Genomic DNA, 72089 nt, shown 5'->3' with positions numbered 1-72089 from the left:
AGATGGCTACGTGCGGCCTTCTGCTGTGTATAGATGACTACGTGCGGCCTCCTGCTGTGTATAGCTGGCTATGTGCGGCCTCCTCCCGCTGTGTATAGATGGCTACGTGCGGCCTCCCGCTATGTATAGATGGCTACGTGTGGCCTCCTGTTGTGTACTGATGGCTACGTGCGGCCTTCTGCTGTGTATAGATGGCTACGTGCGACCTCCCACTGTGTTTAAATGGCTACGTGCGGCCTCCCACTGTGTATAGAGGGCGCCGTGCGGCTTCCCGCTGTGTATAGATGGGGCATGCAGCCTCCTGCTGTGAATAGATGGCTATGTGCGGCCTCCCGCTGTGTATAGATGGCTATGTTCGGCCTCCCGCTTTGAATAGAGGGCTACATGCGGCCCTCTGCTGTGTACAGATGGCGCCGTGTGGCCTCCCGCTGTGTATAGATGGCTACTTGTGGCCTCCAGCTGTGTATAGATGCTACTTGCGGCCTCCTGCTGTGTAAAGATTGCGCCTTTCGGCCTCCCGCTATGTATAGATGGCGCCGTTCGGCCTCCTGCTGTGTATAGATGGCGCCGTGCGGCCTCCCGCTGTGTATAGTTGGTACTTGCGGCCTCCTGCTGTGAATAGATGGCTACGTGTGGCCTCCCGCTGTGTATAGATGGGTACGTGCGGCCTCCTGCTGTGTATTGATGGCTATGTGCGGCCTAATGCTGTGTATATATGGCTACGTGTGGCCTCCTGCTTTGTACAGAAGGCTACGTGCGGCCTCCCGCTGTGTATAGATGGCTACATGCGGCCTCCCGCTGTGTATAGATGGCACCGTGCGGCCTCCCGCTGTGTATAGATGGCGCTGTGCGTCGTCTTGCTGTGTATAGATGGCGCCGTGCAGCCTCCTGCTGTGTATAGATGGCTATGTGTGGCCCCCCGCTGTGTATAAATGGCTACATGCAGCCTCCTGCTGTGAATAGATGGCTACGTGCGGCCTCCCACTGTGTATAGATGGTGCGTGCAGCCTCCTGCTGTGAATAGATGGCTATGTGGGCCTCCCACTATGTATAGATGGCTACGTGTGGCCTCCTGCTGTGTATAGATGGCTACGTGCATCCTTCTGCTGTCTATAGATGGCTACGTGCGGCCTCCCGCTGTGTATAGATGGCAGTGTGCGGCGTCCCGCTGTGTATAGATGGCAACGTGCGGCCTCCCTCTTTGTATAGATGGCTACGTGCGGCCTTCTGCTGTGTATAGATGGCTAAGTGTGGCCTTCCTCTATGTATAGATGGCAACGTGGTCCTCCCGCTGTGTATAGATGGCTACGTGCGGCCTCATGCTGTGTATAGATGGCTACGTGTGGCCTCGCGCTGTGTATAGATGGCACTGTGCGGCCTCCCGCTGTGCATAAATGGCTACGTGCGGCCTCCACTGTGTATAGATGGCACCGTGCGGCTTCACGCTGTGTATAGATGGGGCGTGCAGCCTCCTGCTGTGAATACATGCCTATGTGGGCTTCCTGCTGTGTATAGATGGGGCGTTCAGCCTCCTGCTGTGTATAGATGGCTACGTGTGGCCTCCTGCTTTGTAAAGATGGCTACGTGCGGCCTCCCGCTGTGTATAGATGGCTACGTGCGGCCTCCCGCTGTGCCTAGATGGCACCGTGCGGCCTCTCGCTGTGTATAGATTGCGATGTTCATCTTCCTGCTGTGTATAGATGGCGCCGTGCGGCATCCCGCTGTGTATAGATGGCTACGTGCTGCCCCCTGCTGTGTATAGAGGGCTACGTGCGGTCTCCTGCTGTGAATAGATGGCTACGTGTGGACTCCCACTGTGTAGAGATGGCGTCGTGCGGCCACTCGCTGTGTAAAGATGGTGCATGCAGCCTCCTGCTGTGAATAGATGGCTATGTGCGGCCTCCCACTATGTATAGATGGCTATATGCGGCATCCTTCTGTGTATAGTTGGCTGAGTGCGGCCTCCCGCTGTGCATAGATGGCATCATGCGGCCTCCCACTGTGTATAGATGGCACCGTGCGGCCTCCCACTTTGTATAGATGGCTACGAGCGGCCCCCTGCTGTGTAAAGATGGCTACGTGTGGCCTTCGTCTGTGTATAGATGGCTACGTGTGGCCTTCCGCTGCGTATAGACGGCTACGTGCGGCCTCATGCTGTGTATAGATGGCTACGTGCGTTCTCCTGCTGTGTACAGATGGCTACGTGCGGCCTCCTGCTGTGTGTAGATAGCTATGTGCGGCCTCCTGCTGTGTATAGATGGCTACGTGCTGCCTCCCGCTGTGTACAGATGGCTACGTGGGGCCTCCCGCTTTGTATAGATGGCTACGTGCGGCCCCCTGCTGTGTATACATGGCTACGTGTGGCCTTCCACTGTGTATAGATGGCTACGTGCGGCCTCCCGCTATGTATAGATGGCTACATGTGGCCTCCTGCTGTGTACAGATGGCTACGTGCGGTCTTCTGCTGTGTATAAATGGCTACGTGTGGCCTCCCACTGTGTATAGATGGCGCCGTGCGGCTTCCCGCTGTGTATAGATGGGGCGTGCAGCCTCCTGCTGTGAATAGATGGCTATGTGCGGCCTCCCGCTGTGTATAGATGGCTATGTGCGGCCTCCCGCTTTGAACAGATGGCTACGTGCGGCCCTGTGCTGTGTACAGATGGCGCTGTGTGGCCTCCCGCTGTGTATAGATGGCTACGTGTGGCCTCCTGCTGTGTATAGATGCTACTTGCGGCCTCCTGCTGTGTAAAGATTGCGTCGTTCGGCCTCCCGCTATGTATAGATGGCGCCGTTCGGCCTCCTGCTGTGTATAGATGGCTACATGCAGCCTCCTGCTGTGAATAGATGGGTACGTGCGGCCTCCTGCTGTGTATTGATGGCTATGTGCGGCCTCCCGCTGTGTATATATGGGTACGTGCGGCCTCCTGCTGTGTATTGATGGCTATGTGCGTCCTCCCGCTGTGTATATATGGCTACGTTTGGCCTCCTGCTTTGTACAGATGGCTACGTGTGGCCTCCCGCTGTGTATAGATGGCTAAATGCGGCCTCCCGCTGTGTATAGATGGCACCGTGCGGCCTCCCGCTGTGTATAGATGGCGCTGTGCGTCGTCATGCTGTGTATAGATGGCGCCGTGCGGCCACCCGCTGTGTGTAGATGGCTATGTGTGGCCCCCCGCTGTGTATAAATGGCTACATGCAGCCTCCTGCTGTGAATAGATGGCTACGTGCGGCCTCCCACTGTGTATAGATGGTGCGTGCAGCCTCCTGCTGTGAATAGATGGCTATGTGGGCCTCCCACTATGTATAAATGGCTACGTGTGGCCTCCTGCTGTGTATATATGGCTACGTGCGGCCTCCTGCTGTCTATAGATGGCTACGAGCGGCCTCCCGCTGTGTATAGATGGCAGTGTGCGGCCTCCCGCTGTGTATAGATGGCACCGTGTGGCCTCCCTCTTTGTATAGATGGCTAAGTGCGGCCCCCTGCTGTGTATAGATGGCTTAGTGTGGCCTTCCTCTGTGTATAGATGGCAACGTGGGCCTCCCGCTGTGTATAGATGGCTACGTGCGGCCTCATGCTCTGCATAGATGGCTACGTGTGGCGTAGTGCTGTGTATAGATGGCACTGTGCGGCCTCCCGCTGTGCATAAATGGCTATGTGCGGCCTCCACTGTGTATAGATGGCACCGTGCGGCTTCTCGCTGTGTATAGATGGGGCGTGTAGCCTCCTGCTGTGTATAGATGGCTACGTGTGGCCTCCTGCTTTGTAAAGATGGCTACGTGCGGCCTCCCGCTGTGTATAGATGGCTACGTGCGGCCTCCCGCTGTGTCTAGATGGCACCGTGCGGCCTCTCGCTGTGTATAGATTGCGATGTTCATCTTCCTGCTGTGTATAGATGGCGCCGTGCGGCATCCCGCTGTGTATAGATGGCTACGTGCTGCCCCCTGCTGTGTATAGAAGGCTACGTGCGGCCTCCTGCTGTGTATAGATGCTACTTGCGGCCTCCTGCTGTGTAAAGATTGCGTCGTTCGGCCTCCCGCTATGTATAGATGGCGCCGTTCGGCCTCCTGCTGTGTATAGATGGCGCCGTGCGGCCTCCCGCTGTGTATTGTTGGTACTTGCGGCCTCCTGCTGTGAATAGATGGCTACATGCGGCCTCCCGCTGTGTATAGATGGGTACGTGCGGCCTCCTGCTGTGTATTGATGGCTATGTGCGGCCTCCCGCTGTGTATATATGGCTACGTTTGGCCTCCTGCTTTGTACAGATGGCTACGTGTGGCCTCTCGCTGTGTATAGATGGCTAAATGCGGCCTCCCGCTGTGTATAGATGGCACCGTGCGGCCTCCCGCTGTGTATAGATGGCGCTGTGCGTCGTCATGCTGTGTATAGATGGCGCCGTGCGGCCACCCGCTGTGTGTAGATGGCTATGTGTGGCCCCCCGCTGTGTATAAATGGCTACATGCAGCCTCCTGCTGTGAATAGATGGCTACGTGCGGCCTCCCACTGTGTATAGATGGTGCGTGCAGCCTCCTGCTGTGAATAGATGGCTATGTGGGCCTCCCACTATGTATAAATGGCTACGTGTGGCCTCCTGCTGTGTATATATGGCTACGTGCGGCCTCCTGCTGTCTATAGATGGCTACGAGCGGCCTCCCGCTGTGTATAGATGGCAGTGTGCGGCCTCCCGCTGTGTATAGATGGCACCGTGTGGCCTCCCTCTTTGTATAGATGGCTAAGTGCGGCCCCCTGCTGTGTATAGATGGCTTAGTGTGGCCTTCCTCTGTGTATAGATGGCAACGTGGGCCTCCCGCTGTGTATAGATGGCTACGTGCAGCCTCATGCTCTGCATAGATGGCTACGTGTGGCGTAGTGCTGTGTATAGATGGCACTGTGCGGCCTCCCGCTGTGCATAAATGGCTATGTGCGGCCTCCACTGTGTATAGATGGCACCGTGCGGCTTCTCGCTGTGTATAGATGGGGCGTGTAGCCTCCTGCTGTGTATAGATGGCTACGTGTGGCCTCCTGCTTTGTAAAGATGGCTACGTGCGGCCTCCCGCTGTGTATAGATGGCTACGTGCGGCCTCCCGCTGTGTCTAGATGGCACCGTGCGGCCTCTCGCTGTGTATAGATTGCGATGTTCATCTTCCTGCTGTGTATAGATGGCGCCGTGCGGCATCCCGCTGTGTATAGATGGCTACGTGCTGCCCCCTGCTGTGTATAGAGGGCTACGTGCGGCCTCCTGTTGTGAATAGATGGCTACGTGTGGACTCCCACTGTGTAGAGATGGCGCCGTGCGGCCACTCGCTGTGTAAAGATGGTGCGTGCAGCCTCCTGCTGTGAATAGATGGCTATGTGCGGCCTCCCACTATGTATAGATGGCTATGTGCGGCCTCCTGCTGTGTATAGTTGGCTGAGTGCGGCCTCCTGCTGTGTATAGATGGCTACGTGCAGCCTCCCGCTGTGTATAGATGGCATCATGCGGCCTCCCACTGTGTATAGATGGCACCGTGCGGCCTCCCTCTTTGTATAGATGGCTACGAGCGGCCCCCTGCTGTGTATAGATGGCTACGTGTGGCCTTCCTCTGTGTATAGATGGCTACGTGCGGCCTTCCGCTGTGTATAGACGGCTACGTGCATTCTCCTGCTGTTTACAGATGGCTACGTGCGGCTTCCTGCTGTGTGTAGATGGCTACGTGCGGCCTCCTGCTGTGTATAGATGGCTACGTGAGGCCTCCCGCTGTGTACAGATGGCTACGTGGGGCCTCCCGCTTTGTATAGATGGCTACGTGCGGCCCCCTGCTGTGTATAAATGGCTACGTGTGGCCTTCCACTGTGTATAGATGGCTACGTGCGGCCTCCCGCTGTGTATAGATGGCTAAGTGCGGCCTCCCGCTTTGTATAGATGGCTACGTGTGGCCTCCTGCTGTGTATAGATGGCTACGTGCGGCCTTCTGCTGTGTATAGATGGCTACGTGCGACCTCCTGCTGTGTATAAATGGGTACGTGCGGCTTCCCGCTGTGTATAGATGGGGCGTGCAGCCTCCTGCTGTGAAAAGATGGCTATGTGCGGCCTCCCGCTGTGTATAGATGGCTATGTGCGACCTCCCGCTTTGAATAGATGGCTACGTGCGGCCCTCTGATGTGCACAGATGGTGCCGTGTGGCCTCCCGCTGTGTATAGATGGCTACGTGTGGCCTCCTGCTGTGTATAGATGCTACTTGCGGTCTCCAGCTGTGTAAAGATTGCGCCGTTCGGCCTCCCGCTATGTATAGATGGCGCCGTTCGGCCTCCTGCTGTGTATAGATGGGGCCGTGTTGCCTCCCGCTGTGTATAGTTGGTACTTGCGGCCTCCTGCTGTGAATAGATGGCTACGTGTGGCCTCCCGCTGTGTATAGATGGATACGTGTGGCCTCCTGCTGTGTACTGATGGCTATGTGTGGCCTCCCGCTGTGTATATATGGCTACGTGTGGCCTCCTGTTTTGTACAGATGGCTATGTGCGGCCTCCCGCTGTGTATAGATGGCTACATGCGGCCTCCTGCTGCGTATAGATGGCACCATGCGGCCTCCCGCTGTGTATAGATGGCGCTGTGTTTCGTCATGCTGTGTATAGATGGCGCCGTGCGGCCGCCCGCTGTGTATAGGTGGCTATGTGTGGCCCCCCGCTGTGTATCAATGGCTACATGCAGCCTCCTGCTGTGAATAGATGGTGCGTGCAGCCTCCTGCTGTGAATAGATGGCTATGTGGGCCTCCCACTATGTATACATGGCTACGTGTGGCCTCCTGCTGTGTATAGATGGCTACGTGCGCCTCCTGCTGTCTATAGATGGCTACGTGCAGCCTCCCGCTTTGTATAGATGGCAGTGTGCGGCCTCCCGCTGTGTATAGATGGCACAGTGGGCCTCCCTCTTTGTATAGATGGCTACGTGCGGCCCCCTGCTGTGTATAGATGGCTAAATGTGGCCTTCCTCTGTGTATAGATGGCATCGTGGGGCTCCCGCTGTGTATAGATGTCTACGTGCGGCCCTCTGCTGTGTACAGATGGCGCCGTGTGGCCTCCTGCTGTGTATAGATGGCTACGTGCGACCTCCCGCTGTGTATAAATGGCTACGTGCGGCCTCCCACTGTGTATAGATGGCACCGTGAGGCTTCCCGCTGTGTATAGATGGGGCATGCAGCCTCCTGCTGTGAATAGATGGCTAAGTGAGGCCTCCAGCTGTGTATAGATGGCTATGTACGGCCTCCCGCTTTGCATAGATGGCTACGTGCGGCCCTATGCTGTGTACAGATGGCACTGTGTGGCCTCCTGCTGTGTATAGATGGCTACGTGCGGCCTGTCGTTGTGTATAGATGGCTATGTGCGGCCCTCGCACTGTGTATAGATGGCTACGTGCGGCCTCCCGCTGTGTATAGATGGCTACATGCGGCCTCCCGCTGTGTATAGATGGCACCGTGCGGCCTCCCGCTGTGTATAGATGGTGCTGTGCGTCGTCATGCTGTGTATAGATGGCGCCGTTCAGCCTCCCGCTGTGTATAGATGGCGCCGTGTGGCATCCCGCTGTGTATAGATGGCTACGTGCTGCCCCCTGCTGTGTATAGAGGGCTACGTGCGGCCTCCTGTTGTGAATAGATGGCTACGTGTGGACTCCCACTGTGTAGAGATGGCGCCGTGCAGCCACTCGCTGTGTAAAGATGGTGCATGCAGCCTCCTGCTGTGAATAGATGGCTATGTGCGGCCTCCCACTATGTATAGATGGCTATGTGCGGCCTCCTGCTGTGTATAGTTGGCTGAGTGCGGCCTCCTGCTGTGTATAGATGGCTACGTGCAGCCTCCCGCTGTGTATAGATGGCATCATGCGGCCTCCCACTGTGTATAGATGGCACCGTGCGGCCTCCCTCTTTGTATAGATGGCTACGAGCGGCCCCCTGCTGTGTATAGATGGCTACGTGTGGCCTTCCTCTGTGTATAGATGGCTACGTGCGGCCTTCTGCTGTGTATAGATGGCTACGTGCGACCTCCCGCTGTGTATAAATGGGTACGTGCGGCTTCCCGCTGTGTATAGATGGGGCGTGCAGCCTCCTGCTGTGAAAAGATGGCTATGTGCGGCCTCCCGCTGTGTATAGATGGCTATGTGCGACCTCCCGCTTTGAATAGATGGCTACGTGCGGCCCTCTGATGTGCACAGATGGTGCCGTGTGGCCTCCCGCTGTGTATAGATGGCTACGTGTGGCCTCCTGCTGTGTATAGATGCTACTTGCGGCCTCCTGCTGTGTAAAGATTGCGCCGTTCGGCCTCCCGCTATGTATAGATGGCGCCGTTCGGCCTCCTGCTGTGTATAGATGGCGCCGTGTTGCCTCCCGCTGTGCATAGTTGGTACTTGCGGCCTCCTGCTGTGAATAGATGGCTACGTGTGGCCTCCCGCTGTGTATAGATGGATACGTGTGGCCTCCTGCTGTGTACTGATGGCTATGTGTGGCCTCCCGCTGTGTATATATGGCTACGTGTGGCCTCCTGTTTTGTACAGATGGCTATGTGCGGCCTCCTGCTGTGTATAGATGGCTACATGCGGCCTCCTGCTGTGTATAGATGGCACCATGCGGCCTCCCGCTGTGTATAGATGGCGCTGTGTTTCGTCATGCTGTGTATAGATGGCGCCGTGCGGCCGCCCGCTGTGTATAGGTGGCTATATGTGGCCCCCCGCTGTGTATCAATTGCTACATGCAGCCTCCTGCTGTGAATAGATGGTGCGTGCAGCCTCCTGCTGTGAATAGATGGCTATGTGGGCCTCCCACTATGTATACATGGCTACGTGTGGCCTCCTGCTGTGTATAGATGGCTACGTGCGCCTCCTGCTGTCTATAGATGGCTACGTGCAGCCTCCTGCTTTGTATAGATGGCAGTGTGCGGCCTCCCGCTGTGTATAGATGGCACCGTGGGCCTCCCTCTTTGTATAGATGGCTACGTGCGGCCCCCTGCTGTGTATAGATGGCTAAGTGTGGCCTTCCTCTGTGTATAGATGGCAACGTGGGCCTCCCGCTGTGTATAGATGGCTACGTGCGGCCCTCTGCTGTGTACAGATGGCGCTGTGTGGCCTCCTGCTGTGTATAGATGGCTACGTGCGACCTCCCGCTGTGTATAAATGGCTACGTGCGGCCTCCCACTGTGTATAGATGGCACCGTGAGGCTTCCCGCTGTGTATTGATGGGGCATGCAGCCTCCTGCTGTGAATAGATGGCTAAGTGAGGCCTCCAGCTGTGTATAGATGGCTATGTACGGCCTCCCGCTTTGCATAGATGGCTACGTGTGGCCCTATGCTGTGTACAGATGGCGCTGTGTGGCCTCCTGCTGTGTATAGATGGCTACGTGCGGCCTGTCGTTGTGTATAGATGGCTATGTGCGGCCCACGCACTGTGTATAGATGGCTACGTGCGGCCTCCCGCTGTGTATAGATGGCTACATGCGGCCTCCCGCTGTGTATAGATGGCACCGTGCGGCCTCCCGCTGTGTATAGATGGTGCTGTGCGTCGTCATGCTATGTATAGATGGCGCCGTTCAGCCTCCCGCTGTGTATAGATGGCTATGTGTGGCCCCCCGCTGTGTATAAATGGCTACATGCAGCCTCCTGCTGTGAATAGATGGCTACGTGCAGCCTCCCACTGTGTATAGATGGTGCGTGCAGCCTCCTGCTGTGAATAGATGGCTATGTGGGCCTCCCACTATGTATAGATGGCTACGTGTGGCCTCCTGCTGTGTATAGATGGCTGCGTGCGGCCTCCTGCTGTCTATAGATGGCTACGTGCGGCCTCCCGCTGTGCATAGATGGCAGTGTGCGGCCTCCCGCTGTGTATAGATGGCACCGTGTGGCCTCCCCCTTTGTATAGTTGGCTAAGTGCGGCCCCCTGCTGTGTATAGATGGCTAAGTGTGGCCTTCCTCTGTGTATAGATGGCAATGTGGGCCTCCTGCTGTGTATAGATGGCTACGTGTGGCCTCGCGCTGTGTATAGATGGCTCTGTGCCGCCTCCCGCTGTGCATAAATGGCTACGTGCGGCCTCCACTGTATATATAGCTGGCACCGTGCGGCTTCCTGCTGTGTATAGATGGGGCGTGCAGCCTCCTGCTGTGTATAGATGGCTACGTGTGGCCTCCTGCTGTGTATAGATGGCTACGTGCGGCCTCCCGCTGTGTCTAGATGGCACCGTGCGGCCTCTCGCTGCGTATAGATGGCGCTGTTCATCCTCTTGCTGTGTATAGATGGCGCCGTGCGGCATCCCGCTGTGTATAGATGGCTACGTGCTGCCCCCAGCTGTGTATAGAGGGCTACGTGCGGCCTCCTGCTGTGAATAGATGGCTACGTGTGGCCTCCCACTGTGTAGAGATGGCGCCGTTCGGCCTCCCACGGTGTATAGATGGCTATGTGTGGCCCCCCGCTGTGTATAAATGGCTACATGCAGCCTCCTGCTGTGAATATATGGCTACGTGCAGCCTCCCACTCTGTATAGATGGTGCGTGCAGCCTCCTGCTGTGAATAGATGGCTATGTGGGCCTCCCACTATGTATAGATGGCTACGTGTGGCCTCCTGCTGTGTATAGATGGCTGCGTGCGGCCTCCTGCTGTCTATAGATGGCTACGTGCGGCCTCCCGCTGTGCATAGATGGCAGTGTGCGGCCTCCCGCTGTGTATAGATGGCACCGTGCGGCCTCCCCCTTTGTATAGATGGCTAAGTGTGGCCCCCTGCTGTGTATAGATGGCTAAGTGTGGCCTTCCTCTGTGTATAATGGCAATGTGGGCCTCCTGCTGTGTATAGATGGCTACGTGTGGCCTCGCGCTGTGTATAGATGGCTCTGTGCCGCCTCCCGCTGTGCATAAATGGCTACGTGCGGCCTCCACTGTATATATAGCTGGCACCGTGCGGCTTCCTGCTGTGTATAGATGGGGCGTGCAGCCTCCTGCTGTGTATAGATGGCTACGTGTGGCCTCCTGCTGTGTATAGATGGCTACGTGCGGCCTCCCGCTGTGTCTAGATGGCACCGTGCGGCCTCTCGCTGCGTATAGATGGCGCCGTTCATCCTCCTGCTGTGTATAGATGGCGCCGTGCGGCATCCCGCTGTGTATAGATGGCTACGTGCTGCCCCCCGCTGTGTATAGAGGGCTACGTGCGGCCTCCTGCTGTGAATAGATGGCTACGTGCAGCCTCCCACTGTGTAGAGATGGCGCCGTGCGGCCACCCGCTGTGTAAAGATGGTGCGTGCAGCCTCCTGCTGTGAATAGATGGCTATGTGCGGCCTCCCACTGTGTATAGATGGCTATATGCGGCCTCCTGCTGTGTATAGTTGGCTGAGTGCGGCCTCCTGCTGTGTATAGATGGCTACGTGCAGCCTCCCGCTGTGTATAGATGGCATCATGCGGCCTCCCACTGTGTATAGATGGCACCGTGCGGCCTCCCTCTTTGTATAGATGGCTACGTGCGGCCCCCTGCTGTGTATAGATGGCTACGTGTGGCCTTCCTCTGTGTATAGATGGCTACGTGCGGCCTTCCGCTGTGTATAGACGGCTACGTGCGGCCTCATGCTGTGTATAGATGGCTACTTGTGGCCTCCCGCTGTGTATAGATGGCAACGTGCGGCCTCCCGCTGTGTATAAATGGCTACGTGCGGCCTCCCACTGTGAATAGATGGCCATGTGCAGCCTCCCGCTGTGTAGAGTTGGCTACGTGTAGCCTCCTGCTTTGAATAGATGGCTATGTGCAGCCTCCCACTGTGTATACATGGCACCGTGCGGCCTCCCGCTGTGTATAGATGGGGCGTGCAGCCTCCTGCTGTGAATAGATGGCTATATGCGGCCTTCCACTATGTATAGATGGCTACGTATGGCCTCCTGCTGTGTATAGATGGCTTCGTGCGGCCTCCTGCTGTGTATAGATGGCTACGTGCGGCCTCCCGCTGTGTATAGATGGCTACGTGCGGCATCCCGCTGTGTATAGATGGCACCGTGCGGCCTCCCTATTTGTATAGATGGCTACGTGCGGCCCCTTGCTGTGTATAGATGGCTACATGTGGCCTTCCTCTGTGTATAGATGGCTACGTGGGCCTCCCGCTGTGTATAGACGGCTACGTGCGGCCTCATGCTGTGTATAGATGGCTATGTGTGGCCTCGCGCTGTGTATACATGGCACTGTGCGGTCTCCCGCTGTGCATAAATGGCTACGTGCGGCCACCCACTGTGTATAGATGGCACCGTGCGGCTTCTCGCTGTGTATAAATGGGGCGTGCAGCCTCCTGCTGTGAATAGATGGCTATGTGCGGCTTCCCGCTGTGTATAGATGGCTACGTGTGGTCTCCCGCTGTGTATAGATGGCTACGTGTGGCCTCCTGCTTTGTACAGATGGCTACGTGCGGCCTCCCGCTGTGTGTAGATGGCTACGTGCGGCCTCCCGCTGTGCATAGATGGCACCGTGCGGCCTACCGCTGTGTACAGATGGCGCTGTTCATCCTCCTGCTCTGTATATATGGCGCTGTGTGGCCTCCCGCTGTGTATAGATGGCTACGTGCGGCCCCCCGCTATGTATAGATGGCTACGTGCGGCCTCCTGCTGTGAAAAGATGGCTGAGTGGGGTCTCCTACTGTGTATAGACGGCAGTGTGCGGCCTCCCGCTGTGTATAGATGGCTACATGCGGCCCCCTGCTGGGTATAGATGGCTATGTGTGGCATTCCTCTGTGTATAGATGGCTACGTGCGGCCTCCCGCTGTGTATAGACGGCTACTTGCGGCCTCATGCTATGTATAGATGGCTACATGTGGCCTCCCGCTGTGTATAGATGGCAACGTGCGGCCTCCCGCTGTGTATAGATGGCACCGTGCGGCATCCCTCTTTGTATAGATGGCTACATGCGGCACCCTGCTGTGTATAGATGGCTACGTGTGGCCTTCCTCTGTGTATAGATTTTTACGTGCAGCCTCCCGCTGTGTATAGACGGCTACGTGCGGCCTCATTCTGTGTATAGATGGCTACGTGTGACCTCCCGCTGTGTATAGATGGCACCGTGCGGCCTTCTGCTGCGTATAAATGGCTACGCGTGGCCTCCCACTGTGTATAGATGGCGCCATGCGGCTTCTCGCTGTGTATTGATGGGGCGTGCAGCCTCCTGCTGTGAATAGATGGCACCGTGCGGCCTCCCTCTTTGCATAGATGGCTACGTGTGGCCCCCTGCTGTGTATTGATGGCTACCTGCGGCCTCCCGCTGTGTATAGATGGCTACGTGCGCCCCCCCGCTATGTATAGATGGCTACGTGCGGCCTCCTGCTGTAAATAGATGGCTACGTGCGGCCTCCCACTGTGTATAGATGGCGCCGTGCGGCCTCCTTCCTTGTATAGATGGCTGCGTGCGGCCTCCTGCTGTGTATAGATGGCTACTTGCAGCCTCCCGCTGTGTATAGATGGCACCGTGCGGCCTCCCGCTGTGTATAGATGGCTACATGCTGCCCCCTGCTGTGTATAGATGGCTATGTGTGGCCTTCCTCTGTGTATAGATGGCTACTTGCGGCCTCCCGCTGTGTATAGACGGCTACGTGCGGCTTCATGCTGTTTACAGATAGCTACGTGTGGCCTCCCGCTGTGTATAGATGGCAGCGTGCGGCCTCCCTCTTTGTATAGATGGCTACATGCGGCCCCCTGCTGTGTATAGATGGCTACATGTGGCCTTCCTCTGTGTATAGATGGCTACGTGCGGCCTCCTGCTGTGTATAGACGGCTACGTGCGGCCTCATGCTGTGTATAGATGGCTACGTGTGGCCTCCCGCTGTGTATAGATGGCACCGTGCGGCCTCCTGCTGTGTATAAATGGCTACATGCGGCCCCCTGCTGTGTATAGATGGCTACATGTGGCCTTCCTCTGTGTATAGATGGCTACGTGTGGCCTCCCGCTGTGTATAGACGGCTACGTGCGGCCTCATGCTGTGTATAGATGGCACCGTGCGGCCTCCCGCTGTGTATAAATGGCTACATGTGGCCTCCCACTGCGTATAGATGGCGCCGTGCAGCTTCTCGCTGTGTATTGATGGGGAGTGCAGCCTCCTGCTGGGAATAGATGGCTATGTGCGGCCTCCTGCTGTGTATATATGGCTACGTGCGGCCTCATGCTGTGTATAGATGGCTACGTGTGGCCTCCCGCTGTGTATAGATGGCTATGTGCGGCCTCCCGCTGTGTATAGGTGGCAGCGTGCAGCCTCCTGCTGTGTATAGATGGCACCGTGCGGCCTCCCTCTTTGCATAGATGGCTACGTGTGGCCCCCTGCTGTGTATAGATGGCTACCTGCGGCCTCCCGCTGTGTATAGATGGCATCGTGCAGCCTCCCTCTTTGCATAGATGACTACGTGTGGCCCCCTGCTGTGTATAGATGGCAGCGTGCTGCCTCCCGCTGTGTATAGATGGCACCGTGCGGCCTCCCTCTTTGCATAGATGGCTACGTGTGGCCCCCTGCTGTATATAGATGGCTACATGTGGCCTTCCTCTGTGTATAGTTGGCTACGTTCGGCCTCCCGCTGTGTATAGATGGCTACGTTCGGCCTCATGCTATGTATAGATGGCTACGTGTGGCCTTCCTCTGTGTATAGATGGCTACGTGTGGCCTCCCGCTGTGTATAGATGGCTACTTGCGGTGTCCCGCTGTGTATAGATGGCTACGTGTGGCCTCCCGCTGTGTATAGATGGTTCGTGCAGCCTCCTGCTGTGAATAGATGGCTATGTGCAGCCTCCTGCTGTGTATAGATGGCTACTTGCGGCCTCCCGCTGTGTATAGATGGCTATGTGTGGCCTCCTGCTGTTTATAGATGGCTACGTGTGGCCTCCCGCTGTGTGTATAGATGGCATAGTGTGGCCTCCCGCTGTGTATAGATGGCACCGTGCGGCCTCCCGCTTTGTATAGATGGCTACGTGCAGCCCCCTGCTGTGTATTGATGGCTACATGCGGCCTCCCGCTGTATATAGATGGCTACATGTGGCCTTCCTCTCTGTATAGATGGCTGCGTTCGGCCTCCTGCTGTGTATAGATGGCTACGTGTGGCCTCATGCTGTGTATAGATGGCTACGTGTGGTTTCCCGCTGTGTATAAATGGCACCGTGCGGCCTCCTGCTGTGTATAAATGGCGATGTGCGGCCTCCCGCTGTGAATAGATGGCTACGTGCGGCCTTCGGCTATGTATAGATGGCCACGTGTGGCCTCCTGCTGTGTATAGATGGCTACGTGCGGCCTCCCGCTGTGTATAGATAGCTACATGCGGCCTCCCGCTGTGTATAGGTGGTGTCAGGGACGGCAACGGCAGGATCACACAGTATCCCGCCGCTGCCACCAATTTGTGAGGGATTCCACCCACACACAGTCAGGACGACACCGGGGAGATCACACAATATCTCACCGTGCCGTCACACTGTCCGTATTTCGTCCGGAGTCGCGAGCACGCGATCCAGACTACTCTCTACGTAGGTATCGGTAAGCGACCAGTGTGCGTATAGCTCAACACCCTGGGTTCCACTGCCTGGAATCCGTGTTTAACGCCCTCCGTGCGGTCACTGTCAGCTTCATGATAGCCCAATTATTAATACTCTCTGCCACCACCGGCCGAGTTTGAAATATAATACAGGCCTGGCTGGACGCCTGCGTTTTGGTAGCGCATATGGCTTCGGGGGAGGGAACGATTACAGAACAAAAGAAACAGAACTATTAAATTTTATATTTAATCCAAAAGGGAGGCAGAGTTTTGGAAAAATATATACAAGGATCTTACAAAGGGGACATTAAAATACATAGGCAGTTATACAAAATAATAAGGATTAAAGAAGAAACTTACTATACGATCGTGGAGACGATTCAATGTAGGTGGAGGAGGGGCTCCCCGGTTGGAATATGCTGTTATTGAACAGGACCCGTTGCTTATAATTCTTATTCCCCCCTGGCAATGAGTGCTCTTGTCTTCTCCATAGATTCTCTTATACCTGAGGGGAGATCTGGCCACACGCCCCTTGTGGTGACATCATGTGGGCCGGTCTCCAGCCTGTACATTTTTATTAAAAACGCTGACTTCTGCGATAACTCACCACTCGTTGATCGCAGAAGCTTGCAAACTACGCCATTTTTTCCCTTATGATTTGGTCACTACACATATGGGTCCTGTTACTGTCGGACCTATGGAACTCATAATATCTCATAATTCATATCGGAGTCATCATGTCTGCAAATTCCCCTTTGAAGCTCGGGAAGCAGCTTCAACAGTTACATGCAAATTAGTGCAAGCCTGCATTTTAATTGCCTCCTGCGTCTTTCAGGGACAAGATGCTTGCTTCTTAACGAAGTTATAACACTCATTGCCTGGCATCGTTTGCATAAACTATTTACCAGGCGTGGACTAATTGGAGCTTTTATGCTGAGCAGAAGGGGAATAAGGGAGGGGGGTGAACATCTGTGTCAGGCAGATATGGAAGAACATTTTCCTGATATTAATGCTACTGACATCTCCCCCTCTTTGAGGTGGCATAAGGGGTGATTTACAGATCGCCCCTTTAGCCCACCTCCTGACCCACCCTTCCTGCTGATCCGACAAGCCGCAGATCCACTTGCCCACCAACCTGAGGGTCCAGCTTTCCGATCACCCTGACCGGTTTGGGGTACATTTTCTCCACCCGTCTGACAGCCTATGGGTACCTTCCTCCTATACTCCTGACAGACTGGGGGACACACTTTCCTGTTACCTCGCCTGGTTATACGGCCTACCTTTTTACCTGTCATCATCTTTACCTTGAGAGCTGTGCTCTCTAGGGGGGAGCTATGACTGGCCATGTCACAGTCCGTCGTGACACTGGTCGTCGGCACGGGACCACTTTCCCTATGATCCCCCTGTTTCTCCCCATCCTTCCACATCACCTCTGGAGCTGTGCTAGTCATGGGGCAGCTACCATTGACCATGTCACCATCTGGTGTGAAACTGGTCACCTGCATGGGACGACCTGCTTCCTGGTGACTGTGCCTGCTCCCCTTGCCCCTAGCACTTATATTGGCTCGCTTTAGGGGATCCTCAGCAGCATCACCCCGCGGGGTGAGGTGGCTGAGTTCCCCTTTACCACAACACACACTTTTATTAGACATCACATTCACATTTTTGACAGTGGCATTACATGACATATCAGATCTGGGAGGGTTGTCAGGAATGTATCGGGCAACCAACCGTCCCAGATCAGTTCCCAATAGCACATTAGTGGGGAGATTCCCCGACACCCCCACTTCCCTTAACCCCCTGCCCGCACCCCAGTCCAGGAAAACTTGGGCCATCGGTATGGGACGGCGGACACCCCCAAACCCGATGACAGTCAGGGTCTTCCCAGGAATGAGTTCCTCTGGTAACACAAACTCGGGGCGAATCAAGGTGCATTCTGCGCCGGTGTCCTTAAGGCCGACAGTAACTGTGTTTCCCACGGTAACGGGTTGTAAGTTCTCCCGGGCCCGGCCAACCGCCCCACCCACAAAAAGAATGGCGGTAGTAGGCCCTGGGGCCTCAGGTGTGGGGGTTCATCTTCTGCCTCTCCGGGCAGACAAGGCTGATGTGACCCGTTTGGTCACAAGTAAAGCACTTACGGGAGTCAAATGCAGTCCAGGTTCTGGAAGAAGGGGCAGGACCCACTGAGGGCCGGCTGGCTGGAACACTGGGGGTGGTTGTTGGTTTACCCCCTTTCCAGCTGGTGGTGGCTGACTTCCGCACCTCTGGTGTGCGGTTGGCCTCATAGGTATCCGCAATCTGGGCTGCTTTGGCGGCTTCCTTCGGCTCCCGGTCAAGCACAAACTGTCTCACTTCCACTGGGCAAAGATGAAAAAACTGGTCCTTCACCATCAGATCCTTCAGGTCCTCGAAGGTGGTGACTGACAGTCCTTGGATCCACTGCTCAAAGTTGGTTGTGAGCCGGTCTACCACATCGCTGTAGGTGTCATGTGGTCCACGTTGGAGGGCTCTGAACTTTTTCCGGTAAACCTCCGGAGTCAGCTGGTACTTTTTTATCAGGGCCTGCTTGACGGCCTCAAAGTCTCCATCTTGTTCACGAGGGAGGGAAGCGAACACCTCCAAGGCTTTTCCTCGGAGCCCTGGAGTTAAGTATCTTGCCCACTGGTCCGTGGGCAGCTGATACTGCCTGCAGGCCTTTTCAAAGCTTCGCAGAAATGTGTCCAAGTCCCATCCTTTTCCATCACAGGGAAGTGCTCAGGATGGGGTTTAAAGCAGCTGGTGCTGTTGGACTCACGGGTCTGCGTCGAGGATGACTCCGTCGGGATCCGGGCTAGCTCCAGCTGGTGTTGTCGGTCAGCTTGGGCCTGGCGCTCAGCAGCCTCTCGGTCAGCTTGTCGCTCAGCTCTCTCAGCCTCTCGGTCAGCTTGGGCCTGGCGCTCCTCTCGGTCAGCTCGGGCCTGGCGCTCCTCTCGGTCAGCTTTGGCCTGTTGCTCCTCTCGGTCAGCTCGGGCCTGGCGCTCCTCTCGGTCAGCATTGGCCTGTTGCTCTGCTTGCTCCTGGAATTTCAGGATCAGCTGCAGTCGTCCGTCACGATCGTCTGCATCGAGCTGCTCCAAGGCCATCTGCAGGTGGGGGTCCACACTACCCTGGTTGCGGGTATGGCTGCCAATCAGAGGTGGGACCCCTGCAGCAGCGCCTTGGCTGGCCGCCCCATCATCAGGGCTCTGCTGTCGGACGGGCTCTGCATCACCTTGCAGCAGTTCAGCAATCATTTGGACCTTGGTTTTGCCTGTGGGGTCAATCTGCCTCAGCTCACAGAGGGCGATGATAGTGGTCTTCACCTGCTGGTGATACCAGTTCTCTCCACGTGTAGCCATTATTGCCAAATAAAAGATAGGACAGAAAAACAAGAGAAGGGAGGGGATGCAACTGCTACACGTATAGTAATGTCCCAGATAAAAAAATATTAAAACACTGAGCCTGATTTCTTAAAACTCTGCACAGAATTCTCGCAAGAACCGTACAAATTTTCAGTGACAGGAATGATTGCTCAATCCAGTGACTGATGTTCTGTAATATCCCACCGCTTGCCACCAATTGTCAGGAACGGCACCAGCAGGATCACACAGTATCCCACCGCTGCCACCAATTTGTCAGGGATTCCACCCACACACAGTCAGGACGACACCAGGGAGATCACACAATATCTCACCGTGCCGTCACGCTGTCCGTATTTCGTCCGGAGTCGCGAGCACGCGATCCAGACTACTCAATACGTAGGTATCGGTAAGCGACCAGTGAGCGTATGGCGCAACACCCTGGGTTCCACAGACTGGAATCCATGTTTAACGCCCTCCGTACGGTCACTGTCAGCTTCACGATAGCCCAATTATTAATACTCTCTGCCACCACTGGCCGAGTTTGAAATATTATACAGGCCTGGCTGGACGCCTGTGTTTTGGTAGCGTATATGGCTTCGGGGAAGGGAACGATTACAGAACAAAAGAAACAGAACTATTAAATTTTATATTTAATCCAAAAGGGAGGCAGTGTTTAGGAAAAATATATACAAGGATGTTACAAAGGGGACATTAAAATACATAGGCAGTTACACAAAATAATAAGGATTAAAGAAGAAACTTACTATACGATCGTGGAGACGATTCAATATAGGTGGAGGAGGGGCTCCCCGGTTGGAATATGCTGTTATTGAACAGGACCCGTTGCTTATAATTCTTATTCCCCCCTGGCAATGAGTGCTCTTGTCTTCTCCATAGATTCTCTTATACCTGAGGGGAGATCTGGCCACACGCACCTTGTGGTGACATCATGTGGGCCGGTCTCCAGCCTGTACATTTTTATTAAAAACGCTGACTTCTGCGATAACTCACTGCTCGTTGATCGCAGAAGCTTGCAAACTACGCCATTTTTTCCCTTATGATTTTATCTTTATTTAGATATCACACATCACATAGCTGCAGTCTGCCATTCTGGTGTTTTTGCGCAGCAGCTCCCTGATTTTGGTTACAGCCCTGGAAAACTACCTATACATTCCTGGGCAGATTTGGTCACTACACATATGGGTCCCGTTACTGTCGGACCTATGGAACTCATAATATCTCATAATTCATATCGGAGTCATCATGTCTGCAAATTCCCCTTTGAAGCTCGGGAAGCAGCTTCAACAGTTACATGCAAATTAGTGCAAGCCTGCATTTTAATTACCTCCTGCGTCTTTCAGGGACAAGATGCTTGCTTCTTAATGAAGTTGTAACACTCCTTGCCTGGCATCGTTTGCATAAACTATTTACCAGGCGTGGACTAATTGGGGCTTTTGTGCTGTGCAGAAGGGGAATAAGGGAGGGGGGTGAACATCTGTGTCAGGCAGATATGGAAGAACATTTTCCTGATATTAATGTTCCTGACAGGTGGCTACGTGCGGCCTCCTGCTGTGTATAGATGGCTATGTGCAGCCTCCCGCTGTGTATTGATGGCTACATCCGGCCTCCCGCTGTGTATAGATGGCAATGTGGTGCCCCTGCATGTCCAGTTGCCACAGAGGTACTGCATCTCATCCAGAGGTGTGGTACCCCACTCCCAGGTAAGGAGGGAGCACTACCTGGGACCCACACACTCACATCCAACACACACCACTCCTGAGGGAAGGGTGAGATTGCTCCTGAGGGACAGCACAGTCCCTGTCCCTGTCAAGAGGGTGGAACTAAGTGGAGGAGGTGGGTGGAGGAAGAATTTCAGTGGAGCACAGAGGGTAGGAGTATAAGTAGAAGGGAAACCTTCTAGAAGGGGCTCAGAGGTTCTGAAGTTCAGAGGAGAGGCAGTTGGGAGCTCAGGAGGAGGTCGGCTATGGAGAGCAGAGGAGTGGGGCCTAGTGAGAGAGGCTCAGGAGGAGGAAAGTGAGGAAAGAAGAAAGGAGCAGTGAGGAGGGCTCCAGAGAGACAGAAGGGATCCCAGGGGCACGGCGAGTGCAGAATGCCACCCGTACACCCGAATTCATGCTGACGTGGAGGGATCAGGCCGCAGTAGGGGACCGGCCCCAGCCTAGTGGAGTACTTTAGGTCTCAGCAAGCAAACCGGGGGTTGCAGTATTTCAGGTGCTGTAGCCACACTCCACAATTACATCGCCGAGAAGGTGGCCACATAGGGTCCAGGGGACTGAGAGTAAGTTGCCCGACAAAGCCCGAGGCCACTGGCTTGGGACACTGATTGTGAGGCGCAGGGCAGGAGGGCGAGAGCCAGCGCAGAGAAGACGACCTGGGAAGGTACACAAGAAGGGGGTCCTGATCAAGTGCTTTCAAAATATCTGAGAGTTGGCTGAATCACTTCCCCGGAGGACACAGGACGACGTGGGCGGTTACAAACCAGTAACTGTAACCTGGAGAACTTAGCAACTGTCAGTAAAACCTGAAGACTGCACCCCACTGTGTCCTTGAATAATTGCTGCGCCATCACCTGCCTTGCACTACACCTGCAACATCTACCTCCACAATTCTTCATATACTGCCCTGGAACTTAGCTCTGCCTGTGGAGAGCTGAACCAACTCTGCTGCGTCACCATCAGCTCCAGTGGATCTGCACCGCAGCGGCGGCCCCATATAGCCGGCGGTCTGCAGAGGGCCTAAAAATTGCCCAAATCGATGTGAACAGTGCTCAAATGGCATGGGAACAGCATGGGGAAGACCCCTGGAAGCATTTCGGACTCCCAGGTCACTGCTGTCTACAATGTTGTCAGAGGTATTACGCCACTTTTACGGACTCACAATAAAACATACAAAAACGAAACCAAAATGCATTTTCCTGGGAAATATGTTAAGGAACATCCTTTCCAGGGTAATGACTTGTATATAAGGCAAAATAAACATACAAAAACCAAAATGCTCCTCCACACCTTGGGCTATGTTCACACTTAGCGTTTTTGATGCGTTTTTGCACTTTTGCATTGCTTTCAACCGTGACAAATGCATTCATCAGGAAATGTCATTTTAACATTTTACAACCTTATCTGGCCATGTGGTGTGTGACACATCATCAGACACATGCTGTTTCATTTATGATGGAGGGACTCTGAAAGTCACAAAGCCTATTTTTATAAGGCCATCAGGCGGCCCTTACTATTCTTAAAGGGCTAGCAGTCGGCCCTCGCTATTTTTAGAGAGCCATCAGCCGGCTATGCTTTGATGTTCCCATTATTAACGAGTGGGTTTCCTATACTGTTATTGCGAATGCAGTGACTGCAAGGGCTGCCAAAAATTTGGAGGCACTCCAATGCCCCTTGCAAGAGACGTAGAGGTCAAAGAGCCTCCTAAAAACAATGTTCCCATTATTAGGAAGTGGGTCTCCCATAGTGTTTGCCTATGCAGTGAAGCAACGACTGCCAAAAATTTGGAGGAACTCCAATTCCCCTTGGAAGAGACGTAGAGGTCGGAGAGCCTCCTAAAAACAATGTTCCCATTATTAGGAAGTGGGTCTCCCATAGTATTTTCCTATGCAGTGAAGCAACGGCTGCCAAAAATTTGGAGGAACTCCAATGCCCCTTGCAAAAGACGTAGAGGTCGGAGAGCCTCCTAAAAACAATGTTCCCATTATTACGAAGTGAGTCTCCCATAGTGTTTGCCTATGCAGTGAATGCAAAAGCTGCCAAAAATTTGGAGGCACTCCAATGCCCCTTGGAAGAGACATAGAGGTCGGAGAGCCTCCTAAAAACAATGTTCCCATTATTAGGAAGTGGGTCTCCCATAGTGTTTGACTATGCAGTGAATGAAAAAGCTGTCAAAAATTTGGAGGCACTCCAATGCCCCTTGGAAGAGACGTAGAGGTCGGAGAGCCTCCTAAAAACAATGTTCCCATTATTAGGAAGTGGGTCTCCCAGAGTGTTTGCCTATGCAGTGAATGCAAAAGCTGTCAAAAATTTGGAGGCACTCCAATGCCCCTTGGAAGAGACGTAGAGGTCGGAGAGCCTCCTAAAAACAATGTTCCCATTACTAGGAAGTGGGTCTCCCATAGTGTTTGCCTATGCAGTGAATGCAAAAGCTACCAAATATTTGGAGGCACTCCAATGCCCCTTGGAAGAAAAGTAGAGGTCGGAGAGCCTCCTAAAAACAATGTTCCCATTATTAGGAAGTGGGTCTCCCATAGTGTTTGCCCGTGCTGTGAATTTAAAAGCTGCCAAAAATTTGGAGGACCCCTTGCAAGACACGTAGAGGAGGTAGTATGGTAGATATGGTGGTGAATGATATGGTGATGGAGGACGAGGAGAAGGATGAGGACAAGAGCAAATAGACAAAATCAGGAAGCGTATACCCATGTGTAGGTGTGAAGAGGTGCATGGGAATACACCTCCCAAAAGAAGACACTGGATTTGAGTTTATGTTATGCTGCTATCATTCGGCGGTGTTGAGAAGTCTGGCCCAATCCAGCCCTTGTTCATTTTTATAAGAGTCAGCCTGTCAGCATTTTCAGTTGACAGGCGGATGCGCCTATCGTTTACAATTCCACCGGCGGCACTAAAAACCTGCTCTGATAAAACACTAGCGGTAGAGAAGGCCAGGACCTCCAAGGCGTAGAGGGCCAGTTCATTCCTCGTGTCCAGCTTGGATACTCAGTAATTATAAGGCACAGAGGAATCACAGAGGACGTTGGTACGGTCGGCAAGGAACTCCTTCACCATCTTCCCAAACTTTGCACTCCTTGTGAGAGAACCCCACGCCTCAGGGCCTGTGTGATGGGAGGGGCTGAGAGAACTGTCCCAGAACTTTGACAGTGTTCCCCTGCCTCTGCTGGATTGGAGTTGTGTCTCTCTTGCCTGTACTCCTTGGTTGTCCAGCGAACTGTGACCTCTGCCGTGAGCGTTTTCAGATGGGAATTTTTTTAATAATTCCACAACAAAGGTCTTCTGGTACTGCCCCATTTTAGTAGACCTGTCTGCCTCGGGAATAAGAGATAGAAAGTTCTCCTTGTAGCGTGGGTCTAGGAGTGTCACCAACCAGTAATGACTGTCACTCATAATTTGGAGAACGCGAGGGTCACAGGAAAGGCAGCGTAACATAAACTCAGCCATGCATGCCAGACTGCTAACAGGCAAGACTTCCATTTCCTCACCAAGAGGACGACTGACTATGTTCTCCTCCTCCTCTTCCTCCTCCTTTCTGTCCTCAGGCCATCCACGCTGAACAGACGGTATGACAGTTGTGCAGGTAGTACCGTCTACAGCACATGAAACTAGCTCCTCCTCCTCTTCCTCATTGTCACCCAATCCACGTTGGGATGATATGAGGCTGGGCTGTGCGTAATCACCCTGTATAGTTACTTGTTCCATCTCATCATGCTCCGCCTGCAATGTATCCTCTTTGATTGTGAGCAGGGAGCGTTTCAGAAGACAGAGAAGCGGGATGGTGACTCTAATTACGGCTTCATCACCGCTCACCATCGTGGTGGAGTCCTCAAAGTTTTGGAGGATGGTACATATGTCTGACATCCATGTCCACTCCTGAGGTCTTATGTGTGGAGTCTGAACTGAATACCGACGGCCTTGTTGATGCTGGTAGTCAATAACTGCCCTCTTTTGCTCACAAATCCTTCCCAACATCTGCAATGTAGAGTTCCAACGAATGGGGACATCACACACCAGTCGGTGAGCCGGAAGATGCAAACGCTGCTGAAACAAGGGCGGAGGAAGCTGTAGGTGACTTTCTAAAATGGGCACACAGGCAGCGTACTTTGAAAAGCAGATCCGGCAGCTCCGGGTAGGTTTTGAGAAACCGGTGAACCACGAGGTTAAGCACATGGGCCAGGCATGGTACGTGTGTGAGATCGCCTCGCCTCAGAGCCGCCACCAGATTCCGGCCATAGTCACACACGACCATGCCTGGCTGTAGGTTCAGCGGTGTCAGCCACAGATCTGCCTGCTCTTTCAGAGCTGTCCACAACTCTTCAGCGTTGTGTGGTTTGTCACCTAAGCATATTAGCTTCAGCACAGCCTGTTGCTGCTTGGCCGAGGCAGTGCTGCAGTGCTTCCAGCTTGCAACTGATGTGGTCATTTCGGAGATGGATGCTGAATATGAGGAGGAGGTGCAGGAGCTGTAGAATGTGGGGGCAACCCTGATTGACCCAGGGTCTGCAATCCTTGGCGTCAGGAAGACGTGTTCCTTCCCAGTGTTCCGTCCCAAAGTTCGACTGAGTCCCGGCTACCACTATGTTAACCCAGTGTGCCATCAGTGAGATGTACCGTCCCTACCCACAAGCACGTGTCCATGTGTCTGTAGTTAGGTGGACCTTCCCAGTAACTGCGTTGTTGAGGGCACGGCTAATATTGTGGGACACGTGCTCGTGTAATGCGGGGACAGCACACCAGGAGAAATAGTGGCGGCTGGGGACTGAGTACCAAGGGATGGCCGCCGTATCAGGTCGCGGAAAGCTTCCGTCTCCATGAGCCTAAAAGGCAACATTTCGAGTGCAAAATGTGTGAATTTAGTAGTGAGGCCTGTGGGGCGTTAGCTGCGTATTTACGCTTGCATTCCAAGAACTGGGGTAGGGACAACTGAACGCTGCGCTGGGACAAGGACGTGGACGTGCTTGCTGATGGTGCTACTTGAGAGTGTGCAACAACAGGTGCAGAGCAGGAGGCATCATCGCATGCGCCATGGACAGAGGATTGGCTTGCACGCACAATTGCGGAAGAAGCAGTGGTGCCACCGACAGACACTGTTCCTGGAACCTCGGGATCGGCCCACTTAGTCGGGTGCTTTGTTGCCATGTGCCTGATCATGCTGGTGATGGTCAGGCTGGTAGTTTTGCTACCCCTATTGATGCTGGCCTGGCATGTGGTGCAAATGACCTTTTTGGGGTTATCGGCAGAGTCTTTAATAAACAATCAAACTCTGGAAGACCTAATAGTTGTACTGGCGACTTCCGTCATGTTGATGTTACTAGGAATGGTTGCCCACTTTCTGTCTGCGGCCACTACACTGCTTCTTCCTACCTGTTGGTGCTACGCCTCCCTCCCCTTGTGTGCTGCTGTCCTCGCTCTGTATATCCCCCTGCCAGGTTGGGTCAGTTACTATATCATCCACCACCTCGTCTTCCACTTCCGCACCCTGGTACTCCTCCTGACTTTCTGGCAATTGTGTCTCATCATCGTCCACCTCTTGTGACACTTTCCCACCGTCGCCTTCGTGTGACCGTGGCTGCTCAAATATTTGGGCATCGCTACATGCAATCTCCTCTTGCCCCGCATTAAGTGGACCGGGCGAGAGGCCCGAATCTATAAATGGAAAAGTGAACAGCTCTTCGGAGTGTCCAAGTGATCTGTGTGACAGACAAACCATAGTTTTAAATAGCTGGCCTGTAGGTAACTATTTTTAACAGCGACCTCGTGTCAATAACTTCGCTGACACACTGCAACAAAATTTCAATGGAGGCCAGAAATGGCAGAATTTTCAGCGCAATTATATGTGATCCGTTTGACAGACAAACCACAGTTTTAAATAACTGGCCTGTAGGTAACTAATTTTAACAGCGACCTCGTGTCAATAACTTCGATCACAAACTGCAACAAAGTTTAAATGGAGGCCAGAAATTGCAAAATTTTCAGCGCAATTATATGTGATCTGTGTGACGGACAAACCACAGTTTTAAATAGATGGATTTTTAGCACTGTAATATGGAAAGGAGCTGGCTGTATACTGTAGTGCCAACAAGCAAATGGAGCAGAAAAACAGTGTTCTCTGGATTGCTTTTTAAGCAAATAATCAGGATTAAGATCCAAAAAAAAATTATTCCTGACCCCTGATACCTGGGGCTATTTCTATAAATATCTGTAAAAGCAGCAGCAGACAGAACTGGAATGGACCCTCTTGCTATATGCACTGCTGTCTGCCACATACACTGCCTTCCTGCCTAGCACTGATATTTATGCAGCTGGATTAATCCTCAGAAGGACTGTTAGCTGAGATGGATATGTGCAGAATATGTTGTGGTATACCTACACTTACTAAGAAACAAGCAAATCTCTCCCTAGCTCAGCAGCACCTCTCCCTACACTGCCTGATTCCGGAGTAGACTGTGAAGAGCATGGCGGCCCCAGGTCTGATATAGACCTGATGAATCATAGAATCATAGAATCATAGAATCATACAATGGTAGAGTTGGAAGGGACCTCCTGGGTCATCTGGTCCAACCCCCTGCTCAAAGCAGGATTCACTAAATCATCTCAGACAGATGTCTGTCCAGCCTCTGTTTGAAGACGTCCATTGAAGGGGAACTCACCACCTCTCGTGGCAGCCTGTTCCACTCATTAATCACCCTAACTGTCAAAAAGTTTTTTCTAATATCTAATCTGTGTCTCCTCCCATTTAGTTTCATCCCATTGCTTCTAGTCTTTCCTTGTGCAAATGAGAATAAAGATGATCCTTCTACAATGTGACAGCCCTTGACATATTTGTAGACCGCTATTAAGTCTCCTCTCAGTCTTCTTTTTTGCAAGCTAAACATTCCCAAATCCTGCAACCGTTCCTCATAGGACATGGTTTGCAGACCAGTCACCATTCTGGTCGCTCTTCTCTGAACTTGCTCCAGTTTGTCTATGTCTTTTTTAAAATGTGGTGCCCAAAACTGTACACAGTATTCCAGATGAGGTCTGACCAAAGAGGAGTAAAGACCAATAATGACTTCACGTGATCTAGACTGTATGCTTCTGTTAATACATCCCAGAATTGTATTTGCCTTTTTTGCTGCTGCATCACACTGTTGACTCATGTTCAGTCTATGATCTATTAGTATACCTAAATCTTTTTCACATGTACTGTTGCTTAGCTCTATTCCTCCCATTCTGTATATGCTTTTTTCATTTTTATTGCCCAGATGTAGTACTTTGCATTTTTCCCTGTTAAAAACCATTCTGTTGGTTGCTGCCCACTGCTCCAGTTTATTTAGGTCTTTTTGAATCCTCTCTCTCTCTTCTCTAGTATTAGCTATCCCTCCTAGCTTTGTGTCATCAGCAAATTTAATCAGTTTACCCTCAATTCCTTCATCTAAATCATTGATAAAGATGTTGAACAATACAGGTCCCAGGACGGAGCCCTGTGGTACCCCACTTGAGACATTCATCCAGCTGGATGTGAAGCCATTTACAATCACCCTTTGAGTCCGATCACTAAGCCAGTTATGAATCCACCTAACAGTTGCCTGGTCCATTGCATACTTGGTCATTTTTTCAATAAGGATGGTGTGAGATACTTTGTCAAATGCTTTGCTGAAGTCAAGATATACTATATCTACAGCATTTCCCTGATCCACCCAGTCAGTGATTCTGTCATAGAAGGAAATTAAGTTAGTCTGACATGACTTGTTAGTTATAAACCCATGCTGACTCTGGTTAATCACTTCATTCTTATCCAGGTACTTACATACATGTTGTTTAATAATTTGTTCAAAGATCTTTCCTGGTATAGAAGTCAGACTTACCGGCCTATAGTTCCCTGGGTCCACCTTCTTCCCCTTTTTGAAGATAGGAACAACATTTGCTCTTCTCCAGTCTTCTGGGACTTCTCCTGTTCTCCAAGAATTTTCAAAGATTATGGAGAGTGGTTCTAAAATTTCTTCTACGATCTCCTTCAGTACTCTGGGGTGTAATTCATCTGGACCTGGAGACTTGAACTCATTTATGTTAGCTAAATATTCCCTCACAATCTTTCTGTTTACAGATAACTTGGATTCTTCTATTCCTTTAAAAGGACAGTGAAGATCAGTTGATGTTACATTTTCTTTCTGAGAGAAAACAGATGCAAAATAGGAATTAAAAAGTTTGGCCTTCTCAACATCCTCTCTTACCATTTCTCCATTTTCATCCTGTAAAAATCCTATAGCATCTTTGACTTTTCTTTTACTTTTGACATACCCCCAAAATCCTTTTTTATTGCTTTTGACATCTCTTGCAAGCCTTAATTCATTGTCAGCTTTAGCTAACCTGATACATGCCCTGCAGGATCTGCAGACTGCATTATAATCTTCTTTAGATATGCCTCCCTCTTTCCATTTAATAAACATTTCTTTCTTTCTTTTTAGCATGTGTTTAAGTTCTGTGTTCATCCATCCTGGTTTCCTTAAATGCTTCCCATTCTTCCTACTTTTCGGGATTGTTAACGATTGTGCTTTGAGAATCTCATTTTTAAAAATTTCCCATCCTTCCTGGACATTTTTGTCCTTTGTCCTTAAGGACATCCAGCCATTGGATCCCTCCTATTCTCTTTCTGAGTCTCTTAAAATCTGCCTTTCTAAAATCTAACCTTGAAGTTTGAGTCTTCACATGTCTTCCTCCTCTAGTTATCCAAAATTCTATAATAGCATGATCGCTGCCTCCTAGGGTCCCAGCCACTTTTACCTCCTCAACCATTTCCTCCTTGTTTATAAGGATTAGATCCAAAGTAGCAGATCCCCTTGTTTTCTCCCCTACCTTTTGGAAGATAAAGTTGTCAGCAAGAGAGGATAAGAATTTGCTTGACCTGTTAGTTTTACTTGAGAGAGATTCCCAACAAATGTCTGGATAGTTGAAATCTCCCATGACCACTACGTCATATTTTTTTGAGAACTTGGTCATTTGATACATAAAGAGTTCATCCATATCTTCAGCTTGCCCAGGTGGCCTGTAGTAAATGCCTACAATGGTGTCCTTTCCATTGTTCTCTCCTTGTATTCTTACCCAAACAGTTTCCACAGAACTCCCAGTCTCTGAAGCTTCAATCTCTGTGCAGATATACGCTTTTCTAACATACAATGCGACACCTCCTCCTCGTTTATCAAGTCTGTTTCTTGCAAATAAGTTGTATCCTTTTAGCCTTTTATTCCAATCATGTGTATCGTCCCACCAAGTTTCAGTGATTCCAATGACATCATATTTCTTTTCCTGCATTAGTAGTTCCAATTCTCCTTGTTTGTTGCCCATGCTTTGTGCATTTGTATAAAAACATTTTAGTTTGTTATTGGTTTCTCTTCCTCCCATATTTTTATTATTTAAATTGTTTTGTCTTTATTCTTCCTTTCCACTTCCAGTAGCAGAGATCTCAATAGTATTTGTCAGCTGTATGGCTTTTTCTGGCCTTTTGCTTCCCTTCCCACATTGTTCTAGTTTAAAGCTCTCCTGATGAGTGCAGCAAGGCAATTTCCAAATACATGTTTTCCAGTCTTCGTAAGGTGCACCCCATCTCTAGCAAGTAGTCCATCGTATAGGTAATTCATTCCGTGATCCAGAAATCCAAATCCTTGTTGACGGCACCATCGACGTAGCCAGTTGTTCACCTGTAGAATCTTATTCCACCTCATTGTTCCATGGCCATGACGCTGTGCAGCCAGCCAATCACTGTAATGCCACAACCAACATGGCTGCGGCATTACAGTGAGTGGCAGACAATCCCTGCATGTTCCTTGGCACTCTAAACAGCACCAAACATGCAGAGAGGGTACCCGAGCTCCAGCCGAGCAACCCCGGAAATACTCGGTGAGCGCTGAGCATCTTGAGCAGTGAGATGCTCGGGCGAGCACCGAGCAGTAGCGAGTATGCTCGCTCATCACTAATAAGCACGTCCAATCCACAGTGTCAGGGATTCCACAGCGATGACGCCGGGGAGATCACGTAATATCTCACCGTGCCATTGACGCGCCCTCTGGGCCTGTGCTGTGCAGGGGGATACCCGGAGCCGGATCGCTGGGGGTTGTAGTCTCAGTGTGGCGGTGACCCGGTCCGTGCCCAGGGCGGTCAAACCAGTGGCAGTCTTAAGTAATAACAATGTCCGACTACGCCACCCGTGGATTGCGGTCAGTGGGGACCGCCGCTGCGCTGCCGACCGCTGAGGTTGATGTTGTTTGCGCAGCCGAGTATGGGATAACTCCCCACGGGAGAAGTATTGCCTCAGGGCAGCTAATGTGGATGATGGGAGTGATGGTGTGAGCGTCCCAGTAGTAATGGTGCTGGTGTGGCGATGAAACACAGAGACGTGTGGTGCAGTTCAGGGTCTTTACTGATGGTATAAAGCAGACCCTCCCGGGAGTACTGGTTAGCAGTAGGGGCCTGGTCAGTCTGTGAGCAAGCAGGATCTCCCCTGGCCAGGTGGAGTTGTAGGCCTCCCCGACTATCTGCACTCTTTCCTGGCTACCTTGCTCTATGCGGGTAGAAGTAGCCCACGTCCCTGAGTATACCGTGTGGTGCTCACCCGTATGGCCGGTGACTTGGGGCCTTCCGTTAGCCTCCGCTTCACGATGGCGGTGCTGGTCCCTTGCTTGTGACCGTGCCTTCGGGTTTCTAAGGCCAGAGGACATGGAATCCCCTGCCGGTTGGATTCTGCTGCTGGACCTGGATGTTCCCACAGCCTCGGACTCCTGTGTCCGGTATTAGTGTCTTCAACCAGGGCGAATTCTGCTCAGCTCCAGCCCCTGGTATTCAGCTACTGTTCCTACAGAGCTCCTGTTGTAACTCTCCCTTTCCAGGCTCTGACTGCTCTGCTTGTTCTGCAGGTTCTGTCTGTGTCTTCACTGCCTAATCCCGCCCCAGACCCAGTTTATAAGGGCAGATTCCTCCCCTCCCAGGTCTGGGTGGGCCGTGTTGCATGCTTAGGGCTCCTGACCAGAGAAACCTCCCACTTGCTCTCAGACATAATATCTCTATTACTGTGCTAACCAGACCCCTGGGGTGCCACATTCCCCTCTAGTAAATTTTAGTACTCCGGGACTAAACACATTTTTTTTTGTTTAAAGAAACATAAATGCAGGGTATAACAATAATACAATAACATATTTACAAGTAGCTTTAGTTTGTAGAGGTCACGGCGTGTCCGCAACCGGGTGTCCATATCACCCAAGGTGAAGTTTTAAGCGAAGTAGGGGACCTGTCCAAAGCAAACCCCTTGCGCTGGCCCTGGGCGTGGCTGCAAGGCTGGAGCTAGCTACTTTGGGCTGCAAGTAGGCCACGCCAGACAGGTTTTCTCTTCCGCGGCCGCCTTCACAAGAGGCACCAAGGTGCCACTATCTACAAGCATTGTTCCGGTTATCCAGTGTCCATAACCTGTTAGTCCATAGAAATCTGCAGGGTAACTGAGAAACATAATTAATAACAGGCAACAAACATAAACCATAAACATTTTCAAGAAACAGGTAAATTTACAGTGCATTAGTTTAGATTTTCCAGCGAGCGGGCATCTGACCTCTAGTGACTCTAGTGGACCTACGGAGCTCACTAACTGGTCCTGCACTACAGGGTGTAGGAGGTGTTATGGGTAAGCTGGGCAGCTGTCTGCGTACTCTTTGGCTCACTAGGGGCACGGCAGGCTCACTACTAGCAGAGGGTTGATCCTCCTGCGCTGCTGGTGTGGACTCTTCTGCCTCTTGGGCCGGCTGCTCTTCCAGCTCTACCTGGTCTTCTGTAGGCACTTGAGGGGCTGGCTGGAGAAACTTGAGGATGGGCACCACGATAGCGTTGTTTACTTGTGTCCAGGACCGGGGAAAGTCTCCGAGTACGGTGCTGATCATTTCCTCCTTTTCCTCTACGGGTTGAGGGTCTTCCTTATCTTCATCCGTGCTTTGCAACTTCTCGGGGCACTTTTTCAGGTGGTCTCTGGAGACAGTGGCTGTGGTCTCTCCTCCATCCTTGCTGATGACGTACACCTTTGGATTATTGTGGCTTGAGGGCAGTACGGTGTACGGGTCCTTTTCCCACTGGTCGTCCAACTTATGGAGCCGCCTTTTTCTTTTCAAGACCTGCTCTCCAGGTACCAGGGGAACAGCGGGAGCATGTTGGTTATAAGTCCTCTCCTGCCTTTCTCTTGATTGACAGAGACTTCGTTCGACGCTCTCCTGTACTTTCCGGTACTGCTGCTGCCGTTCTGTATCCCAGTCTGCTTCTGGCGAGTTGTCCTCGGGTGTCAGGACTCCCATATCCAGGTCAACAGGCAGCTTACCAGGTCTTGCTCGCATTAGGTAAGCCGGGGTACAGTTGGTGGAACCTACCGGGATGTGGTTATACAGGTCCACCAGATCGGGCAGTTTCTCAGGCCACAGACTGCGTTCTTCCAGGGGCAATGTTTTTAGCAGATCTATCACCACCTGGTTCATCTTCTCGCAGAGTCCATTGGTTTGGGGGTGATAGGGCGTTGTTCTTATCTTCTTGCAGCCATACAGGTTGCAGAACTCCTGGAAGAACTCCGCTTCGAAGGCTGGTCCTTGGTCCGTCAGCACTTGGTCCGGGTACCCGTGTGGGTGGCAGAAGTGCAGCTGGAAGGCTCTAGCTGCTGTTTGTGCTGTTAAGTCTTTGACGGGGACCACCACTAGGAATCGGGAGTAGTGATCCACGATGGTCAGGGCGTAGACATACCCGCTTCTGCTTGGAGCCAGTTTAACATGGTCCAGAGCGACCAGTTCCAGCAGCTGCCTGGTGATGATGGGCTGCAGGGGAGTCCTCTGGCTGGCACGGTCCCTTCTTCTTAGATTGCACGGGCCACAGTCTCTACACCACCTCTCAATGGCTCCTCTCATGCCTATCCAGTAGAACCGTTCACGCAGCAGGAACTCCAGCTTCTTCCATCCGAAGTGCCCTGCCCCATTGTGGTAGGCCTCAAGCACCATAGCTGCGTCCCGTCTCGGTACCACAACCTGCCAGATCAGCTCATGTGTCCGGGAATTGACCATTCTGCGGCACAACTTCTCCTTATAGAGAAACAGTCTGCTCTTTTCCGTCCACAGTTGCTTGGTCTCTTCCGGAGCATCTGGGTCCAGGCGGGCGTCAGCCTGGGTCAGCATCTCCTTCACCAGACGGACTGCGGGGTCACTGTCTTGCATCTCCGCCCAGTTGTAGTGGGGTAAGGGGTTGAACCTAGCGGATCGCTGGCCCCTCACACGGTGGGAATACTGGGTAATCCCATGACGGTGAAACGCAGGGAGTTCAATCTCTTCCAATTCTTCAGGATCCTCCCCTTCGTCCGGTAGGTTTGGCATCCTGGACAGGGCGTCTGCATTGGTATTGGAGCGTCCTGCCCGGTATTTGATCGTGAACTCATAATTGGACAGGCGGGCCATCCATCTCTGCTCCAGAGCACCCAGTCTTGCAGTGTCCAGGTGTGTCAACGGGTTGTTGTCCGTGTACACGGTGAACCTGGAAGAGGCAAGGTAATGCTTGAAACGTTCGGTTACTGCCCACACCACTGCCAGGAACTCAAGCTTGAACGAGCTGTAATTCTCAGGGTTTCTTTCCGTGGGTCGCAGTTTTCGGCTGGCGTAGGCAATTACCCGTTCTCTCCCCTGCTGGATCTGGGACAGTACGGCTCCTAGCCCGATGTTGCATGCGTCCGTGTGGAGGATAAAGGGCTGGCTGTAATCAGGGTACGCCAGGATTTCATCCCCCGTGAGGGCCATCTTCAGCTGGCGGAAGGACTCCTCTTCCAGCTTTTCCCATTTGAAGGGTGGCTTCTGGTTTTTGGCCTTGCTGGACTGGCCTATCAGGAGGTCCTGCATAGGAGCTGCCTTCTTGGTAAAACCGGGAATGAATCTTCGGTAGTAGCCTACCAACCCGAGGAACTGCCGCACTTCCTTTATGCTGGATGGTCTTGGCCAGTCCTTAATCACGGTGATCTTGTCAGGGTCGGGGGCCACTCCGTCAGCACTCACCACGTGTCCCAGGTATTGTACCTTTGGCTTCAGTAGGTGACACTTTGAGGGTTTTACTTTTAGGCCATAGTTTGCCAGGGCTTCAAACACTTCTGCCAGGTGTTCCAGATGGTCCTCATAGGTCTTGGAATAGACGATGACGTCGTTCAGGTATAATAGGACCGTCTCGAAGTTCCGGTGTCCCAGACAGCATTCCATCAACCGTTGGAAGGTTCCTGGTGCGTTGCAGAGCCCGAACGGCATACAGTTAAATTCGCTGAGTCCCATCGGGGTGGTGAATGCGGTCTTCTCCCGGTCCGCCTCTGCTACAGGAACCTGCCAGTACCCGCTAGTGAGATCCAAAGTAGAGAAGAAGTTAGCAGATTTTAATGCAGCTAAGGACTCTTCTATCCTTGGTAACGGGTACACATCTTTGTGTGTGATACGGTTGACCTTCCTGTAGTCTACACACATTCTCATGGTGTTGTCTTTCTTTTTCACTAAGACGAGTGGAGCTGCCCAGGGGCTACAGCTGTCCCTAATTACCCCAGCCTCCTTCATGTCTTTTAGCATCCCCTTGGCGTGCTGATAGTGTGCAGGGGGTACGGGTCGGTATCTCTCCTTTATGGGAGGATGATCTCCCGTGGGGATGTGATGTTCTACCCCCTTTACTCGCCCGAAGTCTAGCGGGTGTTTACTAAACACTCTCTCGTACTCTTGAACCACCCGATAGACTCCCTGTTTTTGGTGTGAGGGAGTGGAGTCAGTACCCAAATGCAGTTGCTGACACCAGTCCTCCATTGGTTTCTTAGAGCCGTTACCTTCCTCTGGTTGAGATGGAGGCAAGGGTTCCACGGCCTGTACAGAGTTCTGGTTGATGGTGAACAATTTGGCTAGCGTGGCATACCGGGGCAGATATACTTCTCTCTCCCCGATATTTATGATGCAGACGGGCACCCTCCCATGGCGTACATCGACCACCCCCCGTGCTGTCAAAATGGTGGGCCTACTGTCTGAGTAGACGGGTTCTACCATTGCTTGGTAGTCTCTACCTCTTAGACCAATAGCTGCCCGGCACCAAATCATCATCTCACTTTTTGGGGGCATGGCAATAGGGAACGGGTCACACATCCTCACGCTACCTATCTCACCACCAGATAGTTCCACCTGTTGCCGTTTCATCAGTGCCCGGATCTCTTTTAGGAGGACACGCTGCTGGCTGGAACTGGCATTCTTGGCAACCTGTTGCAAAATAAGAATCACCTCTGCAAGACAGTTTTCGATTACATTAGTACCTAGGGTTATTTTTGGGTGACTCTCGCGACGGTCAATGTCCACAATGATCAGTCCTTGTGCCGGCAGTTCAACTTTACCGACCTTGATGGTCACCTCTTTAAATCCTATCTGGGGCACGGGCTGACCATTGCTGGCTATAATGCTCAGGTGTCATCTGGGTAGCGGGTTATGTCCGAGTCATTCCAGTACCGCTTGAAGAGCACGTACGGGATGGTGGTGACCTGTGACCCGGTGTCTAGTAGGGCACTCATAGGAATGCCATCCAGTACCACAGGCAAGACCGGACGTCCCCCTACGTATTTGTCACGCCAGTTCGATGGGCCTGATGATCTTATGCCTGGGGGTTGGCCCTCTACCCCAGGTTGTGCCCGTTTAAATGACAGTACCTTGCCATATGTCCTGGTTGATTGCAGCGGCGGCAGATGGGTCGTCCGTCCTCGTTGTATCTGTCGCTGGGTCTTCCTCTGGCCGGTGGGGTCCTCCTCAGTCGGCGCCACGGGACGTCCTCCGGTCCGGATGCCAGCTGGATCTTTCCTGGAGAAGAGACCTGTAAAGACTGCACAGTTCTGGTTAGTGCGGCAACGCTCTTAGTCAGCTCTTGGACCTGATGGTGCAGGTCTGTTGCCGGGTCATTGTTCAAAGCCTGCGCATCAGCTCCCACAGGCCCTGCAGACAAGGGCGCCGCGTCCTGGTGATAAGTGATAGCAGGGCGCCTGTGGGTCACAGCGCCACCTGGTGCCGGTTCTCGGAGCACCCGGATGGCTCTGTCCTTGAACTGTGCAAAGTCCAGGTCAGGGTCCTGTAAGGCCATTGCCCGCAACTGGGTTCGGTGGGCATTGCACAGTAGACCCTCAATAAATTGTTCAGTCAACAGCTTGTCTTCATTTCCCACGCTGTCAGGGTCTGCCTGCTTAATGGCTCTCAGGGCCTCTTGTAGGTTTAGAGCATAGTCTCTTATACTTTCATGTGCCCATTGTTTGCACCCGTAAAATCTGAGCTTTATTTCGGCTGAGGTGCGGGTATCAAATGTGTCTTTCAGCCGGGCTAGTATCTCTCTGACAGTCCTCTTCTTCCCAGGTGACCAGGACTTTACCTCCCTTTCGGCTGCCCCGATTAACTGGGCCACCAGAATGCTCACTTTTTGCTCTTCTGTGAGGGGGTATACATGGAAGAGGCTATCAAGTCTTTCCCTAAAGTCACTCAGGGTATGTGACTCCCCTGAGTACTGGGGTAGCCAGGTTGCCCCCGGGATATAGGGCATGGTGAATGGCATGACCGCAGCAGCGGTTGCGCTGGCGGTGGCTGTGGCAGTGGAGCTCCCCTCGGTGTCCGACATCCTCCTTCCCCCCTAGTGGACCGTGGCCTACCTTGCGATGCTCTTCTTCCGTAGGCCGCGGCTCCGCAGTCGATCGTCGGGGTTGAGGACCTGGCGTCGCGCTCCGATGACGTCAGCGTCGCTCTTCCTTCCAGGACCTTACGCAGCGTCAGAGCGTGGGGCGGAGCGTGGGGCGGAGCTTCGGATCTCGCGCTCTTTCGGCGTCCACGCCCCTCTTCTTCCCGCACGGCGTCCTGAAGATGGCGTCCGAAGGCGGGAAGCAGCTGCGGATGGCGGGAAGAAGGCAGTAGACGGCGGGAAATGGTCCAAGATGGCGTCCAATGGCGGGAAACGGCTCCGGACGGCGGGAAACTTCACCACAGGTAAGTATAAAAGTCTCTTTTTCAGGCACGCAGTACCCAGTGGTTGCGGGCACGAAATCCTGCCGACTACGCCAAAGTTGACGCGCCCTCTGGGCCTGTGCTGTGCAGGGGGATACCCGGAGCCGGATCGCTGGGGGTTGTAGTCTCAGTGTGGCGGTGACCCGGTCCGTGCCCAGGGCGGTCAAACCAGTGGCAGTCTTAAGTAATAACAATGTCCGACTACGCCACCCGTGGATTGCGGTCAGTGGGGACCGCCGCTGCGCTGCCGACCGCTGAGGCTGATGTTGTTTGCGCAGCCGAGTATGGGATAACTCCCCACGGGAGAAGTATTGCCTCAGGGCAGCTAATGTGGATGATGGGAGTGATGGTGTGAGCGTCCCAGTAGTAATGGTGCTGGTGCGGCGATGAAACACAGAGACGTGTGGTGCAGTTCAGGGTCTTTACTGATGGTATAAAGCAGACCCTCCCGGGAGTACTGGTTAGCAGTAGGGGCCTGGTCAGTCTGTGAGCAAGCAGGATCTCCCCTGGCCAGGTGGAGTTGTAGGCCTCCCCGACTATCTGCACTCTTTCCTGGCTACCTTGCTCTATGCGGGTAGAAGTAGCCCACGTCCCTGAGTATACCGTGTGGTGCTCACCCGTATGGCCGGTGACTTGGGGCCTTCCGTTAGCCTCCGCTTCACGATGGCGGTGCTGGTCCCTTGCTTGTGACCGTGCCTTCGGGTTTCTAAGGCCAGAGGACATGGAATCCCCTGCCGGTTGGATTCTGCTGCTGGACCTGGATGTCCCCACAGCCTCGGACTCCGTGTCCGGTATTAGTGTCTTCAACCAGGGCGAACTCTGCTCAGCTCCAGCCCCTGGTATTCAGCTACTGTTCCTACAGAGCTCCTGTTGTAACTCTCCCTTTCCAGGCTCTGACTGCTCTGCTTGTTCTGCAGGTTCTGTCTGTGTCTTCACTGCCTAATCCCGCCCCAGACCCAGTTTATAAGGGCAGATTCCTCCCCTCCCAGGTCTGGGTGGGCCGTGTTGCATGCTTAGGGCTCCTGACCAGAGAAACCTCCCACTTGCTCTCAGACATAATATCTCTATTACTGTGGTAACCAGACCCCTGGGGTGCCACACCATTACTATGTCACAGTTTTCGTCCGGAATCGCGAGCACACGAGAACAGGAAAAATATATACAAGGATTTTACACAGGAGACGTTAAAATACATAAGAAGTTACACAAAATAATAAGGATTAAGGAAGAAGCTTACTATATGATCGCTGAGACAATTCAATGTAGGTGGAGGAGGGGCTCACCGATTTGATTAGACTGTTATTGAACAGAATCCGTTGCTTATAGTCCTTATACCCCTCTGGCAATGAATGAATCTCCAACCTCAGCAAACTATTTTATGCTGCAGGGAGAGATCTGCCCACACCCCCCTGTGCCGACATCATGTGGGCTTGGCTCCGCCTTTCATGTTTGTATTAAAAATCTGTTTTTTGGGATAACTTATCGCTGGTTGATCCCAAAAGCCCAAAAGTTATACCATAATTTCTATTATGATTTTACCTTCATGTAGAGACCACACATCGCATAGTTGCAGTCTGCTATTCTGGTGTTTTTGTGCTACAGCTCCACAGAGTGTTTTTCAGCAACAGAAAAATATCACTATCGTTCCCTAGCTGACCCTGACCCTAAAATATGGGTTCCATCATTACCGGATGTATGAAACTTTAGTTATTCCATATTTTATATCAGAGTTGAAAATCCTGCAGTCTTTGTTTAAACCCCCTTTGAAGTTCTGGGAATGAGATTTCAATAGTTATCTTTAAATTGCCCCCTTCCTTTGCCAGGGGAAATCTACTCGCATTTTAAGTAGGTTATAGATTTACCAGTCACTTCTCAGCCGTGTGTTAATTGGGTCTTTGTGCTGAGATTTACATGGAGACAGCTTTTGTACTAACAAGTGGTCGATTGCTAGCTCTCATCTTGGGACAATAGGTGGAAGGGAGGGGTGAGGGGGCTTCAGGGAAAGAAAGAAAGAATATGTTCAATATTTCTCGATATTTCCCTGACACACAGTAAAAAAACAGCCATAGAGTGTCTGGGAACACACTTTTCTTAGCCAGGGCTGCTTCTCGGCAGGACTGGACGGGTCCACCAGAGAACCCGAGACTCCTCCGGTGGGCCCTGGCTTCTCCATCAGGAGAGTTCATAGTGCCGAGGTGAGGCCATGATGATGATAGAGGCCACCATCTGCTTAGTTTTCTGTTACTTGGAATGCAAGCACAGTATGCAGCCAGCCACCCACCCACAGACCGCAATAGTAAACTGCGACATTTCTGTGCAGCTGCTTGCACTTGAAATGTGGCTTTTAGGCTCCTGGAGGCAGAATCTGTCCACAATATCATGGCGGCGGCGGCCGGGTGTCCATACTCGGTCGCTAGCCGCCACTATTTTTCCAGGTATCGTCTCCCGCTTCCACAAGCGTGGGTCCCTGAATATGACTGCTGGTACTTTTCTGTGGGAATCTGCTTGCATCCTACCAGCCTGGAATATTTCCAGTAAACTATGGTACGACGCCATGGTATTAGCACTGGCCCCAGTACCAGTAGCGAAGCCATCTGTGACATGCAGAAGTAGTGCTGTTGCAGAGGGTGACATGCAGAAGTAGTGCAGTTGCTTTAAAAGCATTCAGCAACTATTAGCAGTAACACAAGCACATGAGACAGAAAGTGTTGTGCTCCAGAAGCATCCAGCAACTAGAGGGGTTAACACAGTCACACGAGAAAGGGAGTGTTTTAGCAGAGCCCCTGGGGGATTGTGGGGAAGTTGTTTACTGTCTGGCTGGAGCCCAAGAGAAAGGTGGTGTGTGTGTTCACTTTCTGACAGAAGCGCCCCAGCAAGTGTAAAGGATTCAAGTCAGGAGTGAAGCTAAGCACAGGTCAGGTAGAGTTCCTAAACTAACAGTGCAGAGTATTGTCAAGCAGAAAGATAAGGACTGTAAGAAATGGTGTCACAGGGATCATCTCCCTCAGCAAACCCTCCCCCCCTCCTCCATCTCACTGTGCTGTAAAGAATGCTATGTTCATTAATGTGCCTTTGCATTAGAACTGTGCTGTCCTGTGCTACTGGGAAGACTGTAAACTGCTGTGCTGCTAAGGAAACTGTCCTGTTTGTCACTGGAGCCTGTTGCTCATAAGACTTAACGTGCACTGGCTGTGTGGCTTCTTATTAAATGCTACTGTTCTACCGTTTATGAGGACTCTTGTCAAGTGTGTCTGGTCAGCAAGTGAAACAACCTACGTATCAGTGCCTGAGGATTGATACCCCTGTGTACCCCAGGAACACTTGTGTGCTGAAGATCGAGCGGTAGCAAAACAGATGCTGAGAAGAGTGTCATGCATTCTCCAAAGATGACTCTGATATAGGCTGTATCCCGTCGTTGCAGTTGAAAATCAATTTGAAAGACATGACCCCAGTAACCAGAAGTTACATGTCTGTGCCAAAACCATTACACCGTGTAGTGAAAGAGTATTTACAAGACCTAATCAACAGAGGTTGGGTCCAAAAGTCAAAGTCGTCTTATTCCTCTTCTATTGTCTGTGTTAGGAAGAAGGACGGTACGTTGAGACTCTGTTGTGATTACCGGGAACTAAACCAAAAGTCAGTACCTGATCGACACCCGATACCAAAGATCCAAGATATCAGGAAGCACCTGGTTCTCTGTCCTCGATAAGGGTAAAGCATACCACCAAGGGTTTGTCGAAGAGTCCAGTAGACCCTTGACAACATTCATCACACCGTGGGGATTATATGAGTGGATCTGCATAACATTTGGGCTCAGTTCAGGTCCAGTAGAATTCCAGAGGAGCATGGAGACATGTTTGGAAGGATTGAGGGACGATATCTGCCTGTCGTACTTGGATGACAATGTGGTACACAGTATAACCTTCAGGGAGCATGTTGAACACGTGAGGACCGTATTACAACTGTATCAACAACACAGAGTTAAGTTGACCCCAAAGAAGTGTGAACTGTTCAAAAGATAAGTCCGATTTCTAGGGAAAATTGTGTCCGGAGAAGGATATACCATGGACCCAGAAGAAATCACTCCGGTACTGACCTTAAAAGACAAGCGACCTTCTACTGTCGGGGAGTTGAGGCAGATCTTGGGATTCCTCTTCTACGATCGTACTTACATTCGGAACTTCCCCAGGATTGCCGCCCCACTATACTTCCTCTTGGGGACGACGACAGAGAGAACAACACCCACGGAGAAAAAGAAGAAAGCAGGTAGGACCGGGCTTTTCGTCCCAACAGCCCATTCTCTGGACAGCAGACCACCAGGAGGTATTGGAAGAACTAGTAGACTACCTGGTAAAATCACCCATCTTGGGATATCCTGATTTCAATTTACCATTTGTTCTTCATTGTGACGTTTCTCAAGTTGGACTGGGAGCTCCCTGTATCAGCATCAAGGTGGAAAAATGAAAGTCATCGGTTACGGTTCTAGAACGTTGACAGACGCCGAGAAGAATTACCTTCTACATTCCGGAAAATTGGAGTTCCTGGCATTTAAATGGGCTATCTGTGAATGATTTAGAGATTATCTCTACTACAGCAAAGATATTAAGGTATACACTGACAACAACCCTTTGACATATGTCCTTACTACAGCCAAACTGAATGCAAGGGTCAGAGATGGGTCGCTAAACTAGCTGACTTCAATTTCAGTATAAAGTACAGGCCAGGAAAATGCAACGCGGATGCTGATGGATTGTCGAGAATGCCACTAGAGCCTGAGGAGTTCATGCAAGAATGCTCAGAGTAAGTCAGTCTGGAAGCAATTGAGAGCACTACCCAAGCAGTACAAGCATATCAGGAGGAAGACACACCATTGTGGTGTCCATTGACTGTGGAAACCACCATAAGAGTGAGAGAACAAGATCACCCCCTGTCTATTCAACACCTACCAAAAGGAAAAATCCATAGAGCACAACGAGAAGATCAGATAATTGGTAGAATATTACTTTATGTGGACCAAAATCTGTTTCCAAGTAAACATGAGAGAGACAATGAGTCACCAGCAGTATCTGTTTTAGTTAAAGAATGGACGAAGCTCTACCTCAGTGAAGATGGTGTCCTGTATCGTAAAGGAGGACAAAACCAGCAGTTGATACTATCCAGAGTATTCCGAAGGTTGGTCTTCAAAGAACTCCATGAAAACATGGGACACCTGGGAGTGGAAAGGACACCAAACTTGATCCGTGAACGTTTCTTCTGGCCGTACATGCAGAGAGATATTGAGAGGTACGTGACCAGGGAGTGTGGGTGTCTGAAAGATAAACATCCCAACACGTCAACCCGGGTACTTATGGGCGTATCCATTTGAGATGGTCTCAATAGACTTTCTACATCTCGAGACGTGCAATGGTGGTTATGAATACATCTTGGTGGTGATGGACCATTTCACTCGATTTGCTCAAGCATATGCCACCTCCAATAAATCAGGTCAGTGGCAGAGAAGATCTTCAATGATTTTGCTTTGAGGTTTGGGTTCCCTACGAGGTTACACCACGACCAAGGAAGAGAATTTGAGAACCAACTTTTAGACAAGCTAGGAAAATACTGTAGAATTCAGAGATCCCACACAACGCCCTATCACCCAGAGGGTAATGGACAAGTGGAACGTTTTAACCGGACATTATTGTCGATGTTGCGCACTTTAACAGCTGATGAGAAGAAAGACTTGAAGAGCTCCCTGTCAAAAGTGGTACATGCCTATAACTGTACAAAGAGAAATGCAACCGGTTACTCACCCTTTTTCCTATTGTATGGACGACCACCAAGACTGCCAATCGACATCATGTTCGATACTTCGGTGTCAGAGACTTACAGAATGTATCCGGAGTACGTTCGGAAATGGAAGGAACAGATGGCAGAGGCATACAACATAGTGTCCAAAGTGGTTACGCAAGGATAGAGGAAGAGTAAGGAGTACTATGATCGAAAATGTTATGGAGTAGAATTGGCACCGGGAAGCTGGGTGCTAGTCAAGAACGTATGTGAGAAAGACGGTCCAGGAAAACTTCGTTCGTACTGGGAAGACAAGTTGTATGTGGTCATAAGGAGGAAAGCTGATGACAGCCCAGTGTATGAAATCCGATTGGAAACGGGAGACAAGAAAACCAGAATAGTCCATCGGAATTTACTACTACCCTGTGGTTATCTCCCATCACAACAAGACTTCCCAGAAGTAGACCGACATCGTCCAAGATCGACTAAGGGACCACCACAGGCTGAAGCTCCAGAGGTGGATAGTGACCTTGAAAGTTCCGATGGAGAAGAACACACCGTTGTATTTCTCAGACGGGCAAGGAGAGGGATTTACCATCCTCAGGAGAGTGAACTGAGTCCTGAGGCTCCAGAGTTCGTACTAAGGAGTACAGATGAAGTCCAATTCAGATCTGATGATCGAACACCGGCCCCTGAAGAGACCGTGGAAGCACGGGAAATGAGTGTGGCGGAAGAAACTTCTGTGACCGAAGAACCTGTGGTCTCTGAGGAACAACCCACCAGGAGGATGTTGACTCGAGAAGTGAGGAGGCCCGTGATGCTGACATATGAGACACTTGTTGAACCGAGTCAAGTGCTAAGGGCTGTCGACTGGAAACAGGTATCTCTGCCTGCGGATCAGTTAAGCCCACTTGAGTGGTATTCATCACAGAGAGGCAGTATGGAAGATGTTGCCTGGTGGAAAGACTTGTTTTCATGCTTTGATTTTCCTTAAAAGACTGAAGAGATGCTGATTGTTTAAATTGTGTTAATTGTTTATTTCTTACAGGCATCCTACAAGAAAAAGGTCGTAAGATTAGGTTGTTATCAATGTTTATGAACGTTATACCAATTTCACAATGCCAATTTGTATATAAAGTTATCCAAATTTCACCACTGTCTCAGAATTGGTCAGAATTGGTCAGATTGACCAATTAAGACGAATGTCGAGGACGACATTCAAAAAGGAGGGAAGAGTGTGACATGCAGAAGTAGTGCTGTTACAGAGTGTGACATGCAGAAGTGGTGCTGTTGCATTAAAAGCATTCAGCAACTATTAGAAGTAACACAAGCACATGAGACAGGAAATGTTGTGCTCTAGAAGCATCCAGCAACTAGAGGGGTTAACACAGTCACAGGAAAAGAGGAGTGTTTTAGCAGAGCCCCAGGGGGATTGTGGGGAAGTTGTTTACTGTCTGACTGGAGTCGAAGAGAAAGGTGGTGTGTGTGATCTGTATCTCACAGAAGTGCCCCTGCAAGTGAATAAGGTTCAAGTCAGGAGTGAAGCTAAGCACAGGTCAGGTAGAGTTCCTGAACTAGCTGTGCTGAATATTGTCATATTGTCAGGCAGAAAGATAAGGACTGGAAGAAATGGTGTCACAGGGATCATCTCCCTCAGCAAACCCTCCCCCCTCCTCCATCTCACTGTGCTGTAAAGAATGCTGTGTTCATTAATGTGCCTTTGCATTAGAACTGTGGTGTCCTGTACTAATGGGAAGAGTGTGAACTGCTGTGCTGCTAAGGAAACTGTCCTGTTTGTCACTGGAGCCTGTTGCTCATAAAACTTAATGTGCACTAGCTGTGCGGCTTCTTATTAAATGCTACTGTTCTACCGTTTATGAGGACTCTTGTCAAGTGTGTCTGGTCAGCAAGTGAAACAACCTACGTGTCTGTGCCTGAGGGTCAATACCCCTGTGTGCCTGAGAGAAGCTGCAGCACATGGTCTATGTTCGCCCTGAGTAACAATTCCCCCAGGATTCCAAAGAATTCATGTAACCTGTCTCGCCCCTATCTGAAACTAGCAGTGTGCGTGTAACAGGTGTATATAAATGATTGGCCGCCATGATGCACCGAGCGCCTGCGCTTGGTTTGAACAGTCATTCTGTGCAGATAGAATCCCATTAAAGAGAAGTCCAGTAGACTTGAAGGATTTCACTCTGACTCATAACAGTGTATATAATGCACCCGGCATTATACAGAGGGGAAAATAAGTATTTGATACACTGACGATTTTGCAAGTTTTCCCACCTACAAAGAATGAAGAGGTCTGTAATTTTATCGCAGGTCACTTCACCTGTGAGAGAATCTAAAAATAAAAAACAGAAAATCATATTGTATGATTGTTACATAATTAATTTGCATTTTATTGCATGAAATAAGTATTTGATACAATAACAAAACAGAACTTAATATTTGGTCCAGAAACCTTTGTTACAATTACAGAGGTCAGACGTTTCCTGTAGTTCTTGACCAGGTTTGCACACACTGCAGCAGGGATTTTGGCCCCCTCCTCCATACAGATCTTCTCCAGATCTTTCAGGTTTCGGGGCTGTCGCTGGGCAACATTGAGTTTCAGCTCCCTCCAAAGAATTTCTATTGGGTTCAGGTCTGGAGACTGGCTAGACCACTACAGGACCTTGAAATGCTTCTTACGGAGCCACTCCTTAGTTGCCCTGGCTGTGTGTTTCGGGTCATTGTCATGCTGGAAGACCCAGCCACGACCGTCTTCAATGCTCTTACTGACGGAAGGAGGTTGTTGGCCAAAATCTCACGATACATCCATCCTCCCTTCAATATGGTGCAGTCGTTTTGTCCCCTTTGCAGAAAAGCACCCCCAAAGCATGATGTTTCCTTTATCATGCTTCACGGTTGGGACGGTTTTCTTGGGGTTGTGCTCTTCCTTTTTCTTCGTCCAAACACGACGAGTGGAGTTGATACCAAAAACTTCTATTTTGGTCTCATCTGACCACATGACCTTTTCCCATGCCTCCTCTGGGTCATCCAGATGGCCACTGGCAAACTTCAAATGGGCCTGGACAGGTGCTGGCGTGAGCAGGGGGACCTTGTGTGTCCTGCAGGATTGTAATCCATGACGGTGTAGTGTGTTACTAACAGTAATGTTTGAGATTGTGGTCCCAGCTCTCTTCAGGCTATTGACCAGGTCCTCCTGTGTAGTTCTGGGTTGATTCCTGATCTTTCTCAGAATCATCCTTACCCCACGAGGCGAGATCTTGCATGGAGCCCCAGATTGAGAAAGACTGACAGTCATCTTGTGTTTCTTCCATTTTAACAAAAAACACTTGATATAGTGCAGTACACATTACAGTTCTTTTGCACACTGTATAGTTTGTAAAAGGCACACGTTTTGGTAATACAGATGCCGAAAAATGAACAAGTAATAACACTATTTATAGTAGCTGTCGTGCGGTCCCCTAGAGTCAATTCCCTTGGTGGGCCCTAGTTACCCCAGTCCGACCCTGTGTGGGATCAGTTGTCTCTGGGCACTCAGCATGGTGGGAGGAAGGAGGATTAGGGTGAGTAATATGTGGTCCAGACTCACAGCTACTGAGATTTGACCGTGTGGAAGACAGGGTGGTGGTGGTTGCAAACTGATTGGAAGCATTATCTATTTATCTGCTATTCAACTAACAACCTTTTCACATTGCTCTGGCTTCAAGAGTGGTATTCCGCGGCCCCCTAGAAAAAGGGGAACAGGAAGCTTGGTCGACATGATATGGGTGCTTGTTGTGCTCCCCCAGCAGGCACAGTTTCATCCTGCCCACGGCCTCGGCCTCTGCGTGCATCATCACCATCATGTCCACTTGCCACGCACCTTGCCCATTTTCAGTGGAGTTTAATATTTGTCACTTTGCCAAAAATGTCTGTATTATTACCGCAGTAATATAGGATCATGTCTGATGACCTCGGTTTTAGGCAGTGACCTGGGACGTAGAGATGCTTCCAGGGGTCTTCCCCATGCTATTCCCATGTAATTTGAGCACTGTTTCCATCGAATTAACCAATTTTTAGACCCTCTGCAGACCTCCAGGGGAGGGCTGCCAGAAAAATGTTCAAGTTTTCCATTGACTTACATTGGGCTCGTTACTCAGGACAAGCACCCGAGCATTACAATTTGCTCAATCCGTGGAACGAGCACTCGAATGCTCATTCATCACTTCTCTTCACCTATCTCCTGTGTTTTTTAGGAAGTAGGTGGCATATTATATATACACTGTGTTCCAAATTATTATGCAAATAATATTTTCTCAGATTTTCCCAAATTACCTATATGAATTGCAGTCATTGTAATTTTCCAGTCAAATAACTATTAGAGTACAATTGAAAGGTTTTTGTACAAACTGCCTATGATAACAATATATTTTTTAAAAAATAAAACACTCAAACTGCACTCAAAATGCGTGTTCCAAATTATTATGCACAGCAGAGTTTTCAACCTTTTCATTTTAATAAAGAACAAAAAAATGGTCATTTGTGAAATTATAAGCATTAGCCGGTTATTACAAACTGAAATCAAACAGTTTTCAACTCAGAACTTCATTCTAGGTGATGTTACATTTGCACATAGGACCGCTTGTTCGAAAGGAGCTTCTGAACTCTCTCGTCCATTGAATTTGTCAGGTTTTGGATGGTTTCTGCTTCAATTGTTTTGCATGAGGACAGAATACCCTCCCAGAGCTGTTGCTTAGATGTGAACTGCCTCCCGCCATCATAGACACTCCTTTTGATGATGCTCCAGAGGTTCTCAATGGGGTTGAGGTCAGGGGAGCATGGGGGCCACACCATAAGTTTGTCCCCTTTTATGCCCATAGCAGCCAGAGATGCAGATGTGTTATGTGCAGCATGAGACGGGGCATTATCATGCATGCAAATGATCTTGCTGCAGAATGCACGGTTCTTCTTCTTGAACCATGGAAGGAAGTGCTGTTTGAGAAACTCAACATACATTATGGAGTTCATCTTTACCCCTTCAGGGATCCTAAAAGGGCCGACAATCTCTCTCCCCATGATTCCAGCCCAAAACATTACTCCACCTCCTCTTTGTTAGCGCCGTAGCCGTGTTTGCATGGGGTGTCCATCAACCAGCCATCCTCCACTTCATCCATCTGGACCATCGAGATCATTTCATGCATGATAATGCCCCGTCTCATGCTGCACATAGCACATCTGCATCTCTGGCTGCTATGGGCATAAAAGGGGACAAACTTATGGTGTGGCCCCCATGCTCCCCTGACCTCAACCCCATTGAGAACCTCTGGAGCATCATCAAAAGGAGTGTCTATGATGGCGGGAGGCAGTTCACATCTAAGCAACAGCTCTGGGAGGGTATTCTGTCCTCATGCAAAACAATTGAAGCAGAAACCATCCAAAACCTGACAAATTCAATAGATGAGAGAATTCAGAAGCTCCTTTCGAACAAGCGGTCCTATGTGCAAATGTAACATCACCTAGAATAAAGTTTTGAGTTGAAAACTGTTTGATTTCAGTGTGTAATAACCGGCTAATGCTTATAATTTCACAAATGACCATTTTTTTGTTCTTTATTAAAATGAAAAGGTTGAAAACTCTGCTGTGCATAATAATTTGGAACATGCATTTTGAGTGCAGTTTGAGTGTTTTATTTTTTTAAAAATATACTGTTATCATAGGCAGTTTGTACAAAAACCTTCCAATTGTACTCTAATAGTTATTTGACTGGAAAATTACAATGACTGCAATTCATATAGGTAATTTCGGAAAATCTGAGAAAATATTATTTGCATAATAATTTGGAACACAGTGTACATGTATCATACAGGGGCGTATCTAGGGGGGGCAGGCGGGGCATGTGCCCCGGGCGCAGCCGTCGGAGGGGTGCTGTCGCGCCGCCTAATGCGGCGGTCCGAGGTGTCGCCCCTGGCAGCTGCATTCTGCCGCTCCCAGACCGGGATTCGGTCGTTCTTTGAGCGGGCATCAAGCTGACAGTCCGCTCAGAGAAGCTGCGACTGACGGCTCCGAGTGATTGTACTTTCGTCTTGCAGACGCAAGTACAATTGAAGCTGTGATCGTCACTTACAACGACGTCAGCAACATGATCAGGTCATGTGATCATGCTGCTGATGTCACTAGCCGGCGCCCACAGGAGTGAACTGCAACGGTGGTAAAAGCTCCTGTGGAGCAGAAGACACCGAAGATGGGGGGCATATTAATTGTGCAGGGGGTAATTATGCAGGGGGGGTATTGTTCAGAGGAGGTATTGTGCAAGGGGGTATTTATTATGCACGGGGGGTATTGTGCAGGGGGGTATTTATTTTGCAGGGGGGGAATTGTGCATGGGAGGTATTGTGCAGGAGGTAATTATGCAGGGGGGTATTGTTCAGAGTAGGTATTGTGCAGGGGGGTATTTATTTTGCAGGGGGGTATTGTGCAGTTAGGATTTTGTTCAAGGGGGGTATTTATTATGCAGGGTGGTATTGTGCAGGGGAGGTATTATGCGGGGGGGTATTGTGCAGGGGAGGTATTGTGCAGGGGGGTATTTATTATGCAGGGGGGTATTGTGCAGGGGTTTTTATTATGTAGGGGGGTATTGTGCAGGGAAGGTATTGCGCAGGGGGGTATTTATTATTCAGGGGAGTATTGTGCAGGGGGTATTTATTGTGCATGGGGGGTATTTATTGTGCTGGGGCTATTAATTGTTCAGGGGACTATTAATTGTACAGGGGGCACATTTATTATGCAGGGGGGCTATAAATTGTACAGGGGCATATTTATTTATTGTGCAGGGGCCATATTTATTCAGTGTGGAGGGGAGATTTAATCTATGGGGAGCGAGTGGGGAGTGGGTGCAGACACATTATTGGTAGAGAGGGGGAAATGTGTGCGGACACAGTATAGGAAGCGAGGGTGATGGGATATGTGCGGACACAGTATGGGGAGTTGGGGGGGTGTGTGAGGAGGAAATATTAGGAGGTAGGGGGAAACATGTAAGGAGTCTATTGAGGGGAATAGTATGAGGAGACAGTATGGGGGAAGAAAAGTGTGAGTGGGCACAGAATAGAGACTGAGTAGTGGGTGGGCGATAGCATTAGGGGGACAGTGTTAGGTCACAGCCAGGGGGGAACAGTATGCTAAGGAGGGGGAGTGTGATGAGGGGGCACAGTATAGAGACTGAGCCCTATAAGGGGGACACCGTGTAAGAGGACAGTGTAAAGAGGGGAAAAGGAGAGGGCAGTGTGGAGGGCAGGTACCATAAGAGGGAGGGACAGTGTGGGGGTGATATTTTGTGTAGGGAATATAATGAGGCGCAATTATTTATTCAGGGGCTCAGTGTAGGGCAGATATTTGTATTCAGGATCATTATAATGACACTGCTATCTTTCAGGACATCGTGTCAGGATGTGCTACAGAAGACCGGAGAAGATGGAAGTCTGAAGAGACGAGCTGTGGATGCGAAAAGTCATCATGGAGTCTGGACAAGAGGAAGAAAAGAAAGAGAACAACAGCGTCATCTATCATGTACCTGGATGTAAATGTTTTTTATGATGCTAATGTAGCACCCCAAGGGCTTGGCTGCTACAGGGGTATTGCACCTCAAACCAGAGGTGTGATATTCCACTCCCGGGTAAGGATGGAGTGTGGACCAGGACTCGTTAGGCTGCATGCACCACACACACCCCATTTCCGAGGGACAGTTCAACGGTGCTCCCACTAGACAGAAGTGCAGGCACGACAGCATCTGTCCCTGGCTGGAGTGGGGCGGGGGGTGGAATACCCAGTGGTGTAGGAGCAGATAGGGGTGGGTCTCTGGGCATAGGTAGGAGCCCATTGGTTGCTAGTCACCTGGGCTCGGGTGCTAGAGGGAGGAATATAAGGTGGGCACCATCTTAGAGTTCAGTTCAGTTCAGTCCGGGGAGTGAGTTCAGAGAGGAGTGCAGTCTGAGGAGGAGTGACAAGGAGCAGAGCTGCTGCATGGGCTCTGCTCCCCAGGCAGGCATTGTCAGGAGGCCGGGGCCTGAGAGAGAGAGAGAGAAGAAGGAACAGAAAGGAAAATAAGAAAGGAACAAGAACATCAAGAAAGGCCCAGAGACACGAGGACAGAGGGAACCCTAAGGACCCAGGAGATTGCGGGTGACGGGTTGGCAGAGCAGGGTACCGGAACCCAAATTGGTGGAGGCAACAGATTCCTCAGCCAAAGACCGGAGGTTGTGACCACATCTTGGTGCGACCCCTCACTACATCCACCAGGAAAGCATACCTCATAGGGTCAGGGAAACCGGAGATAGGTTTCGCCAAGAGAAGGCCCGAGGGAGCTGGACAAAGGTGGGTCACTGGTGAGGATGGCCAGAGAAGGGAGCCCTGTGCCACGCTCTGGAATTGCCTGGGAGTTGGTCGAGCCCCTTGCCTGGTGGACGCAGCATGGCTTGGGCAGTCATCGCCTGCAGGATTGACACGAATAACAACTGTGAGTAAAGCATTGGAAACTGCAACCGCACGTCTCTGTGTTTCATCGCCGCACCAGCACCCCCTGCCTTGGCGGTGTCATCCCCGGGTGCGACCAACAGACGACCACCGGCCGGGTCGCAAGGCCGAGTGCCCCCGGGCGCTGTCACACGCCCGAAGCCCGTGGTGCCACCCCTGGGCGCGGACCTCTATGCGCAACATACCAGCCCGGACCGGCTGCCTTCGAGTGGCCACCGGAGTTCGTCAACCCCCGTCTCCGGAGAGAACAACCCCTGAGCGAGCCTCTGATCCCGGCCCCGGAGCTCGCCAAAATCGCTCCACCCCCGCTGGAGGATGTCCAGTTTGCATGGGATCCCACCGGCGAGAGTCTCATGGGGTTCACCCAGGAGAGCTGGGCGGAAGCAGCCCGTCGCCTGGATTGCTGCCGTCAACAACTGGCCACCTTTGAAAGGGAGCGGCGGCAGAGGCGCATCAAGGAGGAGCGACTCCAAGCCCGGAGCGCGGAGCAGAAGAGGAGGGCCCGACAAGACCCCCACGTCATCCGCGGTCCCCGAGCCACCGGGACCGTAGTAAAGTTCCAGCTGGAGCACGGCTGGGGCTTCATCAGAGACCCGGAGGCTGACACCGACGTCTTCGACACCAGGAGAGACGTAGAAAGCCACCTGCCGGAGGGACATCACGGACGTGACCTGTACCCCGGTGACGTGGTCACCTACACCTGGCACAAGGGCGCAAAGGGACTGTATGCCCTCCATGTCCACCGTCTAACGGAGGAGGAGCTGCGGTACCGCCCAGACATGGACTACCCTGAGGGTCCGGACGGACCTGAAGACTACCCAGAAGAGCAAGGAGGACACCGTTACCAGTGAACGGTAAAGTGGAACTGTATATAGTTACCCGTCAGGGTATGAGAACTGTTGCTGAAACTGTTGCTGAGTGGAGTGTGGTCCCCGTTGGGACTAGTGTGGAACTATTAAAGGACTGTTACCTGTGTGCCCCTAATCCCTAACCAGGCTGAGGCCTGTGAGCTGCCATTCCCCTATCCCCACTGGCCGAGGACTGAGAGCGGCCACCCTTGTAAATAGTTGCGCTTCTTAAAGCGCCCCTACTGGTTTTATAAAAGAACTGCAACGTCCACCTCAGGACGAATTAAATGGACTGTTGCACCTTTAAGAGAGAGTGAACACCTGGTCTCGAGTTGGACAGCGGCCAGAACTCAAGAATGTGTTTGTGGAAGAATGTTTACTTGACAATGTTTTCTACTGAAAAAGTTTGATATGCTGCTAAAATAGAAATGCCAAAGTTTATATAGTGTTTTATAAAAGAGTTCTGGTGGCATTAGCAAAATGTTTTATAATGATTATACTAGTAACGTTGAAATGAAAAGAGTACCTCCCATAAAGGGATGAGTTTTTAGTTAATGTCTTATATGCGAATGCATTCTAAAAATTTTTGTATGTTTTAAATTGTTTTGCTCTTTTCCAGCCTGAGGACGTGCTGTGATTTACCAGGGGGGAATGTAGCACCCCGAGGGCTCGGCTGCTACAGGGGTATTGCACCTCAAACCAGAGGTGTGATATTCCACTCCCGGGTAAGGATGGAGTGTGGACCAGGACTCGTTAGGCTGCATGCACCACACCCACCCCATTTCCGAGGGACAGCTCAACGGTGCTCCCACAGAAGTGCAGGCATGATCGCTTCTGTCCCTGGCTGGAGTGGGGAGGGGGAGGAAAACCCAGTGGTGTAGGAGCAGATAGGGGTGGGTCTCTGGGCATAGGTAGGAGCCCATTGGTTGCTAGTCACCTGGGCTCGGGTGCTAGAGGGAGGTATATAAGGTGGGCACCATCTTAGAGTTCAGTTCAGTTCAGTCCGGGGAGTGAGTTCAGGGAGGAGTGCAGTCTGAGGAGGAGTGACAAGGAGCAGAGCTGCTGCATGGGCTCTGCTCCCCAGGCAGGCATTGTCAGGAGGCCGGGGCCTGAGAGAGAGAGAGAGAAGAAGGAACAGAAAGGAAAGTAAGAAAGGAACAAGAACATCAAGAAAGGCCCAGAGACACGAGGACAGAGGGAACCCTAAGGACCCAGGAGATTGCGGGTGACGGGTTGGCAGAGCAGGGTACCGGAACCCAAATTGGTGGAGGCAACAGATTCCTCAGCCAAAGACCGGAGGTTGTGACCACATCTTGGTGCGACCCCTCACTACATCCACCAGGAAAGCATACCACATAGGGTCAGGGAAACCGGAGATAGGTTTCGCCAAGAGAAGGCCCGAGGGAGCTGGACAAAGGTGGGTCACTGGTAAGGACGGCCAGAGAAGGGAAGAGAAGGGAGCCCTGTGCCACGCTCTGGAATTGCCTGGGAGTTGGTCGAGCCCCTTGCCTGGTGGACGCAGCACGGCTTGGGCAGTCATCGCCTGCAGGATTGACATGAATAACAACTGTGAGTAAAGCATTGGAAACTGCAACCGCACGTCTCTGTGTTTCATCGCCGCACCAGCACCATCAGTACTGGGACGCTCACACCATCACTCCCATCATCTACACTAAGCTGCCCTGAGGCAATACTTCTTCCGTGGGGAGTTATCCCATACCTGGCTGCGCATACAACATCAGCCTCAGCGGTCTGCAGCGCAGCGGTGGTCCCAACTGACCGCAATCCACGGGTGGCGTAGTCGGACACTTGTTACACCATTAAGACTGCCACTGAATTGACCACCCTGGGCACGGACCGGGTCACCGCCACGGAGACTACAACCCCCAGCGATCCGGCTCCGGGTATTCCCTGCACAACACAGGCCCAGGGGGCGCGTCACTGACATTTTTTCTGTCGCAATTCCGCCGCAGAAACGCTTAAAAAACGCTTGATAGAAGGTCTGCCATGCTCCCCAATGATAATCCGCATGTGCGGTGCACATGCTGCGGAAATTTCAGCTGCGGATTATCATTGCGGAAAAATCCGCAGCACTACCAAATTATTTTGCGTAAGCCCGGCGCTTTTGCCGCCATTGACTTGCATTGAATCACTTAATATCCGCATTACTACATCTGCAAAAAAAAAAAAAAAATTCACCTCTAGTGTTCATTCGTTTAGCGCCCTATAGACCACTTTTTTATTTAATTTGGACCACTTTCAATCCCCCTTTGGGGGTTAGCGGCAGGAGCAGCTTTTAGTTAATCATTCTTAAATCCCCCCACTATAAAATTCTCCTTGGCTGCTCAACTCAGGACCTGTGGTTGGGGGCTGCACTCTCCTAACTTTCAGGACCTGTGGTGATGCACATCTGATCCTGAGTCCTGAGTGATCTGTGGGTGGACACGTGGCCTGCAATTTTGGAACCTGGAAGCGGTGAGCACGAGCGGCGGTCTGCAGCACACGGCACGTGGTGTGCCAAGCTACCTGTACCTTGCGGTGAGACGTGCCTGCTCCTTCCATTTTCACACTAACACCGGAGTGTGCAGGGGTGCACAACTCCAACAGGTGAGTGGCCTTTTGGCTGTTTCTGTCACATCTACCTATCAGGTCCTTCACATAGCGCACTTTTTCTCCCTTTCTCTTCCATACATGTGCACATGCGGTTATCATGCGGTTCAATGTGTGGATGGTTCCCGGGTCTAGAGAAGAGGAGACTCTCCTCCGGACCCCGGTACCATAGAACCTGTAAAAAAAAAAGATTTTGAAATAAAAAATAAACATATACTTACCTTCTGATGGCTCCTGGGGGCCATCAGAAGGTGAGTATAATGTTTATTTTTTATTTTTTACCATTTTTTTTAACTATTACTTGGTCACACTTTATATGCCGTTTGCCGTTTGCATGGATTTATATAGTGTGACCAAGTTGTCAAGCACTTTCCAAGTGATGCTAAAATCGCTTGTCAACCCGCATGCAGAAATGCATGTGAAGAACGCTTCACTTCCACATGTCCCTGGCAGGAAAAACGCATGCACAATCCGCATGCGTTTTTTCTGCCAGGGAGATGCAGAAACGCTCAGGAAAAATCCGGAGCATTTCTGCATCGTGGGCACATAGCCTAAGACCACGGCCCCACTATCAGTATTTGGTCAGTATTCGGTAAGTATTTTATCACAGGAGTGGGAGCCGAAACTGGGTGAGGAACAATCAGAGAAAAGGTTATAATAGAAACAAGTCACCAATTCTGCATTTATCACCCATTCTAGGTTTTGGCTCCCACTCCTGAGAAAAAATACTGACCGAATACTGATCAAATACTGATAATGGGGCCGTGGCCTTAGTGTGCAAATCGCATATGTGCTGTTGAAGGGGGGGGGGGGATGCGCCAAACTTAATTCTTGCCCCGGGTGCTAGAAGACCTAGATACACCTCTGATCTCATAGTATTTACTTAATACGTTATTTGGTATTTCGTGGTTTTTCTACTCACTTTGGGATCTTTCCTTCTTCAGCATACTTTTCCTTCTGTAGGTAATTTGCACACTGCTCTGCCGTCCGGTTCTTTAGAAGGAACATGAAGCAACTCGACAGCCTTTTAGGATATGTGCACAAGGTGTGTTTTAATACATTTTTGATGCGGTAAATTTGTGCGGAATTGGCCTCAAAAATGCATTGCACACCCTATCCCAGCATTTTCTATAAGATTTTGCAAGATCTGTGCACATGATCAGGATTTTTCCTTCCAGAATTTCATGTGCGTTAAAAGAAGCAGCATGTCCATTCTTTGTGCGTTTTTGCCTGTGTTTTTCCTATATAATACATTGGAAAAAACGCATGGCAAATCCGCAGGTAAAAATGCATGAAAAATGCATGAAAAATGCATGAAAAAGCATGAAAAATGCTGCGGATTTCCTGCAAGCAAATCCTGATCATGCGGACATAACCTTAGGCAGGTTAGGTCCGAGCTGCCATCTTCTAGTCTGTGGTTAGGGCTATCTATGCTCTCGCAGGAACCACTAGGGACTGCGGGGTTGGGATCTCCAGTCTGTACAGGAACCGGAAGGGTCAGTTTCAGTTTTTTAGTATATTACCTATTATTCCCGAGTGAGTTTCTACACAAGAATAACATCGATGATTCCTGTAAGATTTTTGAAGCCATAAAACTTGTTGCTTCTTCATCGGTAAAGTTTTAATGAGCTGTCTTCTGTCTACATCTGAATCCTCCCTCCATACCTGAGTGGGGAACTGTGGCACCCTGCTGCGCACAAGTACCACAGGACCCAAAAGGGTGCATGGATGGACTTCTCCACAAGAAGCCCTCACTACACACAGACACCTCCACCCTTCCACTTCATACCACCAGAGGGAGCCCTGTTAGGGATATATATACTGGAGGGTGAAATTAAGTAGGCAGAGTGTGCTGGCAGAGTGAAGAAGCAGCACCTGTTAGCTGCTGTGTTGAGGGCCCCGAGTGTGGCCGGAGGCAAGGAGAGAGGAGTTAAGGGGGCAGAGGAGCATCTAAAGCTCACCCCAGGACACAAGCCGGACACCGGGTCCGCGCCTACAGGGTCCTCTACACCCAGTAGGGACGACCAGCATACCAGGAGGATTCCAGACCCCTGGTCAACCTGAAGCGACCATCATTTACAGAACTAGGAACCACGAAGGCTGGTAAACAATGACTGGTAAACAGAGAGCTGCTGTTGTGCTGGCACAATTGACTGATGCCGCAGAGCGGGAAGTTGAAACCTGGCCAGCCGCAGACCAGGAATCAGTATCTATTATATTTAAGAGACTGCAAACTGTCTTTGAAAACCGCACTGAGACAGATCTTCGGATGAGGTTCTACCATTGTACCCAGAAACCTGAGGACAGTATCCGAGACTATGCCTGGCGCTTACAAGAGGCCCTGCGGGCCCTGAAACAGGTTATTCCAGCCAGCATACACGATGAAGACAAAATGCTGATAGAACAATTCATCCGGGGGTTAAGGTCCCAGGAGGAAAGCAGAACCTTAGATCATCCAAATGCCACCTTTGACGCCCTGAAGGACATGGCTATTAAGGGCCTTCAGCCCCTGGAAACATCAGATACTGCTATCCAGTGTTACCAGGGTGGGGCCACCCCAATGCCCACAGCACTCACTGCCCCTTCATTAGTGGCTGAGGCAAAAGTGCAAACAGCATCCCCTAGCGAGCTAGACAGCCTGTGCTCTGAAGTGCGTCAGCTAAGTAAAACCCTGGCCACTGTTCTGAGCTCCCTTCAGCTACAGACGGAGTCCGAGCCTGAAGGAAGGATCCTACTTGCCGACAGTCCTGAGGATGTCCTTTGGATGAGGAGGAGAGGGAGGACAACGCCACCCCGTGGGAGGACCAACGACCAACCTCGCCCTCCAGGTGAACTCATTTGCTACCGTTGCCACAAGGCAGGCCACACCACACGGATCTGTCCTTTTAAACGGGCAAACCCTGGGGCCAAGGGCCGACACCCAGGAGTAGATCAACCAGGCCCATTGAGCTGGTACGACCGGTTTGTAGGAGGAAGGCCTTTCCTGTCCATTGTGCTGGACGGCATAGCAACAACTGCACTACTGGACACCGGGTCACAGGTTACCATCATACCTGATGTCCTTTACAAAAGGTACTGGTCCATAGATGAACTCCACCCGCCAGCCCCAAACCTCTCTGTGTATGCTTCCAATGGCCTTCCTCTTAACCTAGTCGGGGTTAAGGATGTGACAGTGAAGGTGGGAAGAGTGGAACTAAAGGACCAAGGACTGATTGTAATAGAGTCTAACCCTGGTGATACAAACCCATATATGATACTTGGCACAAATGTTGTTGGTAACTGTTTGGGAGAAGTGTTGTTTTTACTCCAACAGATTGCTGACACTGCCAAACCAGGGCAGAGGAAGGTGCTCCAGAGAGAGATACGAGCCCTCCTGTACCAGCAACAGGTAAAGCTAACAGGTGGTGAGATTGGTAATGTACGGGTGACAGACCCGATACCCATTGTGATTCCCCCAATGAGTGAAATGCTGATTTGGTTTAGGGCAGCAATAGGTCTCAAGGGACAGAACTACCAGGCGGTAGTAGAGCCCCTTAGCTCAGAGCACAGACCTACACTCCTAACTGCTAGAGGGGTAGTTGATGTACGCAATGGGAGGGTACCCGTACGTCTCCTAAATTGTGGGGAGGAGGAAGTCAAATTGTCAAGATACGCCACTGTTGCCAGACTGTATACTGTGAACAATAATGCCATACACACGGTGGAATCCTTGACCCCACTGGATACAGTGGAGGACAATGACTCTGAAGCTCAGCTGGAGGAATGGTGTCAACAGCTCCATGTTGGAACTGACGTCACTCCTGTCCATCAAAAACATGGTGTCTACAGAGTGGTTCAGGAATATGAACAGGTGTTTAGTAAACCTTGATTTTGGAAGGGTTAAAGGGGTACAACACCACATACCCACAGGTAACCATCCCCCCATTAAGGAGCGTTACAGACCCATACCACCAGCACATTACCAAAAAGCAAAAGAAATGTTGCATGACATGAAAAAGGCAGGGGTAGTAAGGGATAGCTGTAGCCCCTGGGCAGCTCCCCTGGCCCTGGTCAGAAAGAAGGACGGTAGCATGAGGATGTGTGTAGATTACAGACAAATTAATCGAATAACACATAAAGATGCCCCTTTGCCCCGTATAGAGGAATCCCTGGCTGCGCTAAAATCTGCCAATTATTTCTCTACATTGGATCTCAACTAGCGAGTACTGGCAAGTCTCTGTTGCTGAGGAAGACCGGGAGAAGACAGCCGTCACCACCACGATGGGATTATGCGAATTCAACAGCATGCCATTTGGGCTCTGCAATGCACCCGGAACGTTCCAGAGGTTGAAGGAGTGTTGCTTGGGACACCGGAACTTTGAGACAGTGCTGCTATACCTGGATGACGTTATCGTGTACTCGAGGACATATGAAGACCATCTAAAGCACCTGGCGGAGGTATTTGAGGCATTGTCCCGGTATGGGATGAAACTAAAACCTTCCAAGTGCCACCTGCTCAAACGGAAGGTTCAGTACCTGGGACACGTAGTCAGCTCAGAGGGGGTAGCACCAGACCCAGAGAAGGTCACTGCCATCCAGAAGTGGCCTGAACCAAGGAACATCAAAGAAGTATGTCAATTTCTGGGACTGGTCGGGTACTACAGGAGGTTCATTAAGGTCTATACCAAAAAGGCCGCACCTTTACAAGATCTCCTAGTAGGACAGTCCAAAAGAGGTAAAAGTCCCCCATTCCAGTGGGGCAAAGAACAGACTGAGTCCTTTGCATTAATGACGGAAGCCTTAACCGGTGAGGAAATCCTGTCTTACCCCGACTACAGCCAACCTTTCCTGTTATACACAGATGCCAGCAATGAGGGACTGGGAGCTGTGTTGTCCCAGAAGCAAAACGGCAGAGAAAAGGTAATTGCCTATGCCAGTAGGAAGCTTCGCCCTACTGAGATGAACCCGGAGAATTACAGTTCCTTCTAGCTGGAGTTCCTGGCCTTGGTCTGGGCTATCACTGAAAGGTTCAAGCATTACCTAGCCTCAACTAAATTTACAGCCTTTACCGACAATAACCCCTTGACACACCTGGAGACAGCCAGGTTGGGAGCCATGGAACAGCGTTGGGTGGCCAGATTGTCGAATTACCAGTTCACAATCAAGTACCGGGCAGGTCACAAGAACACCAATGCTGATGCCCTGTCAAGAATGCCCCACCAGTCGGACACCGAGGATGAAGTGGATGACCTAGAAGAAATTGAATTAGGCTGCGTGCCCACGTTGCGTATTACAAGCGTATATGCTGCGGAATTTCCGCAGCGTAAACGCATGTATATCCGCAACCCATGGTCCCCAATGGCATTCCGCAATGTCAAAGCCCATGCTGCGGATTTTTCCGCAGCGTATATGCTGCGGTCAAAAATCCGCAGCATGTTCATTAATTTTGCGTTTCCGCATGCGGATGGTACCCAAGTCTGGAGGAGAGGAGACTCTCATCCAGACTTGGGTACCAAAGAACCTGTAAAAAAAAAAATAAAATAAAGTTTATACTTATCTTCTGATGTCTTCCCGGTGTTTTCCCGCCGTCGCGAGGTGTGTGAAGGACCTGCCACGTCATTGAGTCATGTGACCCATCACATGACTCAATGACGTCACCGAAGGTCCTGCACACAACAGCGTGAGCCGCTCAAGACTCCGGACGGGGCACAGAATGCATCGGTAGGTGAGTATAAACTTTATTTTTTTATTTTTTACCATTCTGATTCTTTTTTTTTAACTATTACTTGGTCACACTATATAAATCCATGCCGGTTGCATGGATTTATATAGTGTGAACAAGTTGTCAAGCACTTTTCCAAGTGATGCTTGAATCACTTGGAGAAGTGCTTGATAACCCGCATGCGGAAATGCATGCAAAGACGCTGCAAAGACGCCTCACATACGCTTCTACCTGGCGGGAAAACCGCATGTAAAATCCGCATGCGATTTTCCCGCCAGGGAGAAGCGTAAAAAATATGCTTCATTTCTGCAACGTGGGCACATAGCCTTACCTGCTTTCCACAGAAATGGAATAGTCCACGAGCAACACACCTCCAGAAGACGTCATGGTAAGACGCTAAACCCTTTACCTCATCACAGCTGGAAAGAGACCCAGCACAGTGACCCGGTTGTCAGCCTCATCAAAGGACTGATAACCCAAGAAGGTTCTCACCTGGAGAAGGATGCTCCTCCACAAGCCAAACACCTGTGGAATGAGAGAAGCCGGCTGTTCATCTACAGAGAAAAGCTATTCAGGAGGTATGTCAACCCTAGAACCCATGAAATGGTGTGGCAGATTGTAATGCCCAGGACGGATATCCAGATGGTGCTAGAGGCCTACCATGACCAAGCAGGTCATTTTGGCTGGAAGAAGCTGGAAACCCTGTTGAAGGACCGGTTCTATTGGGTTGGAATGCGGAATTCCATAGAAAGGTGGTGCCGGAATTGTGGGCCCTGTAGCCTCAGGAGGAAAGACTACGGAAGTCAGAAAGCACCCTTGCAGTCCATCAAAACAACCCAACCCCTGGAGATTGTCGCACTGAATCACGTCAAACTGTCACCCAGCAGATCAGGCTATTTTTATGCCCTGACCATGGTGGATCACTATTCCCGGTTCCTGGTGGTAGCCCCTGTCAAGGATCTGACAGCAGAAACTGCAGCAAGAACATTCCAAACCTACTTCTGCAGGCCTCATGGATACCCGGACAAGGTGCTAAGAGATCAAGGCCCTGCTTTTGAAGCTGAGCTGTTTAAAGAATTCTGTCACCTGAATGGATGAAAGAAGATCTGGACTACACCATATCATCCCCAAACCAACGGTATGTGCGAGAAAATGAATAACATCGTCATTGACCTGTTAAAAACCCTACCTTTGGAAGAGAGGAACCAGTGGCCAGACAAACTACCTGACCTGGTGGACCTGTATAACCACATACCTGTGAGTTCTACTAATTGTACCCCAGCGTACCTCATGAGAGCAAGATCCGGAAAATTGCCCATGGACCTGGAGCTCGAAGTGGTAGAACCTGCTGCAGATATGTCCACTGAAGACTGGGACACAAATCGGCAAGACCAGTGCAGGAAAGTACAGGCCTGTGTTGAAGACAACCTAAACAAAGTAAGGGAAAGACAAGAAGACCAATATAACAAGCATGCACCAGCAGAACCTTTGGCACCCGGAGAAATGGTGCTAAAGCGGAAAAGAAGAGGTCACAAGCTCAATGACCAGTGGGAAAGAGAGCCCTACACCGTGTTAAATTCCAGATTTGACAACACCAAAACTAGCCTGATCAGCAAGGATGGAGGTAGGACAACCATAACGGTCTCAAGAGACCACTTGAAATTGTGCCCAGGTCTACTGAAGACATGGGAGGAAGAAGTACCTCTTATAATACCGGAAAAACCCAAGGAAGATGTGGTTCATACAGTTCTAGGAGACTTCCCAGCGGACTGGCCTCAACTCGATGGAGCAGTTATCATACCAGTGATACACTTCTGTCAGCCACCAGAAGAACCTCCACCACAAGAAGGGCCTGTGAACACCCTAGAAGAACCTGCTCAGGAACAGGAAGAGTCCCCAGTAAGAGAAGGATCACCAGTTGAAGCAGAGCCTGAGGGTCCAGTAAACAGTGCACTTGCCAGTCCTATAGAGATGTTGAGGCAGTTCTATAACTTACCACATGTAGACCTGATAGGTTAGCGGATAGTGCATGCACAGACACCAGTATCACCCCAGTGCTACGTAGATCCACACGCACCACACAAGGCCAAATCCCTACCAGGTATAGGGAATAAGGTACAAAATGCCTACAGTGTAAATAGCTACCTGGAAGGGTATAGTATTGTTTGTGTGAACTGAAAAAGTTATATGTGTGCATTTAGTTACCCGTGAGGGTATAAAGACGTGTAGGCTGAGGACTGTGAGCAGCCAAAAACTGTCCCATGTAAATAGTTGCACTTAATAAAATGCCCCCTATTGGCTTTATATTAAAAGACCACTGAACAAAAACCCGTTTGGCGTGGCCGAAGACGTGGTCCAACACCTGGATCACTTATGCCCTGTAGCCACGCCCAGGGCCTACGTTGAGGGTTTTCAGACGGGTCCCTCTTGCTACTCATGTTGCACCTTCACCAGTGAGATGGACACCTGGTTATGGGACTCACTGTAATTTTGATATGTGTTATTGTTATTATAATTGTAATTGTTGTTGTTACTTGTTTTACAAAAATGCTTCAGTCCAGGAGTACTGAGTTGTACTAGGGGGGAATGTGGCACCCTGCTGCGCACAGGTACCACAGGACCCAAAAGGGTGCATGGACGGACTTCTCCACAAGAGGCCCTCACTACACACAGACACCTCCAGCCTTCCACCTCATACCACCAGAGGGAGCCCTGTTAGGGATATGTATATACTGGAGGGTGGAGTTAGGTAGGCAGAGTGTGCTGGTACTGAGACCAGTGAAGAAGCAGCACCTGTTAGCTGCTGTGTTGAGGGCCCCGAGTGTGGCCGGAGGCAAGGAGAGAGGAGTTAAGGGGGCAGAGGAGCATCTAAAGCTCACCCCAGGACACAAGCCGGACACCGGGTCCGCACCTACAGGGTCCTCTACACCCAGTAGGGACGACCGGCATACCAGGAGGATTCCAGACCCCTGGTCAACCTGAAGCGACCACCATTTATAGAACTAGGAACCACGAAGGCCCCTGCGTCCAGGGATAGTGGTAGCCAGAGAAAAAGTTCCAAGCAGACAGGTGAGAGAGTGAAACAGCATAGAAGCTAGGCCTAGTTCAAGGCTGGCCAGAAGCTTTAGAGAGAGGAAGAAATGGACCAGGAGGCCTACTACTCGCTCACTGGGGAGAGTCCTGAAGTGCCCCCTCCTAATAGGTACCCTGGACCATACCTGCCGTTACACCAGTAAAGGTACTGAAGCGAATCCCCTGTGTGCGTGTCCGTCATTCCCCCTGACCTGACCGGGCCACCTCTCACCTGCATCCCTTCCATCAACCCTGCCCCGGGGGCCCGCTCCGCCTGTGGGGAGCAGAAACATCTCAGCTGCCATCCCATCACCCCGGTGGTCTGCAGCAGTGCTGGTACCCATTACCAGGAACCACAGGTGGCGTCACGAGACAAAATGTTAACAAACCCCCTTTTAAAGAGTGACCCCAGGGTACGGGCCGGGGAGCCGATCGCCGTGACATCCCAAGAAGGTAAAGGCCCGGGTACTGAGTCTCCCATATCCCCCTGGGCGAGTCAGAACCACTCTAATTGCACTTTACATTCCTGGGGGTACCCCACCATGTGCTGGTTTCCCTTATGTGCTCAGTACCATTACTCCAATTGTAGGTAGTTCTCCTATAACAGCCTTGACTTCTCTCCCCATTTCTGCAGGAATTTCTGGCTGTAAATAGGAGTTCACCTTTAGGTGCCATCAGCTGGAAGGGGTAGAAAACATGAGAATTGATGTTTGTTACCCAGTACACACCTTGCAGGAAATGACCAGCAGCTCTTATGTTTCTTGTGTCTCCTCACCCTCTCTTTGACATCTCCAAGTCTTAACCCTTTCCTTTATACTCCATTGGCAATTTCCTCATCTTCTCTTTGGCATCTTCTCGCCATCTGACGTCTCCTTGCTCTATTTTCAGTCTCCATAAGTCTTCTTGCCCTCTGTCAGGTACTCTGTCAGGGACGACACCGGGGAGATCACGCAATATCTCACCGTGCCATCACTATGTCATGGATTTTGTCCGGAATCACGAGCACACGATCCAGACTACTCACTACTTAGGTATCGGCAAGCGACCAGTGAGGGCGTCACACATCCAGATTCTAATGCTTGGAATAGGTGTTTACGCCCCCGTACTGTCACTGTCAGCTTCACGATAGCCCGATTATTAGTATTATCTGCCACCACCATCCAGATTTGAAATATAATACCGGCCTGGTCGGACGCCTGCGTTCTGGGGAGGGAACGATTACAGACCAAAAGAAACAAGACTATTAAATTTTATATTTAATCCAAAAGGGAGGCAGTGTTTAAGAAAAATCTAAGATTGTACAAAGGGGACATACAATACATAAGCAGTTACACAAAATAATAAGGATTAAAGAAGATTTACGCTATACAGTTTGCAGGGACGAATCAGGTGATGGAGGTGCTCCCTGATTTGATTTGAACGTTATCGAATGTGACCTGTTGCTTATAGTATCTATACCCCCCTGGCAATGAGTACTGCTCCAACCTCAGCAAACTATTTTATGCTTAAGGGAGAGAACTGTCCATACCCCCTTGTGCCGACATCACAGGGGCTGGGGCTCCACCCATCATGTTTGTATTAAAAGTCTGGTTTTTGGGATAACTTATCGCTGGTTGATCCCAGAAGCCCAAAAGTGGTACCATATTTTCTATTATAATTTTACCTTCATTTAGAGACCACACATGATATAGCTGCAGTCTGCTATTTTGCTACTTTTGCGCCACAGCTCCCTAGTTTTGCTTACAGCAATGAGAAAATATGCATATTGCTCCTTGGCTGTCCCTGATACTAAAAATATAGGTCCCATTATTAGCGGAATTATGGAACTTAAAATATTCCATATCGGTGCCGGCGCAACTATAGGCTTCCTTTTGAAGCTCGGGAAGCAAGCTTCAACAGTTACACGTAAATTATTGTAAGCCTATGTCTAATCACCCCCTGCGTCTGCCAGGGGGAAAAATGCTCGCATTTTAATTAGGTTGTAATTTTACAAGTCACTTCTACTGTAGGTGATAATTTGCAGAGAGACAGATGCTGGACTGTCAACTCTCCTGTGACAAATGGGGAATAAGGGAGGGGTGGAGGGGCTTGGGAGAAATGGTTAATATTCTCTTAATATCTATGACAGGGGAGACGAAAAGATTTTCAATTTCCCTGACACCCTCTCTTTGTCATCTCCTTACTGTTCCCTTTGCCCTCTCTTTGCACTCCATTTGCCTCTCTTGTTACAATCTCTTTTCCCTCTTTGCAATCTCCACTTTGTCCCTCTGGCGTTTCCTTTCCATCTCTTTGCCAACGTCTTGTCCTCTGACATGTCTTCACTCTCTCTATGCCATCTCCTCACTGTCTTCTCACCCTCTGACTTTTCCTTGTCCTCTCTTTGCCATTTCCTTGCTCTCTTCTCGCCTTTTGATGTCTCCTTGCCCTCACTTTGCCATGTCCCCACTGTCCATCGCCTACTAATTTCTCCCTCTCTTTGCCATCTACTCGATGTGTAGCACCCCGAGGACTCGGCTGCTACAGGGGTATTGCACCTCGATCCAGAGGTGTGGTATTCCACTCCCGGGTAAGGATGGAGTGTGGAACATAGCTCAGTTAGCTGCATGCACTACACTCACCCCATTTCCGGGGGACAGACCAACGGTACTCCCACCAGATAGATGTGCAGGTACGACAGCTTCTGTCCCTGGCTGGAGTGGGGAGGGGGGAGGAACATCCCAGTGGTGTAGGAGCAGAGAGGGGAGGGACTCTGGGCATAGGTAGGAGCCCATTGGGTGCTAGTCACCTGGGCTCGGGTGTCAGAAGGGAGTATATAAGGTGGGCACCATTTTAGATCGGTGTGAAGCGCAGTCTGGAAGAGAAGAGGAGAGGAGCTCAGCCAGAGAGGGCTGACAGGGAGCTGTGGCTCAGTCTGGGCCCAGCTCCAGAGCCAGGCCTGGAGAGGAGGCCTGAGGCAGAGAGAGAGAAAGAAGAAGAAGGAGAAACAGGAACACCAGGAAAGGCCCAGAGACGCAAGAAGAGAGGGAACCCTGAGATCCCACGAGTTAACGGGTGAAGGGTTGGCAGAGAAGGGTACCAGATCCCAAACTGGTGGAGGCCAATTATCCTCAGCCAGGAACCGGAGGTCGTGGTCAAGTCTTGGCGCGACCCCTCACCATATCCACCAGGAAGGCATACCATATAGGGTCAGGGAAACCGGGAAAGGTTTCACCACCAGAAGGCCCGAGGGAGCCGGACAAAGGTGGGTCCCTAGTGGGGACGGCCAGTAGGAAGGAAGAGAGGGGAGCCCTGGACCACGCTCCGGAGTTGCCTGGGAGTTAGCCGAGTCCCTCACCTGGTGGGCGCAGCACGGCTCGGGTGGTCCTGACTGCGCACAAGTGACCTGATAAAGAACTGTGAGTAAAGCTGTGAAAACTGCAACCGCACGTCTCAGTGATTCCTTGTCACACCACCACTACCACCATCATTCCTCCCTGCCTCGCCAGCTGCCCTGAGGCTATACCCCTCCCGTTGGGGGTTATACCATCCACGCTGCACCACCGTACCACCGGCCTCAGTGGTCTGCCCTGCAGCGGCGGCTTCATAGCCGCAATCAACGGGTGGCGTAGTCGAACAAAACAACATCTTATGCCAAGCACCGCCACTTAGTTTGACACCCTGGGCACGGACCGGGTCACCGCCACAAGAAGACTACTACCCCCATCGGATCCGGCTCCGGGTATCCCCCGCATGCGCAACGCAGCACAACATGGCCCAGGGGGTGCGTCAACTTTGGCGTAGTCGGCAGGATTACGTGCCCGCAACCACCGGGTACTGCGTGCCTGAAGAAAAGTTAACATGTACCTCAAAAAGAAGTCTCCCGCCAATTCCGGAGGATTCCCGCCATCGGACGCCGTCCGGAGTCGTTTCCCGCCGTTTGCCCGCCATTTGCAGCCTTTACCCGCCATCCCCGGAGTTTCCCGCCATCAGGAGACGATTCCCGCCATCTGAGACGGTTTCCCGCCCTGGCAGAGCGGACGCCATTATGGGCGTGCCAGAGGGTGGCAAGAGACCACCTCCCATCGTGGGCATGGCCCCAGAGTGGCGCCAAAGGAAGAGACCGCCCCCACCAGCCGAGACTACAATAATGGAGATGTCCATCAGAGTGGGGGGTCTGCCCCTGAAACTGACTGTCACTAAGATGCCCCGGGACCACTCCCAATGGGGGCGGATAGGGAATAAAGCTGAGAAGATGGGTGCGGCCTGGAGGAGTCTGGACAGATCGCACCCGGGGATGGAGGAAGAGTCGAGCAGCACCGACCCCGTGGTTCGGAGCCTGTTGCAGGCCGCCACCCCAGAAGGCCTGGAGGAGATCCTGGCACAACTCCCCAGAGATCGGGAGCGTGCACAGACCGCGCTGGAGGCCTTGGCCCGGAAGATGGCCCGAGTACAGCAGGAAGCACTGGCCAAATGGAGAAGGGAGATGGCCCAGCAGGCTGGAACCCGCCAGCAGAGGACGCCACCCGCAACGTGGGGCATGTCTGCCCCTGAGGATGGTGCAGGAGGGACGAAGGCCGGAGACGACGCCGCGGAGGGAGCTGCAAGGATGGAAGCAGGTAATGGGGACGTCATCACCCCGTGCCCAGTAGCCATAAGCCTGCCCCAGCTCCCCGTCGCAGAGCCCGAAGTCATATTCACCGCGCCCGTTGCCGCACCGCCGCTGCTCCCAACTAGGCCTCAAGCGGCAGGAGCCACGGTCGCGCCCTCTGTTACGCCACGCCCCTCGACCCTGAGCGCGGCAAAACGGGAAGTGCCACCGGCCTGGTCGCAAGGCCGAGTACCCCCGGGCGCCGCGGTCTCCACAGCGCCCTCTACCTCCACTGTGCCGCCGGCCTGGTCACAAGGCCTGGTGCATCCGGGCGCCGCTGCCCCCACAGCGCCCTCCTCCCCAAAGGTGCCATACCTGGACCCAAAGAGGATGCCTCCGGCCTGGACGCAAGGCCGGGTACCTCCGGGCACCGCTGCCCCCACAGCGCCCTCGACCTCCACAGTGCTGCCCCTGGGCGAAGATCTCTTCGCGCAGCATACTAGCCCGGACGGGCTGCCCTTCGTGTGGCCACCGGAGTACATCAACCCCCGACTCCGGAGGGAACGGCCCCTGTGTGAGCCTCTGATCCCGGCACCGGCGCCCGCCAAAATTGTCCCGCTCCCGTTGGAAGACGCCCAATTCGCATGGGATCCGACCGGTGAGGACCTCATGGGGTTCACCAAGGAGACCCGGGCGGCCGCAGCCCGGCGTGAGGAGTGCTGCCGTCAACAGCTGGAGGTCTTTGGGAGAGAACGGCGAGAGAGGCGAATCCGCGAGGAACAGCTGCAGGCCCAAATCGCGGAGCAGAAACGCCGGGCCCGACGAAACCCCCGTACGGCCCACGGCCCCCGCACCACCGGGACCGTAATAAAGTTCCAGCTAGAGAATGGCTGGGGCTTTATCCGGGATCACCGAACTCCCGGCGACGTCTTTGTCACCCGCAGGGATGTCGAGAGCCACCTGCCGGAGGGACACCGCGGACGTGACCTCTACCCGGGTGATGTGGTCGCCTTCACCCGGCATCAGTGTGCTAAAGGACCGTACGCCCTTCACGTACACCGGCTGACTGAGGAGGAGATGCAGTATGAGGAAGACCAAGAGGACCCGGACGGGTCTGAAGACTACCCTCAGGAGAGAGCACGGAGAGGACATAGCTACTGAAGGGAAGTAGCATGAACAAAGAACTGTATATAGTTACCCGTCGGGGTACAAGGATTGCTGCTAATTGGAGTGTGGTCCCCGTTGGGACTAGTATGGAGTTATTAAAGGGACTGTTACCTGTGTGTCCTAATCCCTAACCAGGCTGAGGACTGTGAGCAGCCATTCCCTATTCCCACTGGCCGAGGACTGAGAGCGGTCAACACCCTGTAAATAGTTGCGCTTCTTAAAGCGCCCCCTACTGGTTTTATAAAGAACTGTTTTTCTATCGTGGAATTAGTGACTGTTGCACTTTACCTGGTCACAAGTTGCACCGTGGCCAGAGATCAAGAATATATTGTGAAAATGTCTTATAATGGAAAGTTACATATGCTGCTAACAGAGTTTATAGTATTTTATATGAGTGTGAAGAAAGTCTTGTAATGTTGTATGATGTTTATACCTGTAACGTTAAGAAGAGTAGAGTACCTCCCATAAAGGGATGAGTTGTCAGTTATGTCTTATATGCAAGTGTACACTTTAAAATTTTTGTATGTTTTATATTGTTTTGCTCTTTTCCAGCCCGAGGACGTGCTGTGATTTGCCAGGGGGGAATGTAGCACCCCGAGGACTCAGCTGCTACAGGGGTATTGCACCTCGATCCAGAGGTGTGGTATTCCACTCCCGGGTAAGGATGGAGTGTGGAACATAGCTCAGTTAGCTGCATGCACTACACTCACCCCATTTCCGGGGGACAGACCAACGGTACTCCCACCAGATAGATGTGCAGGTACGACAGCTTCTGTCCCTGGCTGGAGTGGGGAGGGGGGAGGAACATCCCAGTGGTGTAGGAGCAGAGAGGGGAGGGACTCTGGGCATAGGTAGGAGCCCATTGGGTGCTAGTCACCTGGGCTCGGGTGTCAGAAGGGAGTATATAAGGTGGGCACCATTTTAGATCGGTGTGAAGCGCAGTCTGGAAGAGAAGAGGAGAGGAGCTCAGCCAGAGAGGGCTGACAGGGAGCTGTGGCTCAGTCTGGGCCCAGCTCCAGAGCCAGGCCTGGAGAGGAGGCCTGAGGCAGAGAGAGAGAAAGAAGAAGAAGAAGGAGAAACAGGAACACCAGGAAAGGCCCAGAGACGCAAGAAGAGAGGGAACCCTGAGATCCCACGAGTTAACGGGTGAAGGGTTGGCAGAGAAGGGTACCGGATCCCAAACTGGTGGAGGCCAATTATCCTCAGCCAGGAACTGGAGGTCGTGGTCAAGTCTTGGCGCGACCCCTCACCATATCCACCAGGAAGGCATACCATATAGGGTCAGGGAAACCGGGAAAGGTTTCACCACCAGAAGGCCCGAGGGAGCCGGACAAAGGTGGGTCCCTAGTGGGGACGGCCAGTAGGAAGGAAGAGAGGGGAGCCCTGGACCACGCTCCGGAGTTGCCTGGGAGTTAGCCGAGTCCCTCACCTGGTGGGCGCAGCACGGCTCGGGTGGTCCTGACTGCGCACAAGTGACCTGATAAAGAACTGTGAGTAAAGCTGTGAAAACTGCAACCGCACGTCTCAGTGATTCCTTGTCACACCACCACTACCACCATCATTCCTCCCTGCCTCGCCAGCTGCCCTGAGGCTATACCCCTCCCGTTGGGGGTTATACCATCCACGCTGCACCACCGTACCACCGGCCTCAGCGGTCTGCCCTGCAGCGGCGGCTTCATAGCCGCAATCAACGGGTGGCGTAGTCGAACAAAACAACATCTTATGCCAAGCACCGCCACTTAGTTTGACACCCTGGGCACGGACCGGGTCACCGCCACAAGAAGACTACTACCCCCATCGGATCCAGCTCCGGGTATCCCCCGCATGCGCAACGCAGCACAACATGGCCCAGGGGGTGCGTCAGATGTCTTTTTGCCGTTACCTTCTCCTCACCCTCTCTTTGCCATCTCCTTGCTCTCTTTTTGCCCCCTGAGTCTCTTCACCCTCCCTTTGCCATCTTCTTGCTGTCTTCTCACCCTCTAACATCTCTTCGCCCTCTCTTTGTAATCTCCTCTCTATCTTCCAACCCTCTGAGTCTCTTCACGCTCTCTTTGCCATCTCCTTCCTGTTTTCTCACCTACTGATGTCTCTTCACCCTCTCTTTGGCTTTTACTTGCTTTCTTCCTGACCTCTGAAGTCTCTTCACCCTCTCTTTGCCATTTCCTCATTGTCTTCTCGCTCAATGTCATCTCCTTTCTGTCTTC

The sequence above is a fragment of the Phyllobates terribilis genome, unplaced genomic scaffold (assembly GCF_046119375.1).
Source record: "Phyllobates terribilis strain yellow unplaced genomic scaffold, ASM4611937v1 Scaffold_11__3_contigs__length_659146591, whole genome shotgun sequence".
Lineage (NCBI taxonomy): Eukaryota > Metazoa > Chordata > Amphibia > Anura > Dendrobatidae > Phyllobates > Phyllobates terribilis.
This window is presented reverse-complemented; position numbering follows the sequence as displayed.